The sequence below is a fragment of the Anabrus simplex genome, chromosome 3 (assembly GCF_040414725.1).
Source record: "Anabrus simplex isolate iqAnaSimp1 chromosome 3, ASM4041472v1, whole genome shotgun sequence".
Classification (NCBI taxonomy): domain Eukaryota; kingdom Metazoa; phylum Arthropoda; class Insecta; order Orthoptera; family Tettigoniidae; genus Anabrus; species Anabrus simplex.
Window position 1 is genome coordinate 220,549,298 of NC_090267.1, and position 72,089 is coordinate 220,621,386.

Sequence of the window (72,089 nt, forward strand, 5' to 3'; positions counted from 1 at the left end):
TTTTACAAGGGAGCAATACCCCTTCCACTAATTTGCGTAGCGCCTATTCCCGGCGTACTCGAGGTAGGATAGTACGGGTGATCGGTGACCGGTATCTAGTTGGTGCGATTGAGACATAACCACTCACTCATCCTTCAGTGAATCTCTTTAAATTAATTAAAATCTGTTCTGCTTCCCCTACCACACGGGGTGAAGTCCCTCCGTCGAGGACGTGTCATGAGAATAACCAGATGGCCTCAGTACTTTTCCACGCAGAAACAACACAGTATTCTTTCTTCTGCTGAAAGTTATCACGGAAGAGGACATTAAACACTCTAAATAAATGTCCTAGTAACATTTATCCCTTTTAAATCGGGAGATGAGCCCCTAATTCGAGTTTCATTAATTTTCTAGATCGTAGGTAATTAAGTTGGCCAGTCCGAGTCCAAGATGGCTCCTATATTTCGTTTCGAAAAAGTTAGTTTCCCCTCCTTCTGTGAGTCTTGAGGAGGGATGTCTTCTCTCGAGTGATGTCACAGGGAATCCCCATTCATAACCCCTCCCGGGTCTAAGTTGGCTTGGCTTCATCTGCGGGGCCCCCGCTACACAAAGGATAATACTGCGCAACAAGTCGCAGACAAAGAAACCTCGTAGAATAATTTTAAAAAACACAATTTATCTCTCTCAATGGTATGAATATTAATTAGTTTCGGTATGACCTCCATTAATGATATGAATATTAATCATTTTCAGCATTCTTTCCCTTTAATAGCATTGCGTGCGTAATTACGGAGATCGATATCAACCCAAGGTCCTTGGATCATGCGCCTGTCGGGTTCAGTACCTAACTTAAGGCCACGGCCGCTTCCTTCCCTCTTCCTTACCTATCCCTTCCAATCTTCCCATCCCTCCACAAGGCCCCTGTTCAGCATAGCAGGTGAGGCCGCCTGGGCGAGGTACTGGTCATTCTCTCCAGTTGTATCCCCCGACCAAGAGTCTGAAGCTCCAGGACACTGCCCTTGAGGCGGAAGAGGTGGGATCCCTCGCTGAGTCCGAGGGAAAAACCGAAACTGGAGGGTAAACAGATGATGATGATGATGCTGATGATGAAATAAATTAAAAGTTATCAACTGCAAATCACAGGACTTAGCAAAACTAATTGTAAATGAACAATAATTGGTTATTAATTTACTCCTTGGAATAAAATTGTAATCGTTACATTCTATTAATTGATGTATATCGCACGGAAGAAGTCACGACGTCGTGATGTTCTTGCCATGGAGTAAGTGCATTTCATCCACGTTATCAACGCCCGACTTCGTGTCGTTATAGAAGGTAATCATTGAGGGTTTTGATCCTTCTGAATCGTCATCAATAGAATGGTCTCTCACGGAAAGTAGATAGAACCAATACAACTTTGTCGTTCCTTGACTTGTATGACACAAGGGTATATATAGCGATTTGTGCATGTTACCATTTCTTGTAGCATTTCGTCGGTAAAGAACAATTGCAGAGCTTCAACTGGCGTCTCAGTATTCATGGCAACTCCTACTACTCCAGGGAAATGTTTTATAACATTATGTTCAGGTTGCCTGACCGTTCTATTGCAGGGCGATAATTCGACTCGGCCCCGTTCTTTCCAACATATATTCCATGCTGCTCACTTTCAGTCACGTCCTCATCGTACGTGGATTGTTTGCTCTCAGAATTATGATCGCTATCGTTTACGACGTCCCGATCACTATAATCACTTGCATCAACTTCATCGTCGTCCAATGACTGCTCGATTTGATCCATAACTCTTGGAATAAATCGCACCAACTCCTTGGAAAGAGGACGCAAAGTAATTATCCATAGCTCATTTTGTAATATCGGGTTTATCCCACTGTAAATAATCATAAGTAGAAAATATATTAAAATGAGCCCACTACTATACTTGTAGGTAATAAAAGTATATAATTTTATAATAAATAGTAACGGAAGAATGGATGACTTACCGAAAGAGTGAGTAAAATTAACAACTCACCAATACACGCCTGCGAACTCAGACTCCGCAAGTCTGCAGTTGACAATATAAACTTCCGTAATCAACAGCTCGGCGATTACTCAGACATTCTCATGGCGTCACGGCCTTTGTACTGTTGCAAAAGGAAGCTACAAGAAGGCAGCCCGTTCTGGCCTGCATTTTCGGCCTATGATACCAAAGAATAATAAAGTGCGGACTCCCACTCCGCGGCGCGTGTAACGGAGGGTTAAAGGTACAGCCCCAGCATTATCCTGGTGGGAAACCACGGAAACCCATTTTCAGGGCTGCCGACAGTGGGGTTCGAACCTACTATTTCCCGAATACTGGATACTGGCCGCACTTAAGCGACTGTAGCTATCGAGCTCGGATTATATATAAATTTCTCTAGCAGTGCCTTTATCCACTCCATGCTTTCCTTACAAGAGGCTTGATCTGTGAGGCGAGGTCCTTCCGTTGAGGCACTGACAACAGGTCTCACCTGTAGCAGATTACGCCTCGAACTGATATCGCTCACTAACGAGCAGTCCTAGCCTGTCGGAACACGTCATCAGCATCATCTACTAAAGGCAATGCCTTATCATAAACCACGAAATAATATCAGTGCAAGCCGTGTGCGTAGAGACGCGCGGCTGTGAGCTTGCATCCGGGAGATAGTAGGTTCGAATCCCACTATCGGCAGCCCTGAAGATGGTTTTCCGTGGTTTCCCATTTTCACACCAGGCAAATGCTGGGGCTGTACCTTAATTAAGGCCACGGCCGCTTCCTTCCAACTCCTAGGCCTTTCCTATTCCATCGTCGCCATAAGACCTATCTGTGTCGGTGCGAAGTAAAACCCCTAGCAAAAAAAAATTGTTGCTATTTTGTTTTACGTCGCACCGAGACAGATATGTCGTACGGCGACGATGGGATAGGAAAGGCCCAGGAATTGGAAGGAAGCGGCCGTGGCCTTAATTAAGGTACAGCCCCGGTGCCTGGTGTGGAAATTGGAAACCACGGAAAACCATCTTCAGGGCTGCCGACAGTGGGGCTCGAACCCACTATCTCCCGATTACTGGATACTGGCCGCACGTAAGCGACTGCAGCTATCGAGCTCGGTCAACGAATTTTACAGCTGGTTCTTGATACATGCTCGATCGCTCACAGAATGCGTTTAACTGTAATAAGTTTCCTGACTATAACGACTGATCCTGAGTACATTTAATTCGGAAAGTTCTTTACCTCGGAGAGACACCGCATGATCGCCATGATATTATTATTTCATGAGTTTTTCACTTAAAAGTTTTTTTTTTTGCTAGGGGCTTTACGTCGCACCGACACAGATAGGTCTTATGGCGACGATGGGATAGGAAAGGCCTAGGAGTTGGAAGGAAGCGGCCGTAGCCTTAATTAAGGTACAGCCCCAGCATTTGCCTGGTGTGAAAATGGGAAACCACGGAAAACCATCTTCAGGGCTGCCGATAGTGGGATCTGAACCTACTATCTCCCGGATGCAAGCTCACAGCCGTGCGCCTCTACGCACACGGCCAACTCGCCCGGTGTTAAAAGTTTAAACATCTTATCTACTTATTTAAGAAGGCTAACATCTTCGGATCTTTAGTTTGCTTTATGTACTCTAAAGAGTGGCAAAAGTGGCCACACGCACACACTCGCCTGTTGTTCGAGGATAAAATACGTTCATCTCAAATTGATGCGTGATAAAGGCTAAACTGCCGGATCCTACAACTGATCCTCAACTGTTTGAAATAGTCAAAAGACACATGATTCACGCACCATGCTGTCCCCTCAAACAGTGACAATTCTGCATGAAAGCGGGACTATTTACCAGGAGGTAGCCACAGACGTTGGTGTGTGAGACCATGCCGATGCCGATGTAGATGTCTACTATTGTAGAAGTCCTTCATCTGATGACATTACCCCTCACATTACCTTAAATGGACAGGCCACTGGAAAAGGCAGTAGGTGGGTAGTGCCACATTCGTCCATTTTATCCAGAGCCTATCAAAACCACATCAATGTTCAGTATTGCTGTAGAGTGAAATCTATCAAATATATCAACTGTATATGCAAATACGTAAATAGGGGTAGTGGTCAAGCTAATTTTGCTTTGCAAAATGATCATGATGAAATTCTGAATTACCAGAGCGGTAGGTACATCAGCACGTACGAGGCTGTTTGGCAGATTTTCGCATTCCCAATTCATAAAAGGTGGCCTGCGTTAATTCATTTGGATATTCATCAGGGGAACTTTCAGTACGTTGTTTCCACAGCCGAAAACGTAAGGGAATTTTTTCTGAACCAATGGAACACCAGTTTTATTACTTTGCAAAAACTGATCACTTTGATAGGGGACTGTTATATGTATAAAATCAGTATCTCATTCCTTCAACAAAAAGGCGGGCACCTTTCACAGAAGAAAGTGGAGAGGAGGTAGAAGGCTTCCGTGGGATTAAGAAAGAACATACTATTGGACGAGTGTATGCAGTGTAACCATAGAACACGGAATGTTTCTATTTACTTTCACTACCGCACTCTGTGAAATGTCCTATTTCTTTCACTGACCTCAGGACTGTAAATGGGATCCTTCATCCCATCTACGAAAGTAACAAAAAATTTCTGGGTCCTCTGGAAATTGACTCTCACTGGGAATTTATCGTGAAGGAAATATCTGTTTCTCGCAGTCCACTAAATTTACGGCAGATTTTTGCAGTTATTTTATTGTTTTGCTCTCCAGATAATCCATTATATCTGATGGAAAAGCACAGAGAAAGCATAGCCGAGGGCTTTAGAAGACAGCCTCAACATGTCAATGTACTGCGCGGAATGCAGACCATAAATGTAAAAAATTAACGTCTTCGACCATTGGAAGTTTATACTTTATGATACGAGCTCAGCAATTGATTAATCACACACTTCCTGCAACTGATAATGTGTTACGCCTGAATTTAGAATGCAGTATCTTAGAGAAATGAGTTACTGCAGGAATATGGCGAATACCGTTCTCCATAACGAGCAAAAAGTGATCGATAATTAGTGCCTAGTGTCTATTGATTTGGAAAACATTCAGGAAACAGTGTGTAATATTATCAAAAACCAGCAATACAGTTTACTGGGTTCTGTGCTGATTACATTGAATGAGTGCTCAATGGTACGCAGGAAATCCATAGAGCCAGTTGACAGGACGCTCTGAGATATTGGCAGTTTCAACATAGTTTTCGGTGAAGTAAAGGTCCTCTTCTCTGGTAGCTTTCGACAGACACTCCCTGTTGTCACCAGAGGAACCTGGGAAAAGACCAGGTCTATAATAATTAATTCATGAACGCTCACTCGGGTTGATCTTGGAGGTATACGATTTTCCGAAATACTTCTATCTATTGGCAATGGAACGATGGGAGGAAGTAACCGAATTATAATTCTATAAAATTAAATTTGTACATCACTTCCTAAAATCGCTGACGCCATCAACAAATTATACCCCGGCATTTAAGAAATAAGCCTGTAATCGACTGAATAGCTCTATGAGCAAGCAATACTAACATCGACAATCGACGAAGCCAGAGCTATCAATGGGACTATCATGAATAGACTCCAAGGGCAGGAGGTGGTGTAAACGTCTGTGACCGTGCGAGTTGGCCGTGCGGTCGGGAGCGCTCGGCTGTGAGCTTGCATTCGGCAGATAGCGGGTTCGAATCCCACTGTCAGCAGCCAAGAAGATGGTTTTCCGTGGTTTCCCATTTTCACACCAGGCAAATGCTGGGGATGTACCTTAATCAAGGCCACGGCCACTTCCTTCCAACTCCCAGGCCTTTGCTATCCCATCATCACCATAAGACCTATCTGTGTCGGTGCGACGTAAAGCAACTAGAAAAAGGTCTGTGAACCGAGTCGTTAATCACGATGACACGGTCAACTATCGTGTTGAATTCCCAAATTCTATTGCAGCCCCTGGTCTGCTGGCGCACATTACAACTCTGAAAAAAGGTTCCCACCATATTTCTCAGGAAACTATCCGCTCCAAAACTCGTCAGTGGCACTAGTGTACAACTAAGAGGATTGCACAGGCAGCTACACTCACTGGCTGTGGCAAAGGAGAGTTCGGGCTCGTATCAAGAATCCCACTGATTCCTTTTAGCGACCCATTCAAGTTCAAGCAGTAAGCCTACGTGGCTCAGGCGGCAGCGCGCCGGCCTCTCACCTCTGGGTTCCGTGGTTCAAATCTCGGTCAATCCATGTGAGCTAGGTGCTGGACAAAGTGGAGGGGGGACAGGTCTTTTCTCCGGGTACTCCGAGTTTCTCTGTCATCTTTCATCCCCAAAACACTGTAATTTATTTCATCTGTCAATCTCTCAGTAATTAATTATAGCCCCAGAGGAGTGCGACAGGCTTCGGCAGCCGCCACAATTCCTGTCCTCGCCGCTAGATGGGCCTTCACTCATTCCATTCCTGATCCGGTCGAATGACTGGAAAGAGGCTGTGGATTTCTCATTTATTTATTTCTTTAATTTCAAGCGTCTACAGTTCCCCGTTAGTCTGTGGTTCGAGATGACTAAGAACAAGTCACAGAGTCAGACTCTGAAAGTTGCAGTACTTGACCGCAGGTCGGTCTGCGTCTCAAACGGCCAACTGTACGTCGCATGCTCCTGTGTTGGTTACAGTAAGTCACTGATCCTTTGTTCTCACGGTAATGACACGATGAATGTAGTGTACAAAGGAGCTACAGCAGGCAACACAAAAGTAACACTTCTGGAGGGAGGACTTTCTCCTTTATGTAACCGTACCTTCATTCTGACGAACCCGTCAAGACCGGCGTGTACAGTTATTTTGCAATAAATACTATAACATAACAGCCGTAAATATAAAATCAGTTTGCTGTCCTTTATAATCGGCCACTTGTATTTAAAGTTGTATTGAATTAACAACATAACGTGTCTTCCATTTTGTTTAAATGAGACTTGCGCCGCGCGACGTTGTAACGAAAGCAGAGTGGGACAGTCCCTCACCTGTCCTCACCCGTACATTCTTTTGTTAATTGCTTTTTATTGTCATTTGCTTTAAGTCACACCAACAGAGGAAAGTCTTATCGCAACGGTGGGATGGGAAAGAGCTAGAACTGGGAAGGGAGCGGCCGTGGACTTAGTTAAGGTATAACTTCATCATGTGACTGGTGTGAAAATTGGTCTGGCACGGAACCATTTTCTGGGCTGTCTATGGCGTGTTTCCGAATGCACGCTTACAGCTACACGGTTCCTACCACGCAGCCAAATAGCTCGGTTTTCCACTTTTTCACGCCTTTCCTAAATTCTAGGTATTGCGAGAATAACCTTGAGCAGCAAATTTTGATGGTATACTGCACTGATATAGGGGTTGACATACAGGCCTATAATACTCATTGCCAACATTTACAAAATGTTAATAAATTAATTGTATAGATTAACAGATTTTATGAGCCTAGCTCTGCATTCGGGAGACGAGTGGGTTCAAACCGAACATCGGGTGCCCTGAGAATGTTTTACCTGTGGTTTCCCATTTTCACTTCCATGCAAATGCTGCGACAGTTCGTGTTCACAGCCGATTCCTTCCACCTCCTTGCACACTTTCATTCACCGTCACTCGTTTCATTTCAATTAGCTTTTCGACTGAGGTTGGCGTCAGGAAAGGAATCGGGCCGTAAAAGCATGTCATATATTCACCTCACCCCATTCTCGAGACCCCGTATCAAACACACGAGGTGGAGTAGTTATGCTTAGAGTGCAAATTAGGGGGGTAGCCAAGCGGGGGCTTGGGGGAGCGTGATTACTGGCGGTTAAAAACCCCTCTCTCTGGAAATGTTACAAAAGATAATAAACAAAGCCGGCCCCGTGGTGTAGGGGTAGCGTGCGTGACTATTACCCGGAGGCCACGGGATCGATTCCCGGTCAGGTCAGGGATATTTACCTGGACCTGAGGGCTAGTTCGAGCTCCACTCAGCATACGTGATTCGAACTGAGGAGCTATCTGATGGTGGGATAGCGGCCCCGGTCTAGAAAGCTAAGAATAATGGCGGAGAGGATTCGTCGTGCTGACCACACGACATCTCGTAATCTGCAGGCCTTCGGGCTGAGCAGCGGTCGCTTGGTAGGCCAAGGCCCTTCAAGGGCTGTAGTGTCATGGGGAACAATAATAAACAAAGGTCCGCCTCTGTGGAGTAGTGGTTAGTGTGATTAGCTGCCACCCCCGCATGCCCGCGTTCGATTCCCGGCTCTGCCACTAAAATTTGAAATGGGGTACGATGGATGGATCGGGGTCCACTCAGCCTCGGGAGGTCAACTGAGCAGAGGTGGTTTCGATTCCCACCTCAGCCATCCTGGAAGTGGTTTCCGTGGTTTCCCACTTCTCCTCCAGGAAATGCCGAGATGGTACCTAACTCAAGGCCACGGCCGATTTCTTCCCTCTTCCTTGTCTATCCCTTCCAATCTTCCCATCCCTCGCCTAGGCCCCTGTTCATCATAGCAGGTGAGGCCGCCTGGGCGAGGTACTGGTCATTCTCCCCATTTGTATCCCCCGACCCAATGTCTCACACTCCACGCACACGCCCTTGAGGCGGGATCCCTCGCTGAGTCCGAGGGAAAAACCAACTTGAAAGGTAAACAGATTAAGAAGAGAAAGAATAAACAAAAACTGACATCAAACAAGGGAGAGTCAGTTCAATAGTTTGGCTCTTTTGAACAATCACAGAGATATAATTGTAAAACCAACAGATGTCTTGAATCTACTTTCGAAGAAGCCTCGAAAGTTGGATTTTATATTGTAATCTGAATATACCGTTCGCCGTAAAAACTATTCACTCTGTTTGTATTGTCCTTGTTTTGTATTTTACGTAAGATTTTGTAGTGTACTGCAATCTGAATATCAACATAATTTACTTCTACCAGTGTCCTTAATGCGCACTGCACACGCACAAATACCTTCATTATGTTCTGTCATCATTTTGTAACTACTCCCATCGATCGATCCTGGCTGGGCTACTGATACAAATATAGAAACATACACATGTTTATCTTCTAACTTAATTAAAATTGTGGTGAAAACTATCGGACGGACATAGGTTACTGAAGATATTTGTAAATATATGGATATATAGAGTGTGACGGACCTGAGTTTTTCACCTCTAAAACGAGTGTATGCAGTGTAATCATAGAACGCAGAATGCTTCTATTTACGTTTACTATCCCACAGTTACCTCAGGACTGTAAATTGGATGAAGACAGTGTTCAGTGTTTTCTTATCTAGGTGAGTACCAATGAGGAACACATGTAAAAGTGGGGTATGTGTTCCGTGCTTTAATACGTTACGAGGCAGAGGTACAAAGTTTCTTTTTTATATGTACCTACATCGCATAAAGAATTGTTCGTAGAAAATAATCTTCAGGGATTCTGAACGTTGAAGACATGGTGAAGGTGATGCGACAGATGTGGTTTGTATGTTCACTCCCTCCGGAGATATCAACATGAAGTATGATTCGAGTAATAACCTTTGACAGCGCCACGTTTGAAAGCATGCACACGTAAATACTCCTTTTTGACACTACCACATGTCTAATTGTGGAAATAATTGAATCCTTGAATGCGGCGTTCTACGAACAGTTACTGTATCAAACTGACAGAAGAGAAAGCAACTTGGTGTTGATGCCTCGATGCTTCTTAAAGCACATCCTCGGAAAATCGTAAAAGTAGTTAGTGGGACATGCTTAAGGGGGGACGTGCATGAAATACATGTGCAAATATAATCATTCACCAAATCCACAATTTGTAAGGTACATAACTGAAATGTTGTACAGAGATTAAGAATGGTTAAGTACATTTTCTCACTATTTTTCATAACTTAAGCAAAATTGAATTGAAGCGTTTTGCAATTTAAAAATTTTATGACCCCGTGATCAACAAAGGTACCATTTTCTCATACACTTTTCCACAAATTGTCAGGAAAATTGTACAATGTAACCCCAATATGCATAGAAACAACTCCACAGAAGCATTTTTAAATGCAATGATATTTAATTAATTTTATGTTTAATTATTTTGTAAACTGAAAAAATATCCATTAAAAAATCTGTATTTTTTCTTGTATATCTCGGCGTACAGGAAATATATTAAAATTTGGCCCTGTGTATATGTTTGTTATACACACAGCAATGAGGATGCCAAAAATCATGGCTTATCTTTTCCATTTTCTAAAAAATGTGTACTTTAATAACGGAAATTGTGATTCTGAGTAAATGCACTTTAAAGTTGATCTTACTTTTCCCTTGCAATTCTGCTTATTAAAAGGCTCCAGAACTGTACTGAGTGTCCTCTTTTCCTTCAAGACTTCTCTTTTGGTTTCTTGTTTTCTGCCTTCTTTGCTTTCCCATGTCTTGAACTGACTTTTCAGCTGCAGAGAGGCGCTGTAAATCAATTTTTTCAAGATATCTTGAGTGAAAATTCCTACCTTAAAGCCCATTCTCTCTAATATCTTCACCCTCTTTAAGTTCCCATCATTAAATACAAGAACTGTATCATACGTTGCAATTCTTCCAACTGTGGCAGATGAAAATGTGGTTTTAGGGCATCGCTTCCTTACGAGCCAATTTAGAGATTCATTTGGATTTGGGTTTTGCCAAGAACACACTTTTTGAGAAGTTTAGGATCGGCCAGAAACCTTGACAACATCTAGGATACATTTTGGAAGCCTTGCTTGTGGATATAGGGGTTATTATCCCTCTGAGCCTGTAGATATTTATAGCAGCTAATGTGGCAAAGATTACGAATGGGTTGTTCATCTGTATACACCATTTGAAAATATGTATCCGATACAGTTCTTACTTCGGACCTAACCTCATTCCTGGTTTGTTTCTCATGTTTCGCGTTCACTAACTTCTGCAAAATCAGTTTATCCAGTCTTCTATATAATCTTTGTGACCATGGCATTATTGAATGATGAAAGAATCGAACACTTGCGTAAATCTCCGTCAGTAGCAGAAGGCAAAACAAGAATTTATTGCTTCTTCATAAACAAAGCAGCTGGTTTGGTATTGTTTCTAAGATGCGGAACACAGTCATAGAAGATATATAAAACCAAAGAGTATATATCACAGCCTTCTAGATGTATCCCGTGCAAGTTTGCTTGAAATAAATCCATGGAATCGTTCTTCACCGAGCTAGTATTGAAGTAATGAAGGTCGCGTCACACATTTAATTATTATTTTTCAGGCAGTTCGGATGTAATTTCATCCTTGAAACTTTGGGAACATGTTGTCAATTAGTTCTACTATTAAATAAATGATAAGTTGAAAATTGACATTTTCGGCCCATTTCATGAACGTCCCCCCTCAGGATAAATTACACGGATGTTCATGTGCTTCTCATTATTATACACCGCATATCGATATCTTCAACTAGTCAGTAAGTATTTGAGGCGTAATATACGGGCCACGTTAAATATGTAGAGAGATAGAGAATGAGTATTAGAATTCTTTAAGTTCTCTTCCGCGGTGAGTAAGGAAACCACCAAAGTTCGTTATAGCATTTCTCATAATGGCATGGAGCCTACCTCTTATCCCACAGCTATTTTGTGGAGCACGTCTCTTTTAACTTCGCTGTATGATAGGTTTAGGAACGTGTGATGTGGACTGAAGTTTAATCTCTTCTGAGGGAAGGGTGGAACGATAGCATTCTCTCTATAGCAGAGGACGATATGGGCTTTCACTGGAGCTATCTTGACTTAATGGTGCAGGTGGCAGCAGCCATCTGCGCCATTTAGCGAGCGGGATAGTGGTTATTCTGAGAGAGGAAGTGATCGTTCGTGCCAACATGTCACTTAACTTGTCTGTGAACTTGGTAATTATCAGTACAACGAGTTTGTTCATGTGTGCCAATATACATACTACCGTCGTTGACGGGTTAGCTTTGTACAATTGAAGCAATACTGTCACCTAGCGGTGATATATGGAAGCAGTACGGAGATACCGTACTTCAACTAACAGCAGTAACTTTTTATAGCGATTTAGTTAATCTGTTACTGTAAAACTAATAGAGTTTAAATAAAATTGGAGAATATCAGGAAAAGAAATAAACCATGACATATTTTTCTTGTTCCTAACTAAATGTTTTCTTCTTCAGATATCCTCTACTTTTTTACAATTGGCTTTACATCGCAGCGGCGCAGGTAGATTTTATGGCGACGATGCTGTAGGGAACAGCGAGGAGTTGGAAGAATGCAACCATGGCCTTAATGAAGGTACCATCCCAGCATTTTCACTGCGTGAAAATTGGAAACCACGGAAAACACTCTTCAGGGCTGCCGACAGTGCGGTTCGAACTCACTACCCCCAGGCCAACTCGCTCAGTCTTATTTTATTTTAACTCCGTAGACAAACTGAAAAACCTCACAATTATAGACGGTGAATTGCATATGAATTCCACGCAGCAGTATAGACGTGACGTATTTTTGGAAAGCAGAGGGACGTAATTGATAGCTATATACAGAAATAATCTCCCAGAAATGTTGATAACTATTGTAAACTAAATTTCAGAACGTATGCTTCCATGGATTCCATCTTACCATTACCATGATAGATGCAGTCGCGTTGTAGTTCTCTCATAGAATCAAAGGACTAACGTGCATCGAAAAGACTGATCTTACGGTATCTAAATATTGCCCTTAGATCATTTTTTTATTTTCACCTTCTTTGAAACGCTATAAATTTCCTCAAAAGGATTGTTTCAGTGCTTTTTATTCAAATTTCTGGGTGTTTCGTGCAACAACCCTTTACAATATTGGTCAGAAAATACGTCGTATTCACATACTAGCCACACCTTTAAAATTTGATATTGGAAACATAAATTAATGATATAAAAGGAAAGAAATGAAGAAAGAAAAAAAAAGAAAGAAAGAACGGAGGAAGGAGGGATTAACAAGAGAGAGAGAGAGAGAGAGAGAGAGACAAAATGAACAAAGCTAAAAGCAAACTTTGAAATGTTGCATTATAGAGTAATTACACAGTTTTTCCGCTATGGTAATTGTTCCAATACTGTGAAATAAGAAAGGAGCATTGTATTCGAAATTCCTACGTGCGATGGTTTATTTTGAAGAACATTACTGTAAGGCCACTCACGTAAGACGTACCTGAGATAAATACAAGTGCGGATTATCTTCGGTTCATTAAGATACAGTATATACGGCTAACTATTACGTCAATTTGGGTAGAGATACTAGATAATGTGACATTACAGATTAATGGCGACTGCCATTTATGAAATCACTGAATGGTGAAAGTCCACCGAAAGTCTCTTATTGAATGCCGGGATCATTCATGCTGTGTAGATGGAATTTATAGTTCTTTTAAGTTAGGTCAGTTTCTGTAAGGGTACCATACAAATTATAATGCCACTGTAGGGTCTCTTATGAGGAAAGAAGATACGTTACGGAAAAATCAGGCGTCACCAGTTATGAGCCAGTTTTAATTGAATTTCAAATTATAATGTCAAGCAACTAATACCCTTCACTTTATCATTAAATTATGAAAGTGACGCTAATATACTCTCCTCGCGACGCGCGATCACAATAAATTACGATAGGAAGCTACCGAAAGCCTGAGAACAGGAAGTTTAATACTTCAGCTTGTATTTCCTTGGTAGTCATCTCACAGGTGGCAGTAATTCAGGTATATTAATCTGCTTCCCCACCTAGAATATTAGAACGAATGTGGAAATATAAAACAGAGGTCTGTAAAATATCATGACATGTCGTAAAGTGTACGGCATGGATATTACTCCTTGTGGAAAGAGAACTTCAAAAACCAAGTAAATTACGTTACTTTCATTTAAATGTAAATGTAACAGATGAATATGCATTGTCTGAATCTTGGTTTCCGATACGAGTCGAGTCATATTTCGTTTTGATACAAACCGTCCTTTTGCTGAAATTGTAATTATAACAAGACAAATGTAGTGGTAAATATTTATAATTAACGTCGCCGCAGAGACTTGCACATTGCAGAATGAAAACAATATATATCAAACAGAATGCATTAAAATTTACAATATCCTGATATATAGTATGAGAAAAAATCAATTAAAGTTTAACAAATACTCCCACTATGGATTTCAACACGTATTCTTCAGTAACGTAAAAATGGAAGTCTGTTTGGGTTTTGCTTTTCTTTCAACTGAATAAGGTTTGCAACTCCTACATACATGTGCATGGACATTGTAAAAATTATTTTTACACGTTGAACAGTACACTGAGGTACTTAGTAACATACTGTACATAAGAAATTAAGAGTTACGTGTAGGTTGGGGACGACAGGGTATGATGGCACGCTGAACTTTGCCGTCCGCTCCTCATATTATTGTATCCCAGCAGTTTTACCCGTTCTTTGTACGGGGATTTGCAATGGATTACACATTTCCTTCATAAATGTATGCAAACTAACATGGCTCTATTCACGCGTTTAACATGATGTGTTAAAGTGATATTCTCCGAAAGCACAAAGAACAAATCGGGACTGAATGAGGAGGATTCCCGAATTTTCCTACGGTACAGTTCCTGCTCCAAATTTGTGTGAAATTCTGCCTGTTTCTGAGTTACATATTGTTCGTGGCGTAACACTGTGACTTAAGACTCAAGAAACCCAGCATTGATGATACCTCCCTCACTACCTCTTAAAGAGCAAAATGGTTCTTTTGTTCTTTCCGTTAACCCACCTTCAAATGACATGTACCGAGTGTTCCTCGGGACTTGGACTAAAATTCGTAAGCATCTCCGTTATTATCCATCATCCGATAAGTACATATATGGCACAAACGAACGGAAATAACATATTCTTAAACCTTTGTTACAAACAGATTTTTGATAGAATGTTAACGAACATATTTGAGAATAGCCTTTCTATGAGCCCTAACTTCATATGATTCCCTTGACATCTTATGCACTGATAACACAATTCTGAATGACTAGATTCCAAATACGTACTTTATTTGAAATGTCCATCAGTTTTATCGTTTTAGGAACAAAAACAGATAGATAATCAGACAGAAGACAGACAGCAAAGGGAAAAGTCCTTTAGATGATAAAACAAATACAAATAAATCATGACTTACAATTTTTTTGCTAGTTGTTTTACGTCGCACCGACACAGATAGGTCTTGTGGCGACGATAGGAGAGGAAAGGGCTAGGAGTGGGAAGGAAGCGGCCGTGGCTTTAATTAACGTACAGATCCAGCATTTGCCTGGTGTGAAAATGGGAAACCACGGAAAACCATTTTCAGGGCTGCCGACAGTGGGGTTCGAACCTACTATCTCCCGAATACTGGATACTGGCCGCACTTAAGCGACTGCAGGTATCGAGCTCGGTGCACTTACAATTTTATGTATACAGATTATTATGATGGCGATAATTATTATTATCATCATCATCATCATCATCATCATCATCATCATCATCATCATCATCCAGGTATCCTCATGTTTCCTCGGTGTTCGGTTATATTAGCTGGGATTAACGTCTGAGTGGGGCGAAATATTATGCATTCTCTGATTTTCTCCCGTTATAGATTCTGCAAATGACTATTTCTACATGTTTCAAAAACCACTATCTTCTGCAGTTCAACGAAGATGTTCTACAAGAGGTGTAGTTGATGAAATGCATAATGCGACGTCTCTGGTTAGCACACACCTTTTCTCATTCTTCCGATTAAATGTGGATTATCGAGTAAAACACTTGCAAGCATGCGTGCTCTAAATTAAATAAAATTTTATATTATGTCCAAAAGCTATTAAGTACACTCTGTATTGTTGGAATTTTGGAAACAATGCTAAAAGTGTGGAACTTTGTAATATCATGACGCCAGCATCACAATATTGCCCGAGTTGTAACTGGTTTAATATTGGTGATTATACTACCGCTCGGAAAGGTTATTAGTTCTCAAAGAACCGGGCGAGTTGGCCGTGCGCGTAGAGGCGCGCGGCTGTTAGCTTGCATCCGGGAGATAGTAGGTTCGAATCCCACTATCGGCAGCCCTGAAGATGGTTTTCCGTGGTTTCCCATTTTCACACCAGGCAAATGCTGGGGCTGTACCTTAATTAAGGCCACGGCCGCTTCCTTCCAACTCCTAGGCCTTTCCTATCCCATCGTCGCCATAAGACCTATCTGTGTCGGTGCGACGTAAAGCCCCTAGCAAAAAAAGAAAAAAAAGTTCTCAAAAGTCGCTGAAGTAGTGAATCGTATTGGTTCTATCGTCTACTGGATTCGAGGAGGAAGTGCTTGTTGACGTCCTCTTGTTCTTCTTCTGCGAATGTGAGTAATTTCATAATAATCACCGATGGAAGGAATTCCTGTGGACATCATCACGGAATCTTTTGAAATTCCTGGACAACTTCCGATTGGGATGAAAACTAAATAAAAAACTTAATTTCTCCCTATATTTTAGTTTAGGTTCAGAGTTAGCAGTCATTGACAGAAAGGCACAGATTCCCACACAACATAGCTGAAATAGGTATACCTTTAGATCATGCTATGTCGATGCTGAAGTGGGGAAACGTCAGACACTTTGAATACCCCTGTTGAAGGACACCTGATGCCGATCAGAATACAATCCATCACCCCCCTCCCCCATGTTTATTCAATGATCAAAACTCATGAATCTCGTCTGAACTTCGTTCCAAAATATTCGCCGATTGGATGGAACTCCTGTGGATAATCATCAAGAAAATGTTCGAAATTCCTAGACAAATTCCGATTGGGTACAAAAGCCAAGTACTACATAACTTTCTCTTTATTTTATTAGTTATTATCAGCAGAATTACCCATCATTGATGGAAAGGCATAGATTCCCATCCAACATAGTTGAAATAGATATACATTTACATCATTTCATGTAGACGTTGAAGTGGGGAATCATCAGGCTCATTGAATACACCCTGTTGAAGGACTCCCGACGCCGATCAGAACAATATCCATCGCTCCCCATGTGTGTTCAGCTGATCAAAACTCATGAATACCGTTCTGAATATCGCTCGTCTTTCAAATATGGCGAGCGCGAAATCAGAGATCCCCATTCCATGTAGTAGAGTGAGCGAGTTTTATGAAAGCTGGAAAGCTTTGTGTCATTACATTTTTCTGACATTTCAACGCTAATGCCATTATCAATATCAGCAGTTAGTATCCTAAACTCGGTGTTTAACTGGTTAGGTAAACCTCGCATTTTACATTCATCCGAGGATATAAAATAAAGAATTTGTTCATATATTTGACCTTCGTTTTGTAAGTAAATGAGAGCTTTCAATTTCGAGTGAAACAAACATTGAAGAATGCGACGACCTTTGGGTGACTGGCCGTATTAAACTACATTCCTTTGCTCTTTGGGTTCGTTGTACTTGTAACTGAAAGTTCGGATCAGGTATATTTATACTTGCAACAGTGAATTCATTCATGAACTCGTATGTATCAAGGTCGTTCAGTGAAAATACCTTAAAAGAAAGCTCCATTGTCGTGACTTACGATATCTTCGTGAGTTCGTATACAGACTGACGTCATTGCAAACTCTATATTCGCAAAAATGCCAGTCATTCAATTCGCCTTGCATTAACTAATTTGATAAGGGGCTGATATTTTCTATAGAGAATTCTTTCATTCTGTGCAAAGCCTCGCTTCTCACATTTCTTCCATGCCAGTAACACGATTACCGTGCCCGTTGTGGACTGGTTATAGCCGCCTTAATGTCATTCTTGCTGATACAGCATGGCTCGTCCGCATTCCGGCAGCCAGTGATATGTAATGTTGAATTGTAGGATCTGAGAGACTGAAGGAAATATTCAAAGTTTGCATATGTCAGTTATGGTAGAGAAATTTGAGATTCTGATGAATCAGCCATGGGATCAAATTAATTTTGAAACGAGATATATTTAGCTTCAGTTGACGTTGAGCTTGATGTTTTAACATTTATAACTTTTACGGGGTTTCCGTGGCTCACAGAGGAAAAAGAAGCGCCTGCGTCGAATGGTTGGACAAGAAGTTAACTAGAGCAGAATTTAACACACCAAGTTTGGAAATTTTATTTATTTCCTTTTTTTGATGGATAGAAAATCTGAATGAATAACAAGCGAATAGAACAGGTTATAAATGAGCTCTTCAGCTCTATCAATACCAGGGACTTAGAAGTCTGAAAATCAGGTAAAAAAACCTTGCAATAATTACCAGGCAGTTAATTTACATGGAAAAGAGCATTATTGCTCTTGACAGGTACAATATTTTACAAGAGAACGATTTGATCCAAGAAGGTACACTACTCAGGAGTCTGAGCTCCGATATAACATTGTCTAGCCTCCTTTGAAACACAGAAATTACACTAGGAAACCCATCGGGTGACCTCACCTTAGAGTGTTCATCAATTACTCCACAACTACAATAACATTAAGCACTATTCCTAAAGGGAACCAAGACGCACGAACAGTTACCGAATAAACAGGTGGCATAATTGCCCATACTAAGTGGCCTTAATGGAAAAAGTAAATGGTTGCCCATAACCGGCCATAAACAAGATGCAAGGATGCGAAACACCTGCACGCCTTACAGAAATTGTTAAAACCCTAAGTGGGCTTATCCAATAATACAGAGGCTAATTCTGTACTATCAGGTGTGACTAAAGTAGGAACATTTAAGGCCGAGATAAGATTTAGGAATTTTGAAGTTTCAAAAACTTTAGTCACCAATGTAAAGTTGAATGGGAAACAACAGAGGGTTATCACTCTTTGTTCCCTTACATTACATATTTCCCAGAAGGGAATAGAACCAGAGTCCTCAGACTTCGCCGAAAATTCTACATTGAAACCACCAGTCTACAAAATTACATGAAAAGAAAAGAGGTTGGAACCTTCGCCTCAAACTAGCCGCAGGAGCTATCACACGTATAGATAAATTATGCCATTAACTTGTGCCACCGGATCTTCCTCACGGTGGCCTCGTCCCTGCTCCCCTTAAGTCAAGTCGCACTCCCAAGCACTGGAGCAATTCAAACAGGACGACCCTAAAGTGCCCTGCTTTTGTAGTTCCACAAAGTGCAGCTTCCAGAACTCTTTGCTGTTAGGCTGGATTCTTGTACACATTCCAGGTTTTAATTCGTTAAATAACATATTTCCAAGTATCTGATAGGTAGATTGCAATCGAGGAGGAACCAACTGAAGTGCTGAATAACTCTCGGAATCAGGTTTACCAACTACAAATTGCCATGACTCTATCAAGTAGTTACAAATCGATGGTCTAGCCATCTAACGGTGGACGATAAAAATATTTGGAAGTTTACAAGTTCAAGTCCCTTGGCATAGATGGCATTAGAAAAGGTGCGCAGTTTAAATAGCAAGGGAAGGTGTACCCCTAATACAATAACAATTATACGAATTGCTAGTCTCTGATCTGTGTTACTGAGCTGGCCGTCTTTCCTACTTCTGCTGAACACTCTGTATTTCGTTTGATAACCTTTAGCTACTTCGTCGTTCTGCTAATGCCAGCAAGTATTCCCGAGTTGTTGGGATTTCTATACTAAATGAAAGGAGCTTTTCTACAAGTTTTATTGATCCATCCAACGATGTTTCACTTCTTGGGGGTTTCAGCTCTGACAGGAGGTACTTCCTACCTCCTCGACAGATTGTTTTGCCCCCGCTAGTGTAGCAGAACAGAGACTTTTCCGACTCATCGGCATTCCTCTGAAACAGATGAGTCGAGGGGCATAGTTTTCGCCCCGGGACTCTCGTGGACTTGCTCTCAACAAAAAAAAAAATAAAAAAAAAAAAAAAAAAAGAAGTTTCACTTCTGAGAGCAGAACTTTGGCGTACGACCAGCATCACACATTGAATATCGAGCAGCGCTTTGTTTCAATCTATCAGCAGAGAGCCTGGTCCTTCACTCTGAAGCAGTTTTGCTGTGCTAAATGGGTTAGATAATAAAGTGTTGGTTATCTACCCCTATGGTAGTAGGTTTGCATCCTGCCTCAGTTCGATGGTATCTGAAGAGGTGAGAACTACAAAGTGGCATAAAATATCCGGCTCCTCAGCGTCTTCAAAAATTTAGGGATGTAAAACAACATTATTAAAAGCAGCCTCAGACATGCTAGATCTTCAATGACATCCTCTCTGCGAGCTGAACTTGGCCTGCCCTCAGCATCGCTTCCTACCTTCTTAAATCTGGCCGGCTTCAAACCGGCTTTACGTTAAAAATCATTCTCAAACGCCTTAGTCGTAGACCGGTGTTTTTCAGTTTTCAACGATGATTTTCCTAGAGCACCTTGAATTTAGTGGTCATAGTAAAAGGAACCAACTCTCAAAAGTGTCACAACCTACCCACTGGCTCTGAATAATTTCCAGTTAATGGAACGTTATGTGACTCAATCAGTGAAATCAAAGACTGCGAAGAAAAAGAAGTGAGAATCCAGGTTTCGGGATTAGCACACCCATATAAACGGAGTAATTAAGGCAGTTAACTAAATTTACAATAAGTCAAGGGAGAATAATACCTGAGGACAATCGGATAGGACAAATATATAAATAGCATGTGAAAAATTAAAATATCCCTCACTGAATTCTGACGACATTAGTTACAGGTGAAAACAGTTACAAGCAAGAAATTTAGGCGCAGGGCCAGATAAGAAAATGATTGAAGGTGTAATTTCTTAAGCCTAAAACGTCACGGCAGAGGTCAGAACTTAAAGCAAAAAACTGAAGTAGAGGTTAAATTCCATAAAACACATTACAGTGTGGAATAATGCGCTGCATTCTGCGGCAATGTTCTAATATTAAGGGCCACGGTTAGTACTATTCAAAGATGATTGTGACCTCCAAAGGTTTCTGGAAATATCCTTCAGATTGGCAGCTTGATGTTTCTCTCGCCTTCTATCCAACGAACAACGAAGTGTTTACAGAAACTATGTTACATCCCTAGTGGCAAGTAGACTGAGACGTCTCCTTGGTAACCGGTAGATTCGCTGCCGATCTGTGAGGGTGTCCGTCACTGGCTACAGAGCAGGAAGCCCGAAGAAATAGTATTTTATTTTTCAGTTATTTGAAGAGTAAGTGAAATTATGTACATAACAAAATAAAAGGTTAAAACGACTGATACGGTCTTCAGTTGATCTAAAACGGACAAATACATCAAAAATTGCCTAAATTAACGAAATTACAAATAGCGGACCAAATACAACTTTCTTATATAGATGCAGGGTGTACGAAAAAGTTGTAGCCTATGCAATAATCACAATCTGCGACAAAGGGGATTACAACAGTTAAAATGGGGATAGAAAGGAACTATCTCACTGTTTTCAAGTAACTTGTGTAAGAAACGTACTATTGTTTCGGACAAAGTCTGTGACCTCAATACGTCGCAAAATATTTTAAAGGAGCCTTCAAGACCTCATAAAACACCGTTATGTTATAGAAGTCATGGTGTCATGAAACATCAAGATTCGCCAAAAACTGGCGTTCGAAATTTTGGACGAATACAATACTTTCTTCACTTATATCACCGCTCGAAAGTAGGAAATGGGCAGAGGTGAATCAGAACGACCTCGGAGTCTATCATCTGATAAATTGCAAAACTAGATACAGTTTTACCCCCAGCTGACTCCGGATGAGAATGGCGAGTTTAGATTGTTGGTTCTTGTCCTCAATTCCATTGCCCTCGTCCCTAGAGATTATTGGATGGTATTTTTCGTATAACCTGTAGATACATTTATCTTCAATATTCTAAGGGGATCGCCGTCGACCGCGGCATGGAAGTCCAGCTACGGTACCTCCCAATGCTAACGCCGTAACACCGCACGAGTGTGATCAGTATTCTCGTGTAGCACTACAACTTCGAATTCAGACAGTTTTCTGCGACTTTCGCAGATGTCCTTTAGAGGCAAAAATCGTATCGCACTACACACCTAACTTTTAGGAAGTTTTCTGCCAGCTTCGCCATCTTACGGCTGATGCTGGAGTAATAAATGATATGAGGCACAGCTGAAAGGCTGTTGAGGTAAGCGATGATAGGCCCTCTGCTCTGGATTTGTGTGTATTGTAATAAATGAGTGACATTTTATTGCCTGATCTTAGACGTCAGATGGTAATCACTGATCAGGTAATGTTATTAAATATAGAGCCAGATGGGCTTTATATTTTATATTGAATATGAATTGTAATTCTTTGCTGGTCTGAATAGTCTAAAATAGCAAACGAAGTTTTAGTTTAAATGGCACGCAGAGTCTCAAATTCACAGTCACAGAGCTAAAATGAATGACATAAGGTTATGTTTCAAGTTTGAAGATTATAGGCTATCATGTCTGCTCTAGTGATGACCAGAAACATTATTTTCATCTAACTGTTACCCGTCCGTCAGTTATTAACAGTCACAAATAACAGTTAAATTCTAACATTTATTGCACTTAAAGGTTTTTTTATTAATGAAATTTTAATTTTGCTTGTGCTCTTCAAATTTTGGCCTTATTTTCGTACTTATCTTGAATGAAGTATACAAAAGTCAAAAATAGGTTCAACTGAAATTTTGCCAGTCTGTCTGTATGGATGCCTAGATGTCTGTCACAACATCATAGGAAAATGGCTCGACTGTATTCCTTGAAACTAGGTATTTAGTTCAGCAATATCTGGATACTGTTCTAAGGTATGTATTGTTTGAATCGTATACAGTGGTGTAGTAATATCACAGGGAAAAGAACAGGAACTGTTAAATTTGTCCATTAATATTAGCTTTATCGAAAAATTGTAAATTATAAAATACGATGTCTGATGTCTTATATTTTAAGCTCATTATCGTACTAGTAATAATAAAGGATATATTTAAGGTTATTATATTTTTCACACACTTCCAAATATATCCGGAAATGTTAACGCTGTTTAAGAAGTGTACATAACAATAAATGTACAAAATCTATTTTTCAACCTTTTTCTGAATACTATTTTACATTATGAGCTTTAGTAGTGGAGTTATTCACGAATGTAAATCATGACAGCCAGGTCCACCAATAGCGAGCATGGAAATTTTGTACAATCCTCATCATAACGAGTTAAATGGTGATGATGGTTGTCGTCATGATAACCTTTTTATATGGTACAAAACAGCGTAATCGTCAGCCCATATTGATCAACATGAGAAGGAGAATGCGGAATGAATAATTAGAATAAAGGGAGTCTTTACTTCCCTGACCTCAGGTAACGTAACCTCTTCAGACAAAGGACCAGATGAAGTGCAAAATATTTTGCTTTCTTTCTTAACACATAATAGTCTAAATAACTGAGGTTTTAAACAATACGAAGGCTATTCATTTCAAACGGCCCGGATGAGACGGGTGTTGCACATATATCTATCCCAATATTTACACTGAATTACAATATTTTGGAATTTATTATTGAAACAATTGTTTAATGAATGAATCCATCATGCAGATGGTTATGAAAAAAATGTGTGAAGGTCAGAACTAGTAATAATTGAAATATGACCTCACCAAAGGGCATTTTGATATTACCCAATATTTCTTTCCAGCATTGTCATACTCTGGTGTAAGCTGACATTGGTGTAGATTTCATGGAATCAGGGTTTCACAAACTTGCTCTTATAGTCACATTTCACGCAACATAGCCAGTAACTTACAATAATTAAGTGAAGGTGTACATGTGTGTGTTCCTGGTGCGAAGACGTTAATATCGCTGAGCCGGAGAAAAAATGAATGCGGTGGACTTCGGTGTCCTAAGCCCATAAAACTGATTAACAATAATGTATATTGGTTGTTGTTAACTGAGAAGCGCTCTCTTTTTCGGGTGCCACTCGACTTCACCAGATGGAATTGCCCTTGTAATTGTATAAAAATACAATCCATCATCGACCGGAAAGAATACGGAAATAGGTTTGAGTCGCATTATCATGTGTAGTTAGAAACTCTAGAACAGTTATATTCGTATTATCCCAGATACATCTGGGGTCGGGTTCGACTGGGAATCGAACTTCGGCTATCCGATTGTAAAGTCAGCAGCTAAGGCATTACGCTAATTACACCCTACAGTTTTTACACATGGTATACTGCCGCGGAGGAGGGGCTTACAACATTTCCAATAAAATGTAAAAAGCTTACATTGAGGATAATGATTATAGAAAATGATAAATATATCCCAGTGAAAATTCTTACACAGAAGTAAATATATAGAATGAAACATAATTTTATACCTTTAAAATTTGTACACATATACATATATTCATAAAAATTCAACATATAATTCAGCTGAACAGGAATATACGACTAAATCTAGGTGCAAACTTGCTGTCCACTATAAAAACAAACTCGAGAGAAGTAAAACACAGTTTCTTCTATGGTATTTCCAAATGATCTAATACTCTTACCGATTGCTTCAAAGTTAATTCACTCATTACCAAAACATGAAACGTAGGCCTATGGAACTGTTGTTTAATGGCTAATAAAGCTCATATTAAAGAAACGATCAAATGAAATATCAATGACCCCCTAATCAGTTTCAATTTAATGGCAAAATGCATCTCTTGGGTTAATAATATTTTGACCATGGGATTCCCAAAGTTAGATTTGATGTAGGCCTATATTGTGTTTCATACCCACTATTTTGTTATCAGATTTCAGACATCACTTGAAAGCAAATCCCCTCCCATGGTATTAACATTCTGATACAGAATGCGAGGTGAAATAACTGTTCAGATTTATAGGCTGTGACTATGTTGGAAATTGTAGCAGTAATAGCGCAAATAATAATAATAATAATAATAATAATAATAATAATAATAATAATAATGCCACTTTTTCCACGTCATGGCGGGGTCGCTGTAGATAACTGAGTCGCACCTGTGGACTTGACCCCGTTTTACGTATGAATGCCCTTCCTGACTCTCATCCCATATGGAGGGATGTACTGACTATTGCGTGTTTCTGTGCTGGTTAGTAGTGTGATGTGTTGTGTGTATTTGAAGAGGAGAATGTTGAGGAAAATATAAACACTCAGTCCCAAAGTTAGATGAATAAACCATACTTAGTTAAAATTTTCGGGCCCTCTGAACTGAAGGGCTCGACGATGATGGAATTTAAGTACCATACGTTCAGTAGTTGGACAGAGGAACACATTTTTATTTAAGATGTGGTATACAAGAAGTTGTCCAAGAAGCAGTTAATTTTAAATCGAAGTATTGCTCTATAAGCAGCCATATTTATCTGACAGTACAATCGACGTGAGGAGCGCAGCTCTCTCTCTCTGCACATTCTCAGGAATCAAAGGCATCTGCATCCATAGGTTTAGGAAAGTGAGATGTTTCAATTGAACCATAAAAAAAATCATAACAGAGTGAAGTTCAAAACTTTGTCTCCAGGAGGGATATGCAAATTTCACTCCAAATATATCAAGAAAGGAGGAAATTCTTTTTTCCTTCTATTTGTTTTACGTCGCACCGACACAGATAGGTCTTATGGCGACGATGGGAAGGAAGCGGCCGTGGCCTTAATTAAGGTACAGTCCCAGCATTTGCCTTGTGTGAAAATGGGAAACCACGGAAAACCATCTTCAGGGCTGCCGACAGTGGAGTTCGAACCCACTATCTCCCGAATACTGGATACTGGCCGCACTTAAGCGACTGCAGCTATCGAGCTCGGTAGGACGAAATTCTAAAATAACCCGTTTCCTGATACGAGGTATGGCATGAGGGAAGATGAAATTATATAGTATGTTTTCACACTAGATGCCTTTCCTGACGCCAATCTCAGTTGAGGAACTAATCAAAATGGAATTAATGATAGTGAATGAAATAGGGTGAGGAGATGGAAGGAATCTGCTGTGGCCTCTGCCCGGGCATTTGCCTGGAGTGATTATGGGAAACCACAGAAAACCATTCTCGTAACAGCCGACAGTGGGGTTCGAAGGCACTATCTCCCGATTGCAAGTTCACAGGTGCGTGCCCCTCTCCATACGGCAACTCGCTTGGTCTGAATTCCCGTTAATGCTGGTATTAACAGTGCAGTCTGCTGCTTTATTGTAAGCACCCTGTACAAAAATCAGTCAATCTTCTCGAGAACATACGTACTACCGCCTCTGGCCTGGATAATTGCGTAGTTTCAATGCAGAAGTCAGTCCACGAGGTGTTGCCGGAAGACTACATCGAGGTAAATCTACTCGCTCATCAGCAAACTCCTTAAACCAGCAACGTACGGGGATGACGACATCTGCGTTTCCACCGCTGATGCAAATAGTCCCAGGTATTTTCTATGTTTTTTTTTAAATCGGGGTAATTCGCAAGCCTGATCAGGTGCGACAAAAACCTTAAATCATACAGACACACGTTGAGCATTTTGAGCACGATACTCAGTTCATCATCTTGGAAGATCGGAATGTCCACAGCATAGACAGTATGAAGATGTTGTAAAAATGGCCAGACATGGTCACCAAGAATGTGCAGATAGACATGCTGGCCCATGTTCACAGTTACCCGAATGATTAGGCCGACGTTGTGCACTGAAGAACTCTCTCACACACCATTACAGATCCAACATTTGCTTGGATCACAACTTCCACACACTGCGAGAGAAAAGAAACATTTGTCTGTCGGTGCATTCTACGCCTTGAATGAATGGAAAGTACACTATACTTTCTCTGTCCACTATGGTTCAGTTTCAGTGATCTCTAGCTCGCTGAAGAAGTGCAGATTTATGCGCCGTTGCGTAGTACTTGACTCTAGATGTTTCTTCCATGCAGTTATCTTCTCATTATTCGTTCATAAATTGTTGGCATGTACCTCAATTACAGAAATGCAGCAATATCCCTGTTTTGAAAATGAACTTCATTGAAAAAGCGGGACATTCGCCTCCAATCCCTCAGCTTTAGGAACTTTTTTTCTGGGTGGAGAAGAAGACTAACAATGGGGCATTGAGCATTGTCCAAGAAAAGAGAGAGCTGTTGAGTCAGATTAGGAAGAGACAACTTTCTTGTGTGGGACATAGGCTTCGACATAGGAATCTGTTGATGGAAATTCTGGAAGGTAAAATACCAGGAAAACCCCCTCATGGAAGACCAAGAAAGGCATTCATGACGACATTTCTTGTGAACTCAGGATGCAGGAGTTATGAAGATGCAAAACCTACTGCACAGGATCTACACAGTTGGAGAAAACTCGTCGCAGGGGCAAACCAGTCATTAGACTGAATTACTCTAAGAAGAAGAAGAAGTTCTGAGGCCGCGTTTTCCCACAGGAGAGTGATAGGCCTAGACCATTCCTCGTATTCACGTTGTACAGTTAACGTGGATAACCAAGGAATCGGGACCTTCATTCACTGTTGCCCATGGGCCCACCCAAACACGATAGTCCCTATTTGCTACTCTGTCACATCCTCGCGTCTATCCTTCTTGACACGTTCATTATATACGACTGGCTCACTCGCAACACATCACTGCTGTGACCATACGTCAGCGGAGAGGGATCATGTGGTATGAGTATAAAGCCAACTTTATCGACATGAGGAGACTGCTGTACATTCTTAAGGGGATGACTACCGGTAATTTTTTAATGCGTGAATTTATTTCACTATCCCCTTGATGCTCAAAAACGAGTGAATGTCCCAAGCAAGTTCTAGATAAACCAAAAGTAAACCATGTTTTGTTTATTATGAACTAAAACGAATTTCAAGCTCTATTAATGGCATGAATATTTTAATTACAGATCAAAAGAAACGCATAAAATTTAACCAATGTCGCCGGCTTATGCCGGGGGGCAAGGAGTTTGGTAGTTTTTGGAGGCTGATAAGGCGTAAAACCTGGAGAAGTTTGTGGTTGGTTTTATTTCAGAAACGAGATTATAAAGCGGGCATTCCTTTAGAAAACTTTATTTTCCAATGGACACTGTTCAGGCGGTACATTTGGTGGTCGAGCTTTTTCACATTTCGTACGGTAATAGGATATTTATTAAGAAAATGTATTTATGAAACAAGTACTAATTATTCTTTTACCTGTGATTATTTTGACAGCTTCGACCATGAAACATTCCTTCAAAATATTCATTTATGAATCATGTTCTAAATTTCTGTTTAGTTGTTAACATTATTGAAATCCCCGTACATTAGACTCGTTCAAAAATATATTTGCGAAACAAGCCCTATTATGGCTCAGGTTTATTTTCGTTAGTTTGTGAATATTTTAATAATAATAATAATAATAATAATAATAATAATAATAATAACAATAATAATAATAATAATAATAATAATAATAATAAATCTATATTTTTAAAAAGTTATGAAAACTAAAGTCAGTCATTCCGGCCATTCTATCCGGTCGATTTCCTTCATTCTTTTTTAACTGAAAGGTATTCATGCACATATTTGTCGTCGGGTAATATAAATCACTTAACTTTCGCCTTCCTCAAATTATTTGATTTTTCAGTTTTCTGTCCCTTTAAGCAATCATATCTTTGGATATGAATGAGGTACTGCGTTAGTTTTGGCCTAAAAACACTCAGTGGATCAAGCTATTTAATTCCAGCTCTTAACGATTCAAATTGTTTGGTTCTGAGGAATGTTATGAGTGCACATTCAATTTGACGTCTCATGTCTTCAACATTTTTTCCCATTGAAGCAATCATATCTTTCTTTCTAATTGAGGTACGCAGTTCGTCTTGATCTAAAACACTCAGTGGATCAAGCGCTTTCTTTTGAGGTGATAACTACTTAAATTGGTAGATTCTGAGAAAAGTTATGAGAGTATTTGTCTCCATGACGAAGATCTTTGAAGAACTTTTCAACAGTTCGACGCGTAGTGTTGTTCCAAGGAACGTTTAATTCAGTTCCTTTTTGTGATGTACTTTCAAGTGTTTCGTTTACATAATATTACATTCTATTACACAGCAGATCATGTGCTTTATTTCATTAACTCGAAACTTTGCAAAAACGTCCGTGAGGATAGTAACGAACAACACCATACTTTGTATATTGCGAGCGGAGCCAACGGGAAACTGCTATTAGTAATAATAATAATCGTATGGCCTCAGCTACCGTGAGCAGACATTTCAGTTTGACGCCATCTGGCTGTCTGCTCGTCAATTTCGCAGTTCCGTTTTACTCTAGGCCCACTAGATGGCAGACCGAGTAAACCAAGCTTTCTTGGGCGTCTGGCTGAGAATTTTGCCGGATAAACACCAAATGTGTCACCAGAGATCTTTTACATGCCGACATCGTACATTTCAAATGGCTAGTAATTCGGTGCGCATGAAACTTATATCACGGGCTGTATAGCTCTAGTCTGAAGACGTGATGGCACACATTTGGTGTAAAAAATAACTAGTCACTTGTCACATGTCATGGAATACATTCGCTGTAAAAGCATTGAATTCATAAGAACACAACAAATATTTCTAATTTTTAAAAAGTATTCCAATATTTACCGTGAATCAGAGAAACGCTTCGGAAATAGTTCAGCATGTAAAGCTTCCGTGTTCATTCGTTATTTCAAGAAACTACATTGAATGTCTAACAACCGTATATTCTATACAAACACATATATCACTAACAACTCCGCATGTAAATTCAATTAATTCTCAACCATGTTTGTTACGACTTGACGGATAATGAAGTACAATGTTCTACGTTCTAAGAAGTGGCCGTGAGTTAATTAATTTAAATACATGGTTACCTCCGTGTAACAGACAATGCCTCATGACAATAAAACGCCCTTTAGTACGAGGAAACGAAGGTATTAAGGATACACTCTGCATATCAAACATTATGCTTGCATAAAGAGATTCAGGGATACTGGAAGAAAATAATTTCATGAGAAGAAAAATGATTGTTTACTAGTGTACTTGAGAACAAGAAGAGTGTAGGACTGCATATTATTGCGTAATGTGTTCGACATGACAGCCATTTCGTTTCTGAGCTGCTGCATGTCTTTATTATAAAAGTAACATTCTCCCCAAACTGCGCGACAACCTAGTGGAATTGTCGAGTCCTAGCCTATATATATGGGAAAATCGAAATAAAAATCTGCTTCATGTTGTTCGGATTCTACGTAAAACAGGAGATGCCATAGTGACGATCACGAAATCAACAGTCCTGTAAATCTAAAAGGTTACACAATCTCTAACTTAAAAACTCGTTTTATGATCTGAGTAAAGATTTAAATTATTTCGTCCTTTTCATAGGATTCGTTTAGGCTATCACTTGCTAAATGATTCGTAGCTTACTTGAAATAATTTAAATAACATTGGTCATATACCGGACGAGTCAGATGCGCACCATCCATCCGTCTGTCCGTCCATCCACACACACACACACACACACACACACACACACACACACACACACACACACACACACACACTACTCTCCGGTTACATTTCTTTTTAAGTCTTGGTCGATCGTCTCAATAAGTGACTTTTCATATTTACGTTTCTCAGCTCGGATCACTTTATCTGTCCGGGGCCGTTATTATTATTATTATTATTATTATTATTATTATTATTATTATTATTATTATTATTATTGTTGTTGTTCCGGGGTATCTGTGGAACGCAGAGGTGATGAAAGAAGGTGTTGGCTTGAATGGGTCTAACTGCAGTCTCAAAATTAATTTAAAACTTTAACAAAGTTTATATTTCTTTAGAATTTCAAAAATCAACAAGCCCCACGCTTTATAATTCTTGAGCCCCCAGCTCAAATTTACAAAAGAGCACAAATTATTCAAGGGCAGAAATCCCCTTATTCAAGGGCACTTGCCTTCCAGAGGCACTCGTTACGATTCCAAAATTTGAGAAAGAGCTAACAGGCTCTCAGTTTCTTACTGCCTACTCAAGGCAATATTACATCAATCTCTGGTCTCTCAAACCATCATTTACAAATTGAACTTACAGGGGTATTAAATACCCAAACTACCGGGCCTTCATGGACAAGAGTCGGTTAAATAACCGGCCCAAACACAAGGTGAATGGAAGCACACGGCGTTCCAATATAATGAACACTTAAAAACCTAAAGGGCTCTAGGCCGATGAAACAGGGGCTATTCCCAAACTAGTGAGGTGACTCGTATAGGAATGGCTTTAACACCTTACAGAAGAAAAGTTACAAAACGTAGTCACCTCAAACCAAGATGAAGGGGAGCTCGAGAGGGTACATCACTCTCTATCCCCGGTTTACAGTTAAAGATTTTATGAAGGTTTTTACATTAGCCGGAAGAAAGTTACATTTTAGAAGAGCTTGTTACCTAACTAATGAGTCGAACCTTTCCCTCGGGTTAAACTGCGGAGGTAGCAAGAAAGAAAGAAGTAATGGGGCCATTACCTTGTAAATGTTCTGTTGACCGATGAAAGAGGCCGCCCGCCTCCTGCTTTGACACACACACTCAGTAAGATGACGATCAATTGGCCAAGAAACGAGAAAATCCGCAGTTTATAAACCCTCAGGGAAGGTTCGAAATCATTCAAGAATAAACTAGCCACATTCTCTCAATGTTATTGGATGAATTTCAAAGTTGCACTTAGAATCGAACAAGAAGCCTGTGATAGGTTGAAAATTAAATACAGAAATTAGGGATTGGCTATATTCAAAACTGGCGGAAAGAAAAAGGAAATATTGCCAACCCAAAAATAAATGAACATCAGTCAGTTACAAAAACCTAGAAATACAAAACTTCTTTAAATTATAACTTCTTACAACTCGCACCAGGGTGCATGATCATAGTTTTTAGTGGTGTCCTCTGTGGAAAAATATCCATACTTCTTGATGAATGTCAAACAAAACAACTAGAAATTCACTCAGGTTAGGAAACTGCACAAAAACAAAATTACTCAATATTTTAGTGGTGACATCTTCTGATTAAAGTTCCAAGTTGGTGCAGTTTCAGTTTCACTGTTTTACCAATAGAGGAGTTCACTTAAGTGCTAGTTTTGAATGCGCGGCGTTGAGGTGTACCTCCCGGTACAGTTATTACCACCGGTATTATTATTATTATTATTATTATTATTATTATTATTATTATTATTATTATTATTATTATTATTATTATTATTGCTTTAAGTCTTGGTGCTTCCGTGGCTCAGGCGGCAGCGCGCCGGCCTCTCACCGCTGGGTTGCGTGGTTCAAATCCCTGTCACTCCATGTGAGATTTGTGCTAGACAAAGCGGAGGCGGGACAGATGTCCCTCCGGGTACTCAGATTTTTCCCTGTCATATTTCATTCCAGCAACACTCTCCAATATCATTTCATTTCATCTGTCATTCATTAATCATTGCCCCAGAGGAGTGCGACAGGCTTCGGCAGCTGGCACAATTCCTATCTTTGCCGCTAGATGGGGCTTCTTTCATTCCGTTCCTGACCTAGTCGAATGAATGGAAACAGGCTGAGGATTATCAATTATTGCTTTAAGTCTTCTCGTATGGGCTACAGCAGATGTGTTGCTTTCGTTCATCTGCCTCATATTCATTCTTGGATTTGACAATGCGGATGTGGATGAGATATGAGCTATACTATCAATGACCTTACTTATACAGCTAGTTCCTATTATGTATTTTGTGAAAGTGTTGCACAAGGTCATTTGATGAGTATATTTCATTGGGCTTGTATACCTTACTGATTTTGAGAAAAAAAGTTAGCGTTACGAGGTTTTTGCATGGTCTACGTGGTATAGACACCATCCTAATGAAACCGAATAACACTCATTACGACAGCAGCACCCCTGGCGATGCAAGTGGTACATAAAGAGTGGGAGGGATGCGCAGATCCAGCACAGAGGCAAGGCTGCGGCGCATATTCCGGTGGAATTTCAAAAAATAAACTTGGATTCATCGTATTTTAAGGCATCCACTTTTAAACAAGAATGGCACATAAATGCAAGGTAAACGACATTAAAGAGAAATTTGAAGGAATGTCAAAAATGTGTATGAGAGATGGCAGTGAATAAAAAACTTACGGTGTTAAAATCAAAGTTAATTAAATTTATTGCCGAGTTCAATGCGAAAGCAAAAGTATCATTGATAATCATACCTTTTGTCGTTATTTTCTAATTTAGGGGGCTAGTGAGATCACTGTTACCAATCTGTGTATCTATTTAGCATTCATGGTGGTTTTGTATACGGTCTAGAAAGCCAAGAATAACGGCCGAGAGGATTCGTCGTGCTGACTACACGACACCTTGTAATCTTCAGGCCTTCGGGCTGAGCAGCAGTCGCTTGTTAGACCAAGGCCCTTCAAAGGCTGTAGTGCCATGTGATTTCTTTTGGTTTTGTATATGAATCCGTAACAGGAAAGGGAGAGATTCGGCAACCGAGTATACCCTAAAGGAAATATCTCAGCTGGTTCCTTTTAGCACACATATGGTAGGGAACGATACAAAAGGACATTGTTTGGGGAACAACAATATGTATAAAGGTGGCCGACTATACGAATATATTAACATATTTACTTCTTCCTGGCCTTATTATAATTGCATGGGGTTCACACTTTGTGTGGATTTAGCTCAGTTTTAAGACCGGAAGCCGTTCTTGACCCCAATCTTATGTCGAGGGACGTATTCACAATTGCATGTATCTGTGGTATTCTTTGAGTGTGATATGTTTTACATAAATGACATGTAATTAAGACAAACATAAACACCCAGTTCCCGAGGTAGGGGAAGTAGCTATACGCAGTTAAAATCGCCGACCTAGCCGGGTATCGAACTCGGAGCTTCTGAACTGAAACCCACTACACAGGCCATTCAGCCAAGAAGCAAATTATAATACAATATTTACTTACGAGATCTATATATTTTATAATAACAAATACAATGTACGTTTTAGGTAGACTGGGATAGGCTGGACTTTCGGCGCAGAGTAAACACATCACTGCACTCTGCACTCTGGTCAACAATGAATGGGATGATTCCAAAACCACCTTTCCTCAACAGTGGGATACATCCGGATATACCAACCTGTTATCGACAGAAATAACATTGTATTACAAACGAGTGACTATTAAAAACTGTATACAACAGGATTAATCAAACAATCTCATCAACTAACTTCCTTTAAAAGTATTCAAACAGGCACGCTTTCCAAAGGTGAAGTTTGCAGTCAAGTAAAATAACATTATTCCCTGGCCACAATATTAAAGACGGAATGTGAAGGGAAATGAGAAACTATTATTACTCAATTTTTCATAAAATGGTCAATAATAATAATAATAATAATAATAATAATAATAATAATAATAATAATAACCGGTCAACGGTCTCAAAGCCGGAAGAGGAATCTCAGATTGACAACGGTGGAGAGAGCGGAAGAACCTAGTGGACTAAACCACGAAGAAAATGCAAGTTCTAGCAGTACAAGAAACAAGATTTTTGGACGAAAATGTAACAGAAACCTAAAAACATAGAATTTTTAACTGTAAACCAGCAATCAAAATTATGAAAGGAACGCCACTACTAGGTACTGCTTTTTATGATCATAAAAATATAATAGATAATGTAACAGAATCGAATCTAGTTCAGAAAGAATATCTCATCTCAGAATTAAATGCAAAAACGAACAGTATACCTCTGTAAATTGCCATGCACCAATAAATGAAGATAACAAGACAAATCCCAGTAAATTACAAGAATTCTGGGAACTTCTGGAAGATGAAAATCCAAAAACCCAAAACTGAACGTTGTGATACAACTGGGGGGTTTTAAATGCACAAATAGGGAGAGAAAATATTTTCGGAAAACAGTGGGAGAATATCCAGTTCATAAAAGAACGAACAACAATGGAATGAGAACAATAAATCTCTGTAAAACTTCTCCAGAAAACTACCAAAGGAGGTAAGACATGAGTATCTCCGAATCCAATGTTGGGGAATTCCAGTTCGATGATATGGCTATTCCTCAAAGAAATATTACGGAAGTTATGAATATTAAATGCCTTTGCTGGCAGAACCTAGAGTTTACTGTGCACTATGTCTTCTGGTATGGGCTAGAGCAATTTTGTTACTTTCATAGATCTGTCTCTGTCTTATCCTTGGCTTTGACAATATGAAAGTGACTGAGGTATGAGCGATGCTAGTAATGCCAATCCTTCTGCAGCCAGTCCCTGCTATGAATGGTGTGAAAATGTTGCTCATAAGGTCGGTTAGTGCATGCATTTCAGTGGGCTTGGCAGACTGATATGTAATAGCAACTTCTGACTCGGTGAGGAAAGCAACGGGAAACTACCTCACTCCTCATTTCCCTAGTACGCCTCTTCAGTGATGCCTAGGCCATCTATGACAGCTGATGGCAGAGCTGTTGAGGATCCAACCAGCCTTAGGGCTGAAGACTGAATATACATACATACATGAATATAAAAGTAGTAAGAAAAAGAGAGGTTTAATCTGATCACTACTTCAATAAAGTAAACTTCTCCCTTATAAAAATTAAAGAAGTCAAAAGAAATTAATGACATATAACGTAGGCAGGCTCATCATCACACAGGAAATAATAAAAATATCAAGAAGGGATTCAAGTAACTCAACATTTTTTAAAAAACTTTTTGGCTATTGGCTTTACGTCGCACCGACAGAGATATGTCTTATGGCGACGATTAACTTAACATGGTAACTGGCAAGAATTATCCAAAGAAATCAACAGTGCAGCAAAGAACGTATTCGGGTCAGCATAAACTAAAAGAGAAAGTTTGGTGGAATAAATCTTGTGAAGAAGCGCTAAGAGAAGGAGCTAAAACTATGGGAAAAATTGAAATGCTCTGAAAAGAAAGAACACTTTGAACAACTTAAGCAGGAAATAAAAGAAACAGCAATAATTATAAGGAGTACTAAACGATCTTTTGAAAAGCCACAACTTGTTGACATACAGGACAACTTTGCAAAAAATAACTCACGGAATTTCTACGTATCATACGTTGAAAAGCAACCCGAAGGGCTATCAAGCTACAAGTATTTGCTACAGAGATGAAAATGGCAGAATGGGTCTAACAAACTCCGAGAACTGCGCAATACTATCAAAACACTTCGATCAACTTCTGAACTGTGAATAACCAAATATGTTAGAATTTCCAGATATTCATGAAAACTTAGAACCTTATCCACCACCTACCGTTCAAGAAATGTAGAAAGCACTTAAAACCCCAAAAGAATTACAAAGCTAGTGGAGAAGACTCTATTACAGCTGAGCTTATAAAGTGGTCTCAACCAAAAGTCATAGATGCTTTTCAAATCCGATTTGAAGAAATCTGGAAAATGGAGAAGATCCCGGAATAATCCAAAGTGACTTATACATCCTTTGCATGAGAAGGGTGTCAAAAACTATAGAGGTATATCTTTTTTATCAGGGGCTTATGGAACATTTTCATCAATATTACTGAACTATTAACAGTCATTTGGGCGAATATCAGAGTGAATTTAGAAATGGCAGATCTTGTTCAGAACCTGAAGTCCATAATCCGTCACAGATTAATTAACTCCAAATACACAGTAGTAATACTTATAGATTTTAAAAAAGGCTTTTGACTCTGCTGATAGGGAAACTCTAGATAAAATAATACGAGATTTCTGAGTTAAATCCAAATTGGCAAACCTAATCCGTGAAACCCTCAAAGACACCATACCAAAAGTAAAATTTATGGGTGAAATACCTAAATCACTCAGAATAAATACAGGTGCAAGGCAAGATGATGGTTTATCTCCACTCCTATTCATTTGCGTTCTGGAGAAAATGGTAAGAATCTGGAATAAAAACTGAAAGAACACAAGCTATCACCAATAACGCTGGTAATAAAGAACAGAGGTGTCAAATAAACTGTCCAGCATTTACAGATTATTTTGTCATACGTTCAGAAAACCTGAAAAATGCAGCAATACAAGTCAATCTCTTGGAAGAAATAACCAACAGAACAGGTTTAAGAATATCTGTAGAAAAAACAAATTTATGACAGATAAAAAAATGCTCCAGAATTTATATAACATAAATTTGTCGAATAATGTAAAGAAATTCAAATATTCGGGAGAAACAATTCCAAATAAAAGTGTAGAATAAAGCATAGACAAAGTGGAAAGAGCATGGTATAACTAAGAATATTTACAACAAAAAGTGTTTATGAAATAACCTAAAAATACAACACTACTACACTGTAGTCAAACCGAAATGCCTATACGCGAGTGAACGTCTAGTACTGTATTATGAGCTGAATAAATTAGAAGTACTGGAAAGAAAATTTGTACGGAAAATACTCGTTCCGCTAAGAAATACAAAATTCTGTAAATCAAGAAGTAATGATTAAATATACAGGAACATAGAAAAGATGACAGACACAATGCGTACGAGGCGACTAATATTTTTTGGACATTTAAACAGAATGGATGACAATAGGTTAAGCAAACAGATATTCAAATATCTTTGAAACAAGAAGGGGTTCATGAAGTCAAGATAGATTTGGAAAGAAACACGATGAGGGAAGAAGGAGTAACACACACAGAGAGAGAGAGATTTTAGAAATAAAGTGTTAAAAATGGAAGGATTCCAAGGTCGGGAAGGAAAGAAAACAGTCTCGACATGCTCCAAAGAAAGGTAGAGGAGCCATAATGAGCAGATGAAGGAGTACTTGAGGAAGAAGAAGGGACAACAAAGAATGAAGCATTGAAATTTTCACATGATCCCTAGAAGACTCTAATGCAGAAAGAAGTAATAATAATAATAATAAATATAATAATTTCGTGTGGCTATTTCTCGCCGAGTGCAGTCCTTGTAAGGCAGACCCTCCGATGAGGGTGGGCGGCATCTGCCGTGTGTAGGTAACTGTGTGTTATTGTAGGGGAAGATAGTGTTATGTGTGGTGTGTGAGTTGCAGGGATGTTGGGGACAGCACAAACACCCAGCCCCCAGGCCACTGGAATTAACCCAGGAAGGGTAAAATCCCCGACCCAGCCTGGAATCGAACCCGGGACCCCCTGAACCGAAGGCCGGTACGCTGACCATTCAGCCAACGAGTCGGAAATAATAATAATAATAATAATAATAATAATAATAATAATAATAATAATAATAATTGTTGATTGCATTTCTCTGGTGCCATGAATAAGAGAAGAGACGTGTCTTAGGTTATTAGGATTTCTTGCAAGTGTGGCATTCACAGAAGTGGTGACTGCAGATTCAGGAATTTCTTGTCGGAGACCGTAGCTTCCACCAACAGAAATTTTCTTCGCAGCTTCTCTCCTAATTACGTGTTGTATTCGGGAACACAAGAAACTTTGTTCCATGCGGTCTATTCTGATAAGTATGATGCTCGTTTTTTAAAGGGACCTAACATCTAGCTCACTGGCCCACATGATAAGTATAATTACAACCAACAACAGAAGAGTTCCTTCTATTTATACCCTATACCATGTACTATTTTTATATCACCCATATTCATGAGAAATGATGAATTTCGTGTACCTCAATAATTAAATGATATGTATTGGAAGAGCCAGAGTATGCATGTCGGGGATGATATGAGAAAAAATTATATGCTAAGTTTCTACGGCCCATTGTTATTTTTAAACACAGCCTAAGCCGAGGAACTAATTAGGATTAAATGAATGGCGGTGAATTAAACTAGGATAAGGAGGTGGAAGAAATCGGGTATGGACTATGAAAAGGATCTCTTCCGGCATTTACTTTGAAGTTGAAGTGGGAAACCACAGGAAATCATTAACAGGACGACCGGCGGTGAGATTCAAACACTATCGCTTCCCGAATGCAGAGTTCGGCTACATAGCCACAGCGCATAAACTCGCACGTCTATTCCACTCGGTGGGAGAACTGAAGTATGATGATGATAAACAGTGGATGGCAAGCTGGTAACTTAACTTCGTGACCGTTCAAGGGAGTCTCCGCCAGAGCGCAGCCCTTTCCATTTGCACGCGCCCTGTAGATGTTGTTTCTAAATGAGCAACATCAAACCCCTGCAAAGACCGATACAACCGAAGGAGTGGCTCTGTGATTAGGGTCACGTAGCCGTCTGCTTACGTTCGGGAGATAGTGAGTTCGAACCCCACTCTTGGCAGCCCTGCAGATGGTTTTCCGTGGTTTCCGCATTTTCACACCAGGCGAATGGTGTGGCTGTTAATTAAGGCCATGCTCGCTTCCTTACCACTCCTATCCCTTAAACATCCCATATTCGTCGTAAGACCTGTGTCGGTGCAGCGTAAAGGAAATCAAGACCAAAAAAAAAGACTGATACAAGTTCATGAAATTGTTATTGACAAGCGTTTGTGTCTCGCGCATCGCGTTCTCTAGAGTAAAATTTGGAAAACAATCCTTTGGCACACGATACGACGTGGGAAATTCAACATATAAGAACTAATATTCTTTGGAAAACATGTTCCCAGTAAGAGACTGTGGACTAGTTCTCACTCGATGGTCGAACATTATCAGGAACCTCTCTGGTGTAGCACGTCTGGCCGAGGACCGCAAGAGATGGTGAAAACTAGTAGCGGTGGTGATGATTATTGTTTTATGAGGAAGTACAAATGTAAGAGGTCACGTGCCTGAATAATGAGAGAAAGATGAGAGAGAGGGGCAGGTGAGGATAACAATGGAAATCTAGTACACTCCTCATTTCCTTAGTACGCCTCTTTATTGAGGTCTAGACTATCTATTACTTCTGACGGTGTAGCTGTTGGGTATGCTACTAGCCTTCGGGTTAAAGAATCAACATACAACGAACTACAAGGAAATTGAAATGTTTTTCATAAAACATAATATATTTCTCTTTCTCAATTCATAACAACTTCGTACAATTATTGAGCTCATAAACTTATTTATTTATAGGTTTATATGTAGTTATGTGACACGATCTTTGACTCCGTCATAACTGGCTTGTATTAAAACCACATTCCGTGGTTTCCCATTTTCACACCAGGCAAATGCTGGGGCTGTACCTTAATTAAGGCCACGGCCGCTTCCTTCCAACTCCTAGGCGTTTCCTATCCCATCGTCGCCATAAGACCTATCTGTGTCGGTGCGACGTAAAACCCCTAGCCAAAAAAAAAAAAAAAAATAAAACCACATTAAACTAAGTATGACTTCCCCCAGCCGGACATTAAAGCGTATCATGGCCATCTATTGAAGCGAACGCTTTCCAAACGAGCGGTATCCATGCCATTGGCAACAGCTTGCTACATTCTAAATGAATAATTGCTTTGATTGCTTAACATTGGTTTCAGTGTCGTCAAAACAAAAAAGGCTGGCTCGGATGAGCGAAGAGCTGCGCATGAACAACCAAAGAGGGTGCTTCAAAGCACTCCTTGACGTCACAAGGGACGCTGGAGTGAGCTCGTCTGCTCATCCACCAGACTGATACACAGTGCATGCTCTGCCCATAAAGTGGATGTTTCTCAACAAGCTGATATTGTACAGCCACTTTGCATGAATAGGGGAATTACATAATTACTCAGCAATAATTTAATTCCTATCGACGTCCATCAACCCTCATAGTAGTCATTTATAAACAAGGCACAAAAACCAAATCTGCAGTTCAAACTGGACAGACAAATTTACAGACCAGGAACATTTTACGGATCATGCAGAGTCAAAATTTATTTATTATTTTTTATTATCCCAGATAACTGCAGAAAGGCAAGGAAAGAAAACCAGAAGAAGAAGAAGAAGAAGAAAAAAGGAGAAAAGAATTTCGGCCAAAAAGATAGATTTCATATAACTGTAACTACTTCTTAGGTACTAATATTAACGGGAATGTATTTTTTTCTTTATCAGTGCTTCAACGTCGCAATGATATATGGAAGAATTTTCAGCGGTGCAAGGACGGGAAATGGCTAGGTTTGAGAAGAAAGGGTCCATAAATTTAATGAAGGTACAGTATAGCCCCAGTACTTGCCTGGTGTGAAAATGGGAATCCACAAAAAATCTTCTTGAGGGTTGCTGACCGAGGGGTTCGAACCCATGACCTCTGGAATACAAGCTCACAGCTACGTGACCTAAGCTGCGCAGCCAACTCGCACAGTAGTAATGCCTCGCCTCTATAAATAAATTTCGTCATCGCTGTAATCGGTGGCTCTTAACTCGTAACATAATCATATCCGCTATAGGTTTATATTTGCCACAGGTAATTCCTTCAATCAATCAATCAATCAATCAATCAATCAATCAATCAATCAATCAATCAATCAATCAATCAATCTATCTATCTATCTATCTATCTATCACACTGCTCTGCATTTGGGGCAGTCGCCCAGGTGGCAGATTCCCGATTTGTTGTTTACCTTGTCTCTTCTTATATAATTGTAAATAACTTGGAAATTTATGGAACAATTCCCTTGGTAAATTATTCCTGTCTTTAAATCATCTAAGGAATATTTGCCCCGAACTGTCCTCTTGAATTCCAGCTTTATATCCCTAGGCCTTTCCTATCCCATCGTCGCCATAAGACCTATCTGTGTCGGTGCGACGTAAAGCAAGTAGCAAAAAAAATCATCATTCAACCATTGTAGTTTTTGTGTGAATATAAATGCACACAATCTGGATTGTTTTACTGAATGTGCTGATTTCTGTAAATGACGTCGTTGAATGTGAAGATTTTGTAAATTGATTCCATGAAGGGCACCGTCGATTCCGCACCTGAAGAGTCTAAACTTGTGTTTATAAACGGACATGGCTTTCTTTCATGAAGTGAATAGCAGCGGTAACCGATGAGGAAATATTTGTACAGTAGAACATTCATCGTTTGCAAATTCCTCTGTTCGATGTGTTTCTTCGTAATACCCAACAGGCTTGAACGTCAAGTCTCTCTGGAGGCGATAAACTTCTTTCACATCTTTGGAGGTGGTGATGCCATTGCTGTCATTTCTCTGTTTAGGAACTGGGATCTCATATTTTTTATCAAATGGTATGAGTCAAAACTGAAAAGAATTTTACGACTGGGATCATTTATTTGAGTCACACAGGTTCTCACTTTTCCCTCTTCACTCTTCAAAATGTTTCAACATACAAGCATTGGTTTCTGAACTTAAAGGAATAGATCGGAGTCTTATAAGCCTTTAAAACGAGGAAGTAGGCAGCAGGGATAGGGAACTTTTTAAAGTCCGTGTACAACAAAACATAGCAGTTTATTCGCGACAGCAGGAGATTTTCCAATATCGGTGTCTTGAGCACTGATCACGCAAACGAACTTGTCACTGGTTCGGTCTTAGGGGAGCCGTACCTGATTAGCCGTTTAACCGGAAATCGCTGTTACACTCTTCTCTGTTGGTCTGAGAGTTTTACATTCAGCTCTAAGCCTTTCCTTCAATAATTGGGATATCCCGACACCACACTCAATATTTCCCATTTAGTCTACCTGTCCAGAGTATTTTGTGATGGAGCTGACACTAGACCGCGAGTCCTCCCACATTTCTAACTGCTCGGGACACTATTCCCCAAGCCAAATAGTACCGTGTGATTTGTTCTGACCGCACAGATTTCGTCTTGCGGAAATTATGGATTTGATCTAAAAGATAATCGGTCCTTTGGTCATTATATTTAGCTGCATCCTTTACTTTATTCAGACGATCAGTTTCTGGGATTTTTTCGAATTTCATCTGTAGTCTTTCAAGTTCATTATGGTTAGTGTCCGGCTCCATAGCTAAATTGTTAGCGTGCTGGCCTTTGGTCACAAGGGTCTCGGGTTCGATTCCCGGCAGGGTCGGGAATTTTAACTATCATTGGTTAATTTCACTGGCACTGGGGCTGAGTGTATGTGTCGTCTTCATCATTTCATCCTCATCACGACGCGCAGGTCACCTACGGGTGTCAAATCGAAAGACCTGCATATGGCGAGCCGAACATGTCCTCGGACACTCCCGGCACTAAAAGCCATACGCCATTTCATTTCATTATGGTTAGTCATCAGATTTTATCGCAGTGTCAGAATTCTCGATCGGAGCCTCTAATGTATGCTTTTCTGATGACTGCTGTCATTTTTAGTCATTGGAATATTGAATTGGATTGAGACATCATTATTCACATGAATTTTGTACTCGTTATCCGTTTTCTGTGGTGGAAGAGCTTATTTCATCATAGATTTGTTCCGAAGAAATATCTTGTCGCTGCCTGGTCTTTCGTGGAGCTATTTTTCTGGTTTGCAGGTAATGGGGATAATTCGAAAACCGACTCGGCACACTCTCTGGCTCCAATACATTTTCATTTTAGTTTTATCTCTAATCTCCATCTCCAATATTCAGGCTACAAACACGAGAATAATCGGATGGAATCCACTGCCTACCCTTAGTTGATCCTTGCCTTGATTTAGCGTTAAGACAATTTCCCCAAAGTCTTTACTTGGGGGGATTTCATGAAACCTCACACCTGAAAAATTTGGATTCTTTGCTATGATGTACTGATAGGAACACAACACTTCATCATTTTAAAACCAGACACACGCACACAAATACTCGATACAAACGCACGGGAACAAAACAACGTGGGTACGGAGATAAACGGGGTGCGTTAGCTGGTACTCCTAGCGAAGGTTTTTATTACTAGGAGCTCACGCTGAGCAGCATGTTGTTACGAGCTCAACTTCGCTTACCTTATGCATACTTCTCCGCTCCGATTTAGTGCACATTATATTGCGCTGCTTCACGAACTTTCAGCTTACAATTCTGTCTCACCACTGCTTTGACTGTTGCCCCTCCACGCGCAATCTCCGTGACGTCACCCGGTTCCAGTGTTTTCTCGAGCGCGCTTCGCTTCCGTATATATACTCGCCGCTTTCTCTTGTCCGGGATCAGGTGTGATTGGTAGGTTGTAATCGGCAGTGAGAGCTTGAGCAGTGTACACGGCTGGACCGTGTGCATTTCAATTTTACTTCATTCTTCTTTACGTAGTGGGTGAGCAGACTTTTATTATTATTATTGTCATCTATTCAATTTTGCCCTCTCTTTCTCCATATGGGCTTGGCTAATGCTTGGATTTCGAACTCTAGTCCCTTCAGGACTCTACGAAATTACGCTGTGCTAAACTATTGGCTTTAGACTTGCGGTGGAAATGTGAGGGAAGAAGTGTGATGGACTAGCGATATTCAACTTCTAAAGTGTTGTGCATGAACTTTGCCTTCCCTCGTTTTGAAGTGGGACTTGACAGCCTGATCATTTCCCTTTTCCCTGCTGTTTGTTTCTTGGTTTTCTTTTCCCGTTCCTCTTTCCATTCTCCTTTTCGTCTCCCGTTCGTATTTTCTCATAACTGGTTAATGGAATTTGGTAACATTGTGCTCTGCCAATTTTGCACTGCATCTGCAGTTTACATTTCGAATGTTGTAGTATCTTCCTGTCTTAAACAAGTGTGTGTTAGATTTTTGGGGGATATGATGTCGTTTTATTGCGTACCACTTTAGGTACTGGAAAGTTCCCTTTAACTTGTATAATTTTTACTTGTTCCTTTTAAAATGTCTTGCTGTTTTTTGCGCGGTATTCATGTGAACGTTGTCATATTGGAACTTGAATGTAATGAGAACATTAATTAATTCCTATAGCCCTTATCTCGTACCTGAGTATACCAAAGATTTATTGTGATTTGTGTGGTTACCCCTTTTAGTGCCTGTATGAACCAAATTAAGACCTGTCAATAACTTGTATGATTCCCTTTTTCTATGGTGTATCAAATGGTCCAATTTTACTCTCTGTTGTGAAAACATTTGTTATCTCTTTTGAAGTTGTTTCAATATATATGTTCATCTTTTCTAAACCTGTGCTTTTGGGAGTTCTCATTTCTGTGTTCCCTTTCGTTTTGCTTAGTATGTGCCTACCGCGGAAATTCCCCTTGGGAAAAGGCCCATAATCGTAATCGGCACATGACTTGGGATGTGATCTGTACTGATTGTGGTTATTCGAAGCATGACATTTGAATAGTGTCATTACTCCATTCTACACGTTTCTCTGCGCTCTGCTTTGCTAAGTTCTCTGTGCGGCATACCAGCACATATTACTGGGAGTCTTTCGTTTCCTTCATATCCAACTTTTGTTGATATTTGCCTAGCGATTGCTGCAAGTACTTGGAAATACATACTCATATTTAATTATACCAATGTACCGCAACAATGTTAACAGCATGATATAGCAGGCAGTATACAGGATTTAGATGGCGGTGGATTAGTCTTGAACCTGATAATCAGACTTGTTACAAATCCATAATGACAATAATTCCTAATTAACTCCCTGCTTGACTAAGAAATCCAATTCTCTATCTAATGGTTTGAAGGAAGAATCACAAGTTGATTAATTAATTTAATTCATGCCTTGGTTTGACAATTCCTAAACTTATTAATTCCATGACTTATCCATTCACTAGTCCAGTCATAATTTAATTATCTGCATTTGACCCATAGAATAACTAATGCAGTAAGTTAGTAACTATTAATTCTTTGAATCATTAATTCACTAAAACTTACCATATTAATCATCTAAGTCTTGGTCACATATTTATGGTATTGGTTTGTACATTTATTTTATTAAGTTGTTAATCATCATTGCTTTTAAATTGGCTAATAAATTTACTGCCTTGGCTTACATATTCAATGTATCGGCGTCTACATTTATTTTATTACATTGGCTTTTAAATTTCTTTCATTCGATTGGCTTGTTGTTCGACATCCTAAACCTACTACTGGTATCGTATCACCTAAATAGTTATATACAAGACTATTATCATTAAACAAGTAGGTAACGTCGTATATAAGAAGTCTATCTAACATCTTTCTCTATTTCCAGAACATTCCTCGCCAACGCTGGACAAACACGACAGCGAAGCACTTAATCACATGCCGTTAGAGAAGATGACATACAGGAATACTTTATTAATCATGCAGCATTGACCTGTAAAAGCGTGCATAGAATAAGAACACCTAACTACAAAGTGTACTTACTATAGTGTCCCGACTATTAATTCTGAATTTACAGTTATTATTATTTACCGTATGATGCTTCAGTTGACAATCGACTATGTACACGTTCTTAACAGGCACAAAAATGACTCTATATACTATACAAGTAACACGGTTCTCAATCAAAGTCCCAGATGTATGCGGAGTTATGATACCCGCCGAACACGCTTCCTCTGCGAACATGGCAGCTGTGAGCAGCGGGGAAGTGAGACGTCACAACTGGGTATTTGAATTTGAATTTATTAATGAACAACACAGGCGTTTAGCCCCAATACATGTTCACAATAGAGTTCTACCTAAGCCACCCTACAACTACCAAATAAACAAATGAATAGCTAATAATAATAATAATAATAATAATAATAATAATAATAATAATAATAATAATAATAATAATAATAATAATAATAATAATAATAATAATAATAATAATAATAATAATAATAATAATACTATTAATAATCAGCTGGCCAACGGTTGATTCCCTCTATGAACCGTTTGCCAATATAAACATATAATATCACATGCGCGATCCCGGAGCCACACAACTCCTTCTACCAAGTGTCCTTGTTGACACTGCACATTCCACACCGCCATTGTTTTTCTACATGACCCACTCTGCATTGCTGTGCTCAGGCAGACCTTGCCTCGCTAGCCATAACTGTGTTTACCTCACACCTCACCTGTTGTAACTTTGTCCTTTAGCAATGCATATCTCCTATACCCCTCCGTCTCCACAATTTCGCCACAATAGATTTGTATATTACACAATACATCAATGACTCACCATTTGCCAACCCGTATTCAGTCTTTCAAACTCACATACATTTTACACATACTTACTCCTATATTCTTCAGTTGACCTTATTTCACTCAACACTTACATACAACTAATCAATCATCATTTCAGCACTTGCATACCAAACACAAAGGCAATAATATCACCTCCGTAATCCAAAAGTTTCAGCAATAGATAAAACCATCTCTACCAACCCGCATTAAAATCACCTCACCACCTCCAAAAATTCCCTACCACTCACAAATACTATTGCCTCCCCACTATATACCATCTCGTCCTTCAAAATAGCACCTAATCTTACTCTCCTGTAATCATAATTAAATACACTCGCTACTTTACCAATTTTCTTTGTATCTTACATTCGACTTTTGTTCCTATATCACACCAGCACAGATTCACATGCAAATAACTTCAAATTACTCCATTATTACCCTATACCTATTATACCTATTATACCAACACATACCACCTTCACCGTCAAGTTCACTATACAGACACATCTTTTACAACTTCAACTCCACCCAATAAAACACCTCAAGACAATTATTCAAACAAAACACCACTTCTCAAATCTCATCCCTTTCCACGCTTAACTTCTGCTATTACGTGTACCACCACTCCTCCATCTCCAAATATAAACACACTTCATTACCTACATATTCAACCATGCTTCGACAATAACACTCGCTTTCTGTCATCCACCATCTTATATCACCGCTTCTCCAACACCTCATTTCAACAATATAACACCTCCTAATTTAATCATAACACATACTCATACATACCCAGCCCTCAAAAACTTCCAACACCACATTTCAGCAATATAACACCAACTCCACCTCATATACCTCCTCTACTTCTTCGACCATTACACTCTCCTTCTAAACACACTTCATTACCTACATATTCATCCATGCTTCGACAATAACACTCACCTTCTGCATCAACCATCTTATATCACCACTTCTCCAACACCTCATTTCAACAATATAGCACCTCCTAATTTAATCATAACACATACTCACACATACCAAGCCCTCAAAAACTTCCAACACCACATTTCAGCAATTTAACACCAACTCCACCTCAAATACCACCTCTACTTCTTTACACTCTCCTTCTGCCCTCCACCATCTTATACCACCACTTCTCCAATACCTCATTTCAGCTCCATAACACGTCATAACTTACATACCACTTCTCCATCACCACATTTCAGCCTTTACAAATAATACCATCATAACTTCCAACTCCACAACACCACCTACATCTCTTACTTCTTCGACAATCATGCCCTTAATTACTTAAATACTCGCTTTATTATTGTTATTTCTTCTTGCTATAAATAGCTGCCAACATGGCCCTAAATTCTGTATCTCTCTGTCCGCCCCGGCTCAGATCGAGATTCTGCCTGAGCCTCTGCCGGGTTACCTCTGTCCTTACTTGTTTACCCTGATCTTGCCTTACTCTACTGTTTTCACTTCTCAGTCTTTGCGTTTCCCTTACTTCACTGCTTTCCCTTCCTTGCCTGCCCTCTTCACTGCCTTCCCTCCCCTGCCTTTCTTCCTCACTTCTTATGGTCACCTTTTCACTTGTCCTCTCTTCCTGAACTTGGTCTTCTTCCCTGTTTATGATCACATTTTCACTTAGCGTCTCTCCCTGACCCTCTTCACACTGCACACTGATACTGATATCTCTCCTCACTTCCCCACCTTTCGTTGCACTACTCACTTTTTCTTCGTCTTCTTTTATCCTCCTGTCTAAGTCAATCAGTCCATTTACAGTCCAGATTTTCTTCCAATTTCTGCCTGCTACCACTAGCTCTTGCCCTTTAATAGTCACTCTCAAACCTTGGTTTATTGCACGAATCTTGTGTTTTCTAAGTATTTTCTCGTTCCTAATCGTCTCCCATCCCACGTCTCTCTTGATCCATATTTTCTCTCTCTGCATATTACTCGCATTTCTTATCACAGCATCAGCCATCAACGTAGAAAACAGTTCTAGTTTGATAGGCCTTTTGCCCCTAATTTTTCCCACCCTCTGCACATCATCTATATCTACTTCACGAAAATTAAGTTTCAAATTCCCCTGTATTAAGTCCACAACTTTTTAAGTTGTCAGTACTTTGTCTTCTCTCAACTCTTCAGGCACACCATAGAAAAATAAGCACTTCTTTCTTCGACATAAAGTATTGGCTTCCACTTCTACTTTCAGCTTCAAGTTCTCCTTTTCTAATCGTCCAATGTTTTCCCTTAATGCTACAACTTCTCCGGTGTTATGTCTCACTTGTGCTGTTATATCTTCCGTTTTTTTTTCTTAACCATACCTCCATTTTTTCAAATTCCCTGGTTTGTTCCTTGATCATATTTTTAATTTGCTCAAAAGGGCCAGCTTCTTCCACCACCTCTTTTACGGGTCTTTTGAATGCGTCCATATTTTCCCTTTCTCCATTTCTACTAGGGGTCGGGCCTGGGTTCAACTCGACCCCCCCCCCAATACATAGCAAAATTATAATCACCGCCGCTGATAGCAGTAATTCACCTTTTCTCTCCAAATCCATATAACACCTTCCTAATTTCATTTCTTCTTTCTTCATTCTTCCCTGCCATCTTCCTACCGTCGCCCTGTACTGCTCTACACTAATCATTGTCGGCACACTTCTCCACAACCTTCCAGCTCTCGGCACTTTCACCCACACCACCCACTCCCGGGACCCTCCACTCAATGCGACCTCACTCGTCCGTGGCTTAGGCAAGACTGACGCAACTGGGTAACTTGGCCAAGGTTGTATTACGTCAGACGGAATGTTCCATTCTTTTCCATCGTTAATTTCTTCCAGATGGATTAATGATATAAAGAAATGAACCACATCACTGTGTAGCCTAAATTTTTATAGTCATAATTCCCAAGTTTCATGGAGATCCGTTAAACTGTACGAAGGATATTAGCAATTATAATTCCCAGGGGACACTGAATAAATAGGCAGGCATTTCGCTTGTCAAGCCAGTCTATCTTGGTCATTCTGCTGCCGTGATGTTGGTCGCCAGTTCGACTCTCCGATGGAAGTTTAAGTTCGCGTACTATTGAACTCTGATTCTACAACGCATCTACAAGACTTAGAAGTATTACAGCATCGTTTTCGTGTGGTAATAGAAGTTGTGCATGAGTTGAGACGTGAACAGTTAAGGTGTTTAACTAATTACAGAAACAGTGTGATTCGAACTAGTACGGTACTACGCTACCAAGTACTTAACGCCTGAAAATTCATACATCTAATTTTTGATTTGATTTTTTATATGCTCTATTGGTGGAAAAATATCTAATTCCCTCCATGGGAACTTAGAATATCCATTCGGAATTGCTAGGCGGGCATTAATTCCATTATGGAGTTTTATCTCCCGTCTGCAGTTATCAGACTGTGCCTCTTAAACAGGCTTCTGATATGTTCACCTGCAACACCGCACCCAGCCGCTTGGAGCGCTTCGCCGAGCTTCCTGCCTGCGCGAGCCCTGGTCCTCTTCGGAGTTTGACCTCTAGTGCTAGCTCCTGTCTTTCCTTCCTTCCAACCTCTCTTTTCCAAATTCTTCTCTCTTCTTGAATATGGACTTCCCCGGTGGACCGAGCAGCTGGGGCCCATATTCCAACTTCAACCTTCCGCTCAATATTCAGTTTCTGGACTCTGATCCTTGTCCCACCTCCAACTATTTGGTCATCGACCCCCCCACCCCTCCAACTCCGCAAAGGATGAAAATACTGAGGCAGCGAATAGCAATCGCCCTTCGCTCCTCCACCAACCTGATCCACAGAATTGATGAAAATGAAACCTCTCACTTAATTTTCGTTCTCCCCATAGTTCAGGCCTCTATTCCCATTCTCTCTAAACGTCTTGCCGGTAAGGGTATCCCCTTCACCCCTGCTGATAAGCTACCTGGACTTCTAGAACAACTGGAGGAAGCGCTCTACCTTGAAGGAGAAGAAGAAGGAGAAGAGTACTTCGTAGATGAAGACCCACCCCCTACGAGAAACCCTTCCTTTACACCAGGAAGAATACTTCCTCCCCAATAAGTCCAAATAATAGCTTCCTCATCATCCCTCTCAGCAATCCAGGGCCCATCCCTCTTACCAGGAAAGCAATTATTGAGGAACTCGAACCAATACTAAGCAGCCATATCGCAGTCGTTGAGGAGACCCATAATAACCTCCTCCTCATCACTCCTCTCAGCAACAAACACATCCCTATAATCTTACAGAAACTTCAACCTGCCAACATTCCTTCTCCGATTCTAGTCAATCCAGTTATCATGTCAGCTCAACCTATCACACCTAACTGCAATAATCCAACTCCAGACACTCAAGACACAGAAAGCCAAACCGACCTCACCTCATGCACTCCACAGCCCATCACTGAACCAAAGGAAATCCAAACTGATCCAGAGCTCCAGCACTTTCTTACCCCTCCCACCTCACCAGTACCTCCCCCCATTTCTGATACAAATTCTATGGCTGTCCAGTCTTCTCCTACTCTCACTACCAGCGCCACCCAGACCCGCCGCAGGAAAAGAAGAAGAAGACGACGGACCCCTGCCCTGAAGCCACGCTGAACCCTGAACTTACACCCCCGCCTAAACCCTCCCCAAGTCCTCACCCCTCCCAGGTCGTCCAATGTTTCAACTGCCTGCAGCTCCATCACACAGCTGCTACGTGCACTAACTCCACCAAGTGCAATAGGTGCGGCGGCCCCCACCGCCACACGGACTGCAAGAAACCACGCGACCAACCGAGATGTGCCAACTGTGAGGGAGAACACGCTGCGTCGTTCCCGGGATGCCCTTACCTCAAGAAGGCCATCAAGCAACACTACCGGCACTCCAGGCACCTGCAACAACCAAGCTCTCCACCACCACATCTCAACTACAACATTCCCTCACCGTACCCTCTACCCGCCTATCAAGTCAACCAAGTTACCCCCCTCTCATTCATCTACTTCTAAATCTTCTTTCCACTCAAGTCCCCGTCATGCCCAGTCAACAACTAATTGTCCCTTAACCAACCAATCCCCACCAAGTCGCCTCGCCTTGCCAAACTTTCCTACTCTAATATATTGCTTCTTCAAACACCATTGATAAAAAACATCATGTCTCCCTGCCTCTGCCCACTAGCACTAGATTATTTGATTTGTAATAGCTCAGTGATGAGGGGTTTTCAGCTCTGACATGGCGGACCCGCTCCGCCATAGACAGATAGATTTTTCCCCGCTAGCGACTACTCCCTGATGTCTTCTCGTCGCAGCTACAGATGAGTAGAGAGGCCGAAGTGTGCCTCGGGACTCCCATGTACTAGATATCAACAAAAAAAAAAATATTCACCTGCATACACCCCAGCGTCAGTGGGTAGCTGTCTGACACATCCCACTCTGAAGAGTCTAGTGTCAGACCTAAGACGAAACGCTGGTTAATAGAGCAAACGCCTGAAAAGTCATACATTTAATTTACGATATGATTTTTTATATGCTCTATTGGTGGAAAAATATCTATTTCCCTCCATGTGAACTTAGAATACCCATTTAAATGTAATTTGATGTTTAAATTACATATAATAATAATAATAATAATAATAATAATAATTATAATGCTATTTGCTTTACGTCCCACTAACTACTTTTACGGTCTTCGGAGACGCCGAGGTGCCGGAATTTTGTCCCGCAGGAGTTCTTTTACGTGCCAGTAAATCTACCGACACGAGGCTGACATATTTGAGCACCTTCAAATATCACCGGACTGAGCCAAGATCGAACCTGCCAAGTTGGGGTCAGAAGGCCAGCGCCTCAACCGTCTGAGCCACTCAGCCCGGCGTTTAAATTACAAGGGATGATAGGGTTTGAATAACAGTGTTTAAACTTCACAAAGTGATTTAACATTGAATGCTAAAAGTGATAAAACCTTGTCGTTAGTGGAACTTCAAAACTGTACATAATTTTGTATTTAACCCTAACAAGTGATAAACCTTTGCTAATAGCGAGATGTAATTCAGTATTTCAAACTGTACAGGTGATTGAATTTTGTGACAGTGTTACTCTACCAAGGTGTTAGAACATTTCGACAAACTATGCGTTTACGTTACAAGCTACTGACACAAGTAGTTGAATTTAATAGTGCTATCGAAGTTGAGATTTATTTTCCAAGTGACCATATTCACGATAGAACATAGCCTTAGAACTGTGGTTAAATAAACTGGTACAGTTAACATTTCTTGTGTTGAACCCAGGACGGTTCTTGAAAGGACAGTGTTTTCTTTATTTAATCGTGAACTGGACTAAATTCATCCCAGAACAAATTCTTTGGATTCATTTATTTCTAGAATTAATTCGAACTTGAACTGTGTAAAGTTTGGAAGTGGAATATTTCATTTTCTACGTCACTATTCAGCCGAAGTTCTCATATTTAACTTTGATAAAGTGACATTTATTTTCCATGGCTGATACATCGCAGATTTATTTTGAGCTCAATTCAAGCCATCAGCAATAACTGTGTTCATTAGTGAAATTCCACTGTGAAGACAATTGAGTGCAGACCACTACTACAGTAACTATTATCTCATTTGTGCAGACCGGTTACTTTGGATCTATTTCATGCCCAGTGCCACGTTACAGCCGTGACTACGAATGCTCCTAGACCATCCAGACCTCCGAGATATTCGAGACCTTCCAGATATTCAAGATCGGCTCGGAAGATGGTGGCACGCTAAGCAGACATTGTGACCCGCAATGTATCAGGGCCAATTCCGCCCCAAGGAGAAGTACTCATTATAACTGCGGTGCTGAGGTGATGTTGAAATCTGACTTTATATTATGAATAAACTTTTTTTTAACAATTAGTGTTCCATTATACTTATCTGACTTCCCTCTCCTCAGATAGTGACCGGTCACCCCTGGGCCGAGTCTTGTGTTCAGCTAGCCATCAAAACAAACGTTTACGGTTACAATACATTCAGTCTCTTATAGACGAATGTCCAGCTCTTCCAGCCAAGAGAGTGCCTCAGGGGTCACTCGATTGAAGTCCTCGATGGAACTAGCAAGAGCTCCCAGAGGGCAGTCCTTCAGAATGTGCAGGATGGTTTGCACTTCAGCACCACAGTTATAAGCTGGAGAATCTTTCCAGCCCCACTGATGCAGATCAGAAGCACTTCTTCCGACTCCGCACGTATCCTGTTGAGTGTAGTCCAGGTGGAGCGAGGAAGGTTGAACCCAGACAATTTTGTAGTTGGAACCCTGACGTTGACAATGCCATGAGGGTGTGATTAAGACCATTCGTGCGTCCATATTTCATCAGGCTTGAAATGTAAATTAACTAATTAATTTGCCGTCTTCCAGGCAGGTTTCCGTGATTTGAGTCTAATTACGGCATTTTCATGTGTATCCTGATGTATTGGGAGATAACTGTTCTACGCTATCCTGGTCCACAGTCTAACAAGGGTGCTTTGCCGTCCGATGTGAGGAGGCTGATTGTTGCTCGGTAATGGTAACCATTGAATGGGAGTAGAGCGCAATGTACCATATATATAATTCTCATTGTCTGGTGCAGTTGGACATCAACCAGGCTAGTGTAGGAGCTATTGAGCCATACAGAGGTTCAATATTCAGCTGGTGAACATACTATTGCTAGAGCAGTTGTTCGTGGTGCGCATGCATCTGCGCCCCATGAAGTACCAACTAGTCTATCCAGCAAGTTGTTACGGCTTTTAAGCTTAGCAGCCAATTTCTCAAGGTGGCGTCGATAGGTTAAGGACCTGTCTGAAGTTACACACTGATATTTTGTGTTGGTATTACACTGCAGTGTGTGATTACCGAACCTGAACGTAGGTTGATAGTCTGCCAGCCTGTTATTTAGATGGAATGTAGCTACCTTTGTCTTTAGTGTGCTAGGTTTCAGGCGCCATTCTTCAAATTATCACCCATCATGTCACGGTGTTTGGATAGAATGTCTTCTGTCTCATTGAAGTCTGTTCTTTATATGGTGAGGTTGATATTACGAGGAACTTGCGAGATACGGTTTATGGGAGATCATGGATGTGTAATTTGAAGAGAATGGGAGAAAAGACTGATCTCTGTGGCAAGCCATTATTTTTACGGAATCTAGTACGGGCATGTTCTGTATGAATTTGGAAAAATCTGTTACTGAGCATACTTTTTATCAGGGTGAAAATTTTAAGAGGTGGTATAGCCCTGGTGAGTTACAGAAGAGGGCCTTCTTTCCAAACGGTGTCATAAGCAGCCGGTAGATCAAGGGATACAGATAGATTTTTCATTTCCCTATCGAATCCTGTTCCAAGGAAGGAAGTCAAAGCGAGAACCTGATCACCGAAATCTCGACCATGCTGGAAACCAGCTTGCTTAAGTGGAATATATTTCTCTTTCTCAATACATAACAACTTCGTACAATTATTGAGCTCATAAACTTATTTATTTATAGGTATATATGTACTTATGTGACACGATCTTTGACTCCGTCATAACTGGTTTGTATTAAAACCGCATTAAATTAAGTATAACTTCCCCCAGCCGGACATTAAAGCGTATCATGACCATCTATTGAAGTGAACACTTTCCAAACGAGCGTTATCCATGACATTGGCAACAGCTTGCTACATTCTAAATGAATAATTGCTTTGATTGCTTTAGAGTGGTTTCAGTGTCGTCAGAAAAAAAGGAATTGAAGGTTCGAAAATATGAGACAATGGATCCAGCAAAAAACAGACGAATAACTACTAAAGTGGGAAACAACGAGAGAGAAATTGTGTCACTCAAAGAGAAATATGGAAGAAGAAGTGGTGAAACTGAAGGCAGAAATAGAAGACAATACCCATGAACGCAGGAAGAAATGCTTATTTATATATGGAGTGCCGGAAGAAAAAGGAGAGGACCAAGTGATGGCAGTTTACAAAGTTGTGGAAGTCATCCAGAACAGAATGAAAATTAACTTCAGTGAAGTTGATATAGACAATGTGGAAATGATAGGTAAAGCACAGGGTAACAGGCTGATAAAAGTGAAGTTGTTGTCCACCCTGATGGCGGAAGTAGTGATAAGGAACGAGGGTAATCTACAGAGTACAAAAATCTGGATTAAGAGGACATGGGAAGAGAACAGATTAAGAATATAAAATCCCTAATGAAACATTTAGTGGGGGCCAGACTCAAGGATTAAGAGCTCATATTAGGGGTCAGGAATTAGTGATAACCAAAAGCCAACGGACCAGACATTGACGAGACAGCAAAGGAACATACGAGTAATAGAATTCTACACAATCGCAATACTAACAGTGGAGGAGAACAGTTATATTTTTCCCTCGTAACTCCTGCAGAAGTGAGACAAATTGCACGATCAATAAAGACAACTGCGACAGGATATGACGAGATTGTCCCACAGTTACTGTTAGAAACTCTAGACGTAATCCTACCAACTCTAACCCACATCATTAATACCTCACTGATAACCGGCATATTCCCTTCCCTTTGGAAATGTGCAATTGTTCGCCCACTCCCCAAGACGAACAATTCTGTGGAACCCAAAGACTTTCGATTTATTTGAATTTTACCATTTCTGTCCAAAATTTTGGAGAAAATAATTCACAGACAAATAACCGCATATTTAAATAACAATATGCTTCTTGACAAATACCAGTCTGGTTTTAGAAGCAATCATAGCACAACTACTGCACTGCTTAAAGTTACAAACGACATAGGAGTAGCTATGGATAAGGGAGAAGTTACTGTTTTAACTCTTCTAGACCTTAGTAAGGCCTTCGACTGTGTTGACGCGGACATACTAATAGAAAAATTGCGTGCTCTTAATTTCTCACAAAGCACACTATCCTGCATGTATTCCTATCTCTCTGATTGCAGGCAGTGTGTATCTACAGGTGAAAATTTCTCTTCATGGCAATCTATAGAGACTGGAAAACAACAGGGGTCAGTGCTAGCGCCACTCCTATTTTCGATCTTCATTTCAGAACTAACACAAGTAATTAAACTTTGTCAGTATCATATGTACGCAGACGACATACAAATATATACACATACACATCCTCGTGACTTGCCCACTGCAATAAATAATACGAATGACGACCTAGGAAGAATATGTAGGTGTACCGATGACCACGCACTAAAAATCAATGCCAAAAAATCGCAGTGTATTCTTTTAGCTACCCAAAAAACCCACGGACGACTTACAGACGAGCATACCCACTCAGTAACATTAAGAGGCACTCAGTTACAATTCAAAGACACAGTTAAGAACTTAGGGATGATAATGGATAAAAACCTTAGGTGGAAGGAACATGTAACAGGTATATGTCAGCGAGTGTTTTATTCCTTACATTCCCTTAAGAAACTCAAAAATTTACTCCCCCAAAATGTAAGAAAACTGCTTATCCAAAGTATGGTAATGCCAATATTCGACTACTGTGACGTAGTATACAGTAGCCTGAACGCCTCACTTTCCATCAAGCTCCAAAAGGCACACAACGCATGTGTTCGATTTATTTCAGATATACCAAGGTTTAGCCATATTTCTCCCGCATTTGATAGACTTTCATGGCTCCGCTTAAGAGAGCGACGAAATTTACACACTGTTTCCTTGTTACATCGTATACTGAACCATAACACTCCTGAATACCTTGCCACACAATTCCATTACCTAGCATCACCTTCTAGTATTCCTAGTATTCCACCTCAGTACTAAGCATTCACATTCAGCGCTCAACTGGCTACAGTAGATCATTTGTAGTCGCCGCCAGCCGAATTTGGAATTCCCTACCTGCTGAAATTAGGAGCGTGTCAAACCACCTCCGCTTTAAGAAACTTTGTCAAACCTGGTTAATAAATAATAATTTCTTATAACATAGGAGGATTAGATCATAGCTAAGTTAATTGTTAATTAAAACATTTGATTGATATCTTAAGATATTAAATTGTAGATAATTTAGTGTATATTTAACTTTTCATGTAGGAGTATGCATGGTCGGACAAAATAGCCGGCTTCATAGCCTGAGTCCCGCCATATAAATAAATAAATAAATAAATAAATAAATAAATAAATAAATAAATAAATAAATAAATAAATAAATAAATAAATAAATAAATTATAACGCTCCACACATGAACCGTCCACGAGGAGGTTTCCCGTGTTTTACGGCTGGGTAAAAGGGGGCAATACACACATACCGAGAAAACTGGAAACGTGGTTTAAGTCACGTAGCTTTCATTTGGGTGATAATGGATTAGATCCGCACTGTCGGCAGCCCTGAAAATGTTTTTTCTTTTAAATATTTATATTTTTTCTGTATGTTGCACCGACACAGATAAGTATTATGTCGACGATGGGATAGAGAAGGGCTAGGAGTGAGAAGAAAGCGACCGTGGACTTCACGATGTACAGCCGCAGCATTTGCCTGGTGTGAAAATGAGAAACCACTGAAAATCATCTTCAGGACTGCCGAGAGGGCGTTGGAATCCACTATCTACCAAATGCAGTCTCATAGCTATACGACATTGAGATGGATTTTCGTGCCTGGTGTGAAAATGAGAGTCCACGGAAAATTCTGAAAAGTTACAGTGTCGTTAACAAGTACACTGACGCCGTTCATTCATATTAAACTCTACTTAAATGAAACCCAATATTAAGCCATATATACGATGCTGAATATGTGAGCATTTGGCTAAGTATCAACTAGGAAGAAAACATTGTACTGTTGAGAATACATAAGTGATTACACTATGCTATTTGATTTGCGAGGAAGTGTTGCTGAGTGGTGGTCGTATGACTTAGCTCGGAACACATCTGACTCCCACTAATCACCACCATATTGAACTTAACGTCCAACCGCTACAGATTTACCTCATCTCGGTCACAATGCAATATTTTAATCGGATTACGTTAAACATGAAAAATGTCACCGAGCGAGGAAGTTATTTACTCACATCGAAAAATAACATGATTACCGACTACATATACCAAAATGCCTACCAAATAACGTTAGTAGCTTAACCGTGCAGGTGGCCTTCTGAGTTTAGGGTGACAGGTTCGATCTTGACTCAATACTGTACTATATAAAGGTACTCAAAATAATTCCTGCAGGTCAAATTCTGGCCCTCAGCGTCTCTGGAAACAGTGAGAGATTTTAGTGGCAGTGAGAAAAATAATATTATTGTAGGTAATGGTTGAATTTGGAAAAGAAATGATTCTTACAAACAGGAGCCGTGTGTATAACCGAAGACGACAAGACCAAAGATCCTTTGTTTTACACTGAGTGCGATTGAATATTAGTGGAACTGTAAAACATGTAAAAATTACACCATTTCAAGCCCTCGCTTTACTCTCAATAATTCAGTCACACTAGTTATTCGCTCTGACACTTAAAAAATCTAAAAAAACGTACAGCAACTCTTCTGCAACTGTCACTTGGATCCTAAGGCAATTCACAATTATGCTCGCTGCACACCATCACGATCACATACTTCAAAGCTTGCAGGCGCGCAACACAATCTTACTTATGTATGTGGTATACAGTCCATACACTCACAGTGGTATAAAGTCCGTACACTCATAGTGATCTTTGTACGCTATCACTTAGAACTCAGCTGCACTGCCCCACACACGACGTCATTTCACACACACAATACCAACAGCACTCAGTCTTCACTGTCCACCGACTTATCCAGTTTTCCTCAGCTGCACTTCTGAAATGAACCTCTGACAGAAATGAACCTTTCTCGAACGCTAGCGGTACTGAATCACTGAAGCTCGTCCGGGGTGCCTTAAATTGGGAGACCCTTCCAGACTTCAAAAAAGGAGAAACTTCTGGATTCATCTCGAAATCGAATATTCTGAGTTCATAACCGAATCCTTTCTCGCGCTGACAGGGTGGCCTAAAATGAGGTCACGGAGTGATAGCTGAGAACCTGGCATGACGCGCTTGGCTCAATTCTGACTGGTTCTACAGTGCCAAGCTGGCGTGGCCCTAACTCGGTCTTGTTGACGTCACTGAAGGCTGACACCAAGTTAAATTGGCACTTCCCAAAGCCTTACAAGGAAGAAATGGCCGTCACCGTCAAATTGACCCTTCCTGACGACTGCTTGTCACGAGCTTCACCACGATATGGTGCTAGGCGCTCATGATAGACAATCAACATCGTACTTAACGGAGGTCACTGGATGCTGTGAGCCTTGCATCGCAGTCTATTTGGTGCACCAATACCTTCTTCCTCAAGTACTCGTCGACTATCTTTACGAAATGCTTCACTTTGCCGTTAGACTGAGGTTGGAGAGTATCCTGAATTCCCAGACGCTACAGAAGTTACTTCCCTGGTCATTCTGCAGTTGCCTTGGTACACCGAAATAGCAGAAGTAGTCATTCACTAAGACGTCGGCTACCGGTTACCCTAGTTATGGATAGCGTCCACCTCTGGCCACTTGATGAATTATTGCATAGCGTGATTCCCGGTTTCAGATTCGAGGAATTGCCCAGCGATATCGATGGTGATTTTCTCGAAAGGTGTTCGGACCTAGTACAGCGCAACTTGCCCTGTATTCATGGTATGTTGACTTTCGCGCATATTTCACACATCTAGCACGGCATCTTGACATCGTTTCTCAGTAGCTGCACCATTTAATTCGAGAACAGTTAAACACATTCGTGTGCACTTCGCGGCGCCCACTCTTATTTTCCCAGTAGCCAAGTGCAAACCATATACAAGTGACTCCGCTTCAGTTAAACACCTAACACTAACACCGCGGTGAGTCTATCATATATTAAATATCTATGATTTGCAATGTACGTGGATAGATTAAACAAATGACAAAACAAAGAAAAAGAGAAACGTACTCGGTCAGCCATCATGACATGGAGGTTCACTGCAATATACTGCACGAATATACCAGAGATCGCTTTACCTCTCACTCAATCACAGCTTTCCTGATTCTTATCATTCTCCAAGTTGTTGTTATGAGAAAGTTTAGCAGTATGACTTGGAAACATGCTGTTCTTTAGAGAACCACTTTTCAAGACATGTATCTATACGCGGGACAATCATCCCATGTACACTGGTGAAAATTGAATCAGTCATTTAAGAAAGGGCACATGACCAGAAACGCAACTTTTCAGGAGGAGCAAAAAACTGATTTAAAAGCCAGTCTTGCTAGTTACGTTAAATGTATGTATTTTGTCCGTTAGTGTTAACGATTGTGGGTAGGTAACGTTATAAAATATGGGATAAAGATGAAGGACTTTATGGTAATTGGCAGATTAAAAAAAATGGATATATGCTCTTTCTACAATGATAGCCAAATGAAAATCGGTTTTGGAGCAAAAACGCTTTGTTTATTAAAATAACTTAGACACACTGTGTCGTTGTTCTACAATAATAATCATTTGAATGATGACAGTTAATCACAATCATCGTCAGTCACACGAACAGTTAGTCATGCAAGTATTTCGTTGTAAAAGTCTTTGTACTGCCCATGAATGTACACTTCTAGACGCTTTAGGTCATTCATCTTATTCCTGTCAATAGGAATTGGTTCGTCGTAGGCTAGTTCGTTAGGAAGTTGAACGTTGCTGTCTAGATGCAAACGGAAGATATGTTCAGTAAGGCCATAGATGAACTGTTTTGTCCGTACGGTTCCCGGATCATTGGCAGGGTAAAGAAAGTGCATGGATGATGCTGGCTGGAAACGAATTTTCAAGTTGGTAGGCACTCCTCTTCCTCGAAATTCATCTGACAACCCTCCCCTCTTATAAAATTTCGGCCACCATGCAGTAAAGTTAAGAATATTACTCGTCTCTACCAGAATGATGGTGAACTTGTCATGACGAATAGGTGCCCGTAAGATGATTTTACAATATTGTTTCACATCATAAATTCGATCAATTTTTTAACAGTTTGTTTAATGATAGCAAAAGCTCTATCACAGGCATTGAATGAGTGCCCTCGCATAGGGAAGTATTGGTGAATGGTTTCAAATCGCTTCATGTCAACAAGTGCTGCACATAATCTGATCACTGTATGATTTTTTTTCTGCCCTACAGCGCCATTAGGGAACATTCGAAGCTATTTTACATTCTTTGGTACACATGTTTGGATATAGTCTAACAAAAAGCTATACATTTCATTGGCACCTGTACGAGCTTTACCTTTGTAGTAAACATAAAGCACTGACGAATTTGTTTGTATATTGTGAATGCCAAACGTGTTCACCCAAAGCTGTCACATGTAGAATATGTCCTGCACTGGTATTTTTGGCAGGGGAAGGTTCTGGCAACAATCAGAACACAGTCCTAGTATTTTGGGATTACTCTTGCATTCTAATGTAGTTTTCTTCAGGCAGAACAGGCAGATGTTCCTTCCGGTAAGCAAAGAAGTCATTCAAGAAAGGGCACTTATCCAGGGATATGTGCCCTTTCTTAAATGAATTCCAAACAACACCCAAATGAACCTTAAATATCAGCATAATACTGGCTGGATAAGTGACTTTTATTTTGTGACAAGGTGCGCAAGGATGAAAAGAACGTAAATCTGCAAAGAAACAAAAAACGACAATTTGGACATGTGCCCTTTCTTAAATGACTGATTCAATTGAAATCCCAACAAGAAGACGTTAGTTTAAAGGTTAAGGTAGGACTTTGTCCTGAACTTTAAATATTTACTTTTTACCAGAGACTCAGTCACTATCAAGTCATGATGGACTCTAAATTTCTTACTATTCTTCAAATTTAATGGATACTGTTCTTTCATCTCGTGGTTGTATTTTTTAAAATCTTAAATCAACGTTCTCAAGCGCGAACTCCCTTTCGCGGGCAGCGGGATAGCGCACTATTACGGGATGTTCTATTTCCAGCAAATCGTATGAACATAAAAGGCACTGCATTCAAACTGATTAAGCTATATTCTCTGTTCACTTAATTCTCGAACCTTTCCTCTGTTTATTCCGTGAGAGTGTTCATCTGTTCGATTAGGTACCTTACTCTCGGGAGCTGTACTCTTATGATCTAAGGAAAACCGTGTAATGACTATTAGTACACTGACTGACAGAGCAAATGCAACACCAAGAAGGAGTGGTCAGAACTTTATGCCAATTGCAGGGTAGACTGACGTCACTGAGGTATGCTCATGATGTGAAATGCGCCGCAAGGCTGCGCACGTAGCGAACGATAAATGGGACACGGCGTTGGCGAATGGCCCACTTCGTACCGTGATTTCTCAGCCGACAGTCATTGTAGAACGTGTTGTCGTGTGCCACAGGACACGTGTATAGCTAAGAATGCCAGGCCGCCGTCAACGGAGGAATTTCCAGCAGACAGACGACTTTACGAGGGGTATGGTGATCGGGCTGAGAAGGGCAGGTTGGTCGCTTCGTCAAATCGCAGCCGATACCCATAGGGATGTGTCCACGGTGCAGCGCCTGTGGCGAAGATGGTTGGCGCAGGGACATGTGGCACGTGCGAGGGGTCCAGGCGCACCCCGAGTGACGTCAGCACGCGAGGATCGGCGCATCCGCCGCCAAGCGGTGGCAGCCCCGCACGCCAAGTCAACCGCCATTTCTTCAGCATGTGCAAGACACCCTGGCTGTTCCAATATCGACCAGAACAATTTCCCGTCGATTGGTTGAAGGAGGCCTGCACTCCCGGCGGCCGCTCAGAAGACTACCATTGACTCCACAGCATAAACGTGCACGCCTGGCATGGTGCCGGGCTAGAGCGACTTGGATGAGGGAATGGCGGAACGTCGTGTTCTCCGATGAGTCACGCTTCTGTTCTGTCAGTGATAGTCACCGCAGACGAGTGTGGCGTCGGCGTGGAGAAAGGTCAAATCCGGCAGTAACTGTGGAGCGCCCTACCGCTAGACAACGCGGCATCATGGTTTGGGGCGCTATTGCGTATGATTCCACGTCACCTCTTGTGCGTATTCAAGGCACGTTAAATGCCCACCGCTACGTGCAGCATGTGCTGCGGCCGGTGGCACTCCCGTACCTTCAGGGGCTGCCCAATGCTCTGTTTCAGCAGGATAATGCCCGCCCACACACTGCTCGCATCTCCCAACAGGCTCTACGAGGTGTACAGATGCTTCCGTGGCCAGCGTACTCTCCGGATCTCTTACCAATCGAACACGTGTGGGATCTCATTGGACGCCGTTTGCAAACTCTGCCCCAGCCTCGTACGGACGACCAACTGTGGCAAATGGTTGACAGAGAATGGAGAACCATCCCCTCAGGACACCATCCGCACTCTTATTGACTCTGTACCTCGACGTGTTTCTGCGTGCATCGCCGCTCGCGGTGGTCCTACATCCTACTGAGTCGATGCCGTGCGCATTGTGTAACCTGCATATCGGTTTGAAATAAATATCAATTATTCGTCCGTGCCTTCTCTGTTTTTTCCCCAACTTTCATCCCTTTCGAACCACTCCTTCTTGGTGTTGCATTTGCTCTGTCAGTCAGTGTATTTAGGTTAAATACAAATAAGTGTGAATTCGTAAAATCGATGTCTTAGGCCCACTCGTATTATCATTTCATGCATTGTCTTATATTGCCAGCTGTTGCAGGGGTTCCACTCTTTTCCACAGCATATAATTATACACTATGTTGTGACCATAACTCACTTTCAGTGCTAATTTTTTGTGTATGTTCGAGTAAAATCTAAGCTGTACCTTCAATCTGCTTCGTGTAAGACAATTAATGTATGGAAATTCAACCGCCCCCTTCATATTCGAAGAGTGCAAATACCTGATAACTAAGACTATGGCTTCAGAATAATTGTACAATTCTTCCTTTATCATGGAGCTTAAGTACGTTAACTTGCTTGCAAATTTGTAATTAATTTGTAAGTAATGTACCTTCACCTTGCAGTTGTTACATGGCCTAGTTCGTGGAGACGCACTAATTGATGTTCGTGTATTAACATTAAATTTCTTCAATCCTGTAAGGATATTTTATGTTTGATTATCCCTGTATCTGCACCTTTGGCTTTAATATTATGCTGGGTTTTAAAATACCTCTTTGTCTTTAGGTTCATCATTTCATTATTAGCATCTATAAGCGTGTATGATCAGAATTCGTTTCTTAATTCCAACGCCGGCCGTGAAAAAAAATCTTGTTCTGGTTGTATGGAACTCGTTCTGAGACTTCTATTTCTTTGGAACTAGCTATCCTTGGAGTACATTAGTTCATTTTGGCTTAATATATTATAAACATTGTTTATATTTATATGTTTCTTTCAAAACATTTTTACTGTATTGACTGTTGTAAAATTTAAACCATAGAAAAACATGGAAGAAAAATATACTATTTAGCAGAGATTATTATATGGTTGTTGTTTCGATTAGTACAAATATGCACGTATAACTACTTAAAGTTATTGTCTTTTCTTTCCTCAGGAGCTACCCGATTGTAAATGTTTATATTCGGGTTAAGATATCTCCGTATTCCTTGTTCGGCCAAGTCACTACCTTTCATTCCTATTCACGCCTTAGCGTCCTGGGCCCTGAACTTCCCTGCATGTCCTTTGATGGACTCTGCTTCAAAGAAATTTACGGAGGAAAATTGTTTGTACACTAGTGCGGAATTCTATGTATGAATGTACAGTCTCTATACATTAACGTACCTTGCCTGTTTGGAATTCATTCTCGATCCATTGGGTAACCTCTTTGCTAGGTTATCCTCATTTACGCATTTCTCGGTGAAACTTTCTGGGTTGATTCCTTTGCGGTCCTTATCCTTTCCCATTACCTTAAGGTGGCAAGGATTACTAACCCTTCATCTCATAATTCACTTGATTATCTTCCGAACAGAAATTATCACGTGCCCACTGCGTTAATTGTCATCACAGTTTGATGGTATAGCATGCACTACACTGTTAACCAAAGGTGTCAGCTACAACCTAGCCAAATTGGAGCTCCATCAGTCAAGCTCTTACGTGAAAATACACAGACAGGCAAATATATAAACCTTCATATTTATTATTGCTGCCATTTTCCCTTCAGTCACGGTTCTCTAGGTAACCCTTTGATATTCCGGGATGATACACAGCCGATATTGCCCGGAATGATACCTTTCAAATGGTGAATGAAATTTTAAAATCGATGCAATAGTTTCTGAGATTCCCCGTAACATACAAACAAACTCACACTCTCTTTATATATTAGTATCGATATTATTTTGTATTTGTACTGCAGTCTTAGTTTCAGTAATATTTCTTATCCTATAACCAAAGAAGCTGTCAGGGAATTATTTTGTATATGCAGTTACCCTTAATGAAGGTCTTCAGATAACCAATTACGGCTCTCAGTTCGAGATTATGAAATATATTTTCTTTTTTGGAATTTTTGTCCACAAAATATCTAAAAGATTTTATTAATTTTTAATTATAAAATTTATTATTATATCATTAATGAACACTTTGCCATTATTTTAAAACCTAAGTATAGGCTAACGGTCTATGTGGTAACCAACGACGCCATGTCTGCAGCTGGCTCTTCGGCATGGCTCCGCAAAGTGATGAATGAACGAAAGGAAGTGTAATAAATGCTGTAACTGAACTTGGTTTCACGTTATCCAAAGCAGCCAGACGTTTCCACATTTCAAAAAAATTATCGACGTTCAGGTATTTTTGCTCAGAAAGCTGGGAGTTATAGAAGGAAAATTTCAACACAACAACAGGACGCTAGATTAGTGACAGAGGTCGAAAGGAATCCCTTTCATACCGCTGCTACTTTGAAGACAGCTGTTAACTTTCCTGGCTACGACCAGACCGAGGTGCCATTCTTAAGGGAGGTTTTAGAGAATAGCATATAGGCGAGCGTTTAAACCTTGTATTGGGAAAATCTTGTGAACGGAATTGAAGAAGGGGAAATCGTTCTTTGATGAAGTCATCTTTTCAATATCAAAGGAAGGACCCACTTACGAATATCGTCCTCCTTGCAACTGAATGGGCCAAAAGTACACAGTCACTCGTGCCCGCAGTGGTCGAGTGTCTGTGTCGTGTTGAGGGTGAAATTTTCGTTGTAGAGTGGGCACAATCCATCGCATTCGTAGACAATTGAACCAGTATGAATATAAACGGTTGCTGGAACGTTATAAGATTATATATACTAGTCACTTTATCCTAATATAATTCTTCAGTTTTTTCAGGATGGTCATCTAGTCCACCCATCTCAATTGATTGGAGACTGATTTGTAAACAGAGAGGATATCGAATTGATGGACTGGCCTCGTCGCTCACCAAACTTGAACGCAATTGAGAATATTTTGAAAGTGATCATTGAGAAGACCACGGACATTTTGAGAGAAGTGCACGGTACGCAATCTTGTTGCTATCTCATGCACTCATATGGAATATCTTTAGTAGCTCAAGTATTACCAATTAGTTTTTCAGTGATTTAGTGGATTTCTGCATTTAAGCAGGATAGCAGTATTCCGGCCAACAGATTCACCAACAGTAAAATTACTATTAGTGGTTTCTGATGATGCGAAAGTGATGATTTTCAGCTCAAATATGGCTATTCCTGCTGTTAGGTATGCAATTTCTCGCGAAGTATGATTCATCAGAACACATAACAGTGTTTTCAGAATGATGTTTTTGCATACTTTTCTGCAAAATTCACTGAAATTCCATTCGTTTCCATAAAGATGTCAAGGATGACAGTGAAGAAAATAAAGAATATAACTTGATTTGTTATTTTTCAAAACCCCACTGTTCCACTTTCCATTTCTTTATTTTTCCTTTTATTGAGAGATGTGATTTAGAATTGTGTTATGGGATGCAGTAATATGAAGACTGCTACTACGAAAGGGATAATTTCCGGAAATGCGTTCCTCAATGGATATTGTTCATACTGATTCCCTCTTGTATCCCTGGATATTAGTAGCAAGTCACAAGTACATCTATTAACAGTTTTTTTTTTTTTGCTAGTTGTTTTACGTCGCACCGACAGAGATAGGTCTTACAGCGACGATGGGACAGGAAAGGGATAGGAGTGGGAAGGAAGCGGCCGTGGCATTAATTATGGTACAGCCTCAGCATTTGCCTGGTGTGAAAATGGGAAACCACGGAAAACCATTTTCAGGGCTGCCGACAGTGGGGTTCGAACCTACTATCTCCCGAATACTGGATACTGTCCGCACTTAAGCGACTGCAGCTATCGAGCTCGGTGTATTAACAGTTGACATATCGTCTATCCCATCGAAGGTTCCTTTAGAAGTTTATGTTTGATGGCTGATTTGTCTCAACTATTTACTAACCTCTAAACTGGTACACATGGTCCTATAGCTAGTGTTGAAATATACTTGATCATCTTAGGAGTATTTTCCCGTTTAATTTACGAAAATGACTGTTAGTACCTAATATACAATTCACAGTCGCTTCTTTCCTAGCCACAACAAACATATACTTTACACATTAAGCACACAGATCTGTTGTTGCCGATTTTCAAAACTCTAAACTGAAATGGAAACATTAAAATCAAAATTATTTTGGCCATTATTATAATCCCTAGCGTACCAAGATTACTATCGTCCCGATATTCTCCCTCTGAGACAGGCAAAGCCAAAAATCAAGAGTTAATTGAAATTCACGAGAACTCCGTCCATACAGTGCGAAGCACATGGAACCCAATTTCCTCCCCTCGATGTGCCTGGTGAGTGTTTGCATTCTGAGCCTCCAGGACAATCGATAGCTCGGGGTGTTAAACAGACCCGCATTGCTCCACTCTCCTCCCATCGATCGCATATTACTGTACAAGATGGGGAGCACAATTTGTAACAAACTTCTCCAAACACATCACATCAAATCGTGGATCGCTTCATTGCTCAGCAAATTCAATCTCGTGCAACAGCCATTCATCCTACCGACACTGAAGAGGGGGAGACAGACAAACACTCGTCGATATGAGAAATAACGGACAAGTGCTTGTTTACAGTAATGCAGGAGAGATGTCATTTTGACTCCAGTTCTTGTTACTTTCATGGCGTACGAGTTACAGACAATAACTCGAAGCGTTTTATTTCTCGTGTATACCACGTGTCTGTAAATTTGACATGGCATATATATATTTGTATAATCAGCACGACACAGATAGGTCTTACTTCAACGACGAGATAGAAAGGGGCTACGAGAAAGAAGGAAGCGACCGTGGCCTTACAAGGTTCTGAAAATGGGAAGGCAGGAAGGATCATCTTCAGGGCTGCCGAAACCACTATTACCTGAATGCAAGCCGACCACTACGTGAACCAAACCACACAGCCACTTACTCGGTGCATATTTTGTTATTGCAGTACCTGTTATAATGTAGTAATTATAGCGACGTCCTCTCTCGGGCCTGTAGAAGTGTTGCGGTGATTTGAGGTGCAGTGAAGATGAAAGTGGAGTGGCCGTGGCCTATAAAGGGACCTTTCCCGGCATTTGACTTAGTGGGGAGAATGGAAAGCCATGAAAAACCATACTCAGGACGGTGGACGATGGGCCAATTCACCATCTCCCGAATGCAGAGTTTTAAAGCAATGACCACACAACAAGCACTACAGAAAATAATTTAATGTCCTTGCCGCAGAGGTTTTCTTGATCATTAGTGAATACATTTCGCTTCAAATAAGCTTCCAGCAGAAAATTATATACAGTAGTGGCGACACGTGCTAAACACAATATGTTTCAGATTTTACATGTATTGTGAAACTGGCTGCTGTAAACGTCGTGTACTGGTTAGCTTTGTATAACTACAGTCGTACTGTTGTCTAGCAAAGACAAGTGGCAGCAGTGGAGACAGCAAACAACGATTATTACCTGATGTTATTTTTGAATTGTGTTAGAGGTTCTGGAACGCGTGATTTAACACTTAAAATTGTAATTTCCTGGATAAACATTAGAGTGCAAACAATAGAGGAACGAACCTTTTGGTGGAAAATGTAATTTTAAGTACATTTGCTGGCCTTTGTTATGTGATATGACTAACCATTTTCCCAGTATTTCGGCTGTTAGAAAATAAGACATGTGCTAGTTCAGTAAATACTTAGATATTAATGGTCGCCATTTAGGAAATGTCAATTACATTAGGCTTGGACTTGAGTCGATTACTGGAGTTATACCCGTACCTAAATTCAGCTCAATATTTATCCGGTAATTTAGGATACTCTGGATGTCGTTTAAATCCAAGTTGAGCCCCAATCGGCAGGTGCGTGAGAAGGGGTGAAGAAAAGAAAATGTGCATATGACCGAGATTATGAATGTTCGGATGTATGTCCCAGCATAGGTATCAACGAAAATTGGTACACATACTATCTGGAAAAAAATACTGTGGAGGCAAGACACCCCTAAGAGCCTTAGGGAAGGGGGAGAAATATAGTAGTTTTCTGAACTACGGGAGAGATTTCAACCAAACTTGGTACACTTACGACTTACTATCAGGATACAAAATGCGAAGAAGTATGGTAAACCCAGCACGCCTAAGGGTAGAGTGGGAAGGGCTGAGATGTAAATCTATATATATAAAATAGGATGTTGGTATGTTTGAAGCTAATAGGCGCAAAAACTACTGGACCGTTTTCGCTGAAATTTTCACAGTTTGTTCTTATTACATCTGAGAGGGATTATAAAGTGGTTTGAACGAAATCTGATTGGTAGTTCGGCACTAAGGGGTGAAAAATAAAATAGGGGAAGATAAGCAAACCGCAAGACAAGTCCGATAAGCGGGTTGCCTACCCAACAGTATGTGAAGATTATGATGTGTTCCATTAAACTTATTTCTGCTTTTATCAAATAGTGTGGGGGCAGAACACCCCTCCCAGCCCAAAGGGAGAGGATGAAATGTAAAAGTAATCGAAAAAGACCGATATTAGTGTCGTGTATGCTGAGGTAAACAAATTTACACAGGTAGGACAACGTCTGTTGGGTTTTGCTAGTATAATACAAAATAGTGTCGAATTCATAGCTTTCGTGGTCGCTGAGACGAATAGTAATACTCCGGACGTCGTTTAAGTCCATGTTCAGCCCCTATCGGCATGGAGATTATAAGGGGTGGAAAATTAAAAAAAAACTCATACAAAATTGGTACACATATGACTTACTAGGCCTATCTGAAAGAAACACTGTTGGGTAAAACACCCGTAGCATTCCTAGTGAACGTAGCTAGATATATATAAATAAATGAAAATGACCGATATTAATGTCGAATATCATCGTTTATGAGTTCGCTGAGTTGAACAGTGACACTCTAGATTGTCAAGTCATACTTCACCGCAATCAGTATGGAGGTTGGGAAGGGGTGAAAATGAATGTAAAAAAATAACCGTGATATGTGGGTGTATGTGGGTATGTTCCAGAATAGCTCTCAACGAAACTTGATATACATATGACTAACCATCTGGGAAAAAATAGTATGAAGATGAAATATACCAGTCTCCACTGGGGGTGGGGAATAGGAGGGGGCGAATTTCAAAATAATGTAGAATAACCGATATTAATGTCAAATCCATTGTTTATATTTCGCACTCTGAATACCGTTTAAGTTCACGTTCAGCCTGCATTGAGACGGGACGCTGAAAGGGATTTAGTAGTAAATGGTATAAAATGACCGAAATTAGTGTTGAATCCACTGTTTTTGGGGTCGCAAGGCAGATTGGTGAGAGTCTCAATCACAACTGAAAGCGTGTAGATCATATTAATAGCGCGATGGATAAATACATGTAGAATAACAATTTCATGTGGCTGTTTCTAGGCGGGTGCAGACCTTGTAAGACAGACCCTCCGATGAGGGTGGGCTACATCTGCCATATGAAGGTAACTGTTATGTGTGGTGTGTGAGTTGCAGGGATGTTGGGGACAGCACAAACACCCAGCCTCCGAACCATTAGAATTAACCAATGAAGGTTAAAATCCCCGACTCGGTCGGGAATTGAACCAGTGTCCCCTTCAAGCGAAAGCCGGTACGCTGACCATTCAGCCAACGAGTAGGACAATACATGTATTTATCACTTATTACTTTTGAAAGGATCACATACATTCCGATCAATTCTACCTACCTTCATTTATCGAAGTATCGGATCCCTTCCATTTTTTCTCTCTGGTTAGTGTTATATAGAGGATGGTTGCCTAGTTGTACTTCCTCTTTAAACAATAATCACCACCACCACCACCACCACCACCTTCCAAAAGGACAAAAATTTACACGAAACGAAATAATCCAACACTTGAAATCAAACACATCTAAATAACTCTAAAACTACATAATAGATGGTAAAAATCAATATTCCAAGAAGGAATTCTATAAAAATTCACTTCAACATAATTAACTGGTATATATTAATCTTAAAAGTAAACATTCGAAAACCAACCGA